Below are 72,089 nucleotides of genomic sequence, written 5' to 3' on the forward strand. Positions count from 1 at the left end.
AGGTAAGCAGCCAGAAGGGAAATTGTAAGCTCCTCTGGAATAGAAGCCAAGGGTTTTCCACTACTTAATGCACTCTTTTTGGTTTTTGTATCATGTAGCATTTATGACATGCCAAGTGCCATCTTCAAGAGCTTTCACATTCTAACTCAGTCCTTACAATACCCTATGAGACAGGAAAACTATTCTCGTCCTCTGATATCCACAAAGAAGCCATGTAGGTAGTGAGTGATGATGAAGATCAGATTCAAGCCTCTTTTCGGTCCTGCATCCAAGCTTTTAACCACTACACGAATGTTGCCTTCATCTGTGAATGCTGTCATTCCCTTTTCTTCAGCGTCACTTCACTTACTTAAAAATTATTTCATTAGATGTAAAGCCCAAGATATTCACAACTATATTGAAAATCAAAGTCTCTCATGAACCTAGAAAATGGAGGTGGCTAGAATCTGGCCTTGAGAAACTTACAAGGATACACTCCAATCTTCATTGCAGCACTAGTTATAATAGCCAAACTATGGAAACAACCCAAGTGCCCAAGAACAGATGATTGGATCAGAAAGCTGTGTATATATACACAATGGAATACTACTCAGTAATAAAAAAAGAACTCTTTCCATTTGTGACGACATAGATGGAATTGAAGGGGATAATGTAAAATGAAATAAGGCAAAAGGAGAAAGACAAATATCAGATGGTTTTGCTTATAAGTGGAATATATAGAAACAAAACAAAGGGTTAGACAAAACCAGAGCCAATAGCAAATCCTAGAAATCTGTCTGGGGGTCAGGAGGAGGGAAGAGAGCAAAGTGTGGAGGGGGCCCAAAAGACTGGCAGAGGTGTCTGGGTGCTTTGGTGGGGAGTGTGGTGTGGTGACACACACCTGAAGCAGCATGAGCCTGTACCTTTGATCATATACATTATTGTAAACCAGTGTTGTAGAGGAGGAGGAGGAAGGTGCAAGGATGGAGAGTGGTCACCAAAGCCAAGGTGATTGTCAGCTTTTCCTGGTCATCTCTGCCAGGTGTGGCTGGGCATGGAAAGATACAGTCTTTCTAGAGCCATCATAACTGCTCACCATGCAGGGGGAACAGGTGATGGGGGGCTAAGTGGACGGTGACAATCAGCCACAGCTCATAGACAGATATTCACAGGTGCAACATGAGCCTCCTCCCCAACTGATGTTTCTTTTTTTTTTTTTAAGTCTTTGTTTTTAATTTTTTTTAATAATAAATTTTATTTTTATATTCCCCATACAATTGCAGCCCCCCCATTCTGACTCCAATCCCTCCCCTCCCACCCCCGCCCCCCTAAAAGTGTCTCTGGTTCGTAGTTTTTTGTTGATTTTGATTTTCACTTTCTTATAGTTATTCGTTTTCCTGGTCCCTTATTTAAGTTTTCTAGATTCCTGCTATGAGTGAGACCATCCGGTATTTTTCTTTTTCTTTTTGGCTTATTTCGCTGAGCATGATCCCTTCCAGTGCCATCCATGTTGCTGCAAATTGCATGTGTTTATCTTTTTTGAATGCTGAGTAATATTCCATGGTATATATGTACCACATCTTCTTGATCCAGTCATCTATTTTTGGGCATTTGGGTTGTTTCCAAAGCTTAGCTATTGTAAATAGTGCTGCTATAAACATAGGGGTGCAGGTGCTCTTTGGAATTGATGTTTCTGTGTCCTTTGGGTAAATACCTAGGAGTGGAATTGCTGGATCATATGGAAGCTCTATGTTTAGTAGGTCCAGAAATCTCCACACAGCTCTCCACAGTGGTTGGACCAGTTTGCACTCCCACCAACAGTGCAGAAGAGTTCCTTTTTCTCCACACCCTCGCCAACATTTGTTGTTGCTAGTTTTTTTAATATGTGCCATTCTCACTGGTGTGAGATGGTATCTCATGGTAGTTTTGATTTGCATTTCCCTGATGACAAGTGATGTTGAACATTTTTTCATATGCCTGTTGGCCATTTGCATTTCCTCTTCAGAGAAGTTTCTTTTTAGCTCTTCTGCCCATTTTTTGACTGGATTATTTTCTTTGTTGTTGTTGAGTCTCATCAGCTCTTTGCAGATTTTTGTGATCAGTCCTTTATCATTAGTGTTGGGTGCAAAAATGTTCTCCCAGTTGGTGGGGTTTCTCTTTGTTTTTGTTATTGTCTCTTTTGCTGTGCAGAAGCTCCTTAATTTGATGTAGTCCCAGCTGTTTATCTTTGCCTTCACTATCACTGCTTTGGGTGATGTGTCTGTAAAGATGTCTTTGATGTGCAAATCACGTAGTGTTTCGCCTATATTTCCTTCTATATATTTTATGGTTTCAGGTCTTATGTCTAGTTCTTTAATCCATTTTGAGTTGATTTTTGTGTATGGTGTGAGGTAGTGGTCAAGCTTCATTCTTTTGCATGTAGCGACCCAGTTTTCCCAGCACCATTTATTGAACAAACTTGCTTTGCTCCAATGCATAGTCTTTGCTCCTTTGTCAAAGATTAGTTGACCATAAATCTGTGGGTTTATTTCTGGATTTTCTATTCGATTCCATTGGTCTGTATGTCTGTTCTTGTTCCAATACCATGCAGTTTTGATGATTATGGCTTTGTAGTAGAGTTTGAAGTCTGGGAGTGTGATGCCTCCATTCCCTTCTTTTTTTTTCAGGAGAGCTTTGGCTATTCGGGGGTTTTTGTGATTCCATATGAATTTCATCAATAATTGTTCTATTTCTTTGAAGAATGACATTGAAATTTTGATTGGAATAGCATTGAATCTGTATATTGCTTTTGGAAGGATGGCCATTTTAATAATGTTTATTCTTCCAATCCATGAGCAGGGGATGTCTCTCCATTTCTTTGTGTCTTCTTCTATTTCTTTTAACAGTGTTTTATAGTTTTCTTTGTATAGGTCCTTTACCTCTTTTGTTAGATTTATTCCCAAATATTTGATTTTTTTTGTTTCAATAAAAAAAGGGATGGTTTTTTTGATTTCTTCTTCTTCAGATTTATTGTTTGTGTATAGGAAGGCTACTGACTTTTGCGTGTTGATTTTGTATCAACCAACTGATGTTTCTTAAGGCGGAGAATAGAGAAGGATCCCTCCCTCTGCCGCCCAAGCCCGCCCTGCAGAGGCTGTGCTCAGACACAGGGTTTACCAGCTTGCTGCCTTCCCAGCCATAATGCCTTCTCCTACAGATGAGAAGGCATCTCAGAGATTTTCTTGTGATATCTATCAGCCCTGTTGGGTTGCAACTTTCCTGTATATACATCTTCTCTCAAGTCTAAACCCCTGAAAGCTAACTCTATGTCCCCACTACTTATTGTCTACTGTGTGTTAAAACATAACACCCAAGAAATTTAATGAACAAATGAAGCCTTTGTCTAAACTGGGACTCCGCTTTATTTGCAGTGGCCTTCTCAGACCACCCATGAATATCTGTGATAAGTGGACAGCCAAGGACATTTGTCTATTGAAATGTTGGGTCAGCACTTCCTTTGAGAAGGCCACCATTGTGATTCCTTGCTCAGAGGCACAGTCTGCCTGGAAAGATCCAGGACAGAGGTGAGCAAAGACAGCTTGAAGTCCCTTGTCTGTGGGAGTCACAGTCTATCTTCCAAATGCAAAGAAAGGAAAGAAGTATTGTCTGGTCCATTAGCAAGTAACATCAGGCAATTACACTGCAGGGTGTCTGAGAGGGGTGGGGGGTAGCATTATTAGATCAGAAATCAATGGTCAAATTTCCAAACAAAGTTTGGAAAACATTTGAAGAAGCACTGTTTCGAATCTCCAAAGACTAGAATAGCTGAAGAATGATGTTTTAAGAACTCAGATTTAACTCAGCGAGTGACAGTTCAGCAAGATGAGTTGTGAGCTGGACAGCGCGTGACAAGTGGGTGAGCTCATCCTCCAGCCACCCATAATCTGACCCAACCTGCTGTGGGCTGGAGAGGTGGAGGCTCAGATCTGCTTTTTAAAAGGTGGAGAGAAATGGATGTGGCTGCTGACCTCCGGGGCCAGAGCACAGGCTTACTTGGACATCAGTTGTATCTGCTTTGGCTAAGACGTGGTATTGAGGCAAGGGTGGTGGGGAGGCGGCTAGAGCGGAAGGACACACACGCCATTTGTAAAATCTTTGTATTGTGATAAAAAATACAGTTTGGCTTGAAATTTCATCAGTTCTATGAACCATCCCCAGAGTGGAGGGGAAGGGGCTGGGTTTTAACATGTCAAAAAGTCAGCATTCAAAGAACTGCCCTGCAGTCCAGGCTGAGCCAAGCTGACATTTCAGCCCGAAATGCATTCCTTTTAAGGGTCAGGATTTTAAAGAATGTGCTTGTCAGCCTCTCCCACAAGCTCACACAGGCAAAGCCCAGGCAAGAAGAGCTGTGTGCACAGTGCGAAGTGTTTTTCTCATTACCCTTAGATGCCTTTCAAGGCTTGCTCACCAACTCCTCCCTCCTGGCGCCTTTCCCAGACAGAGGGGGCTTGGCTGGAGGGCTACAGAGAGAAGGAGGGTGAAATGTTTTCAGGTTTAACTATCCTGAGGCCTTGCTGAAGCCATCTGGTTAAGTTCATGTGTGTGTAAGTCAAGGGGAGAATGTTGTCCTGCCTTAGAAATCCACAGATTTCTATGCCTGTGCTGTGCAAAAAAGTTCATGTCTGAATGTTGTTTGAGGTGACTTGGTTTTCATTCATTCATTCATTTATTCATCCATTTAACAAATACTTCTCACAAACCTTTTCTTCACCCGAATACACACAAAGGAAAGAGTCTAGTCCTGAGCCATACCTCAGAGCAACACTTGGATGTTTTACTAGTCATGGGCTGCAATGCTTTGCTCTTCCTGAAGGAAAAAAAGCAGAGGGGGGGGAGCACTGGACATCTGCAAGAGCAGGCCTCACCTGGCCATGTTGTAGCGCTCGCGGCCAATCAAGCAATAAACATAAACTAAACATTCCCTATGGGTCTATGAACAGTACAGCTTTCTGCTTAAACTGGAAATGTGGGTTTGCTATGTGAAATTTCACTCTACAAACATGTTGAACAGGGGATGTCCCAATCCAGAATGCTGGTGATCATAAAGCCAAAAATCATTTCATACCTTCTGGACACAATAGAATCTTCAGAGTAAGTTTATTGGTGAACATTTATTTTTATTGCTCAGTTAAAGCTGAACTTTTTCATTATAACAATAGGGGTCCTTTTTGCCTTGAGCTTTATAATATTCAGCCACTGAGATGAAAAAACCTCCAGGTAATTTGACAAGTGATTTCTGCATCGGTAGCAAAATTGCACCTAAAACTAAAGTCTAAGAAAGCATTGCAATAGCCAGACTATCTTAGGAGCTCTTATTCCACTTAGCAGATGTACCCACCAAGAAGTGTCCAGAGTGAATGCATTTCTCCAGTCTCTAAATTATTTCATAAACACAAGTTTCATTTTATAGTATAGTAACAGTTGATCTAAATAGGACTTTTGAGGCAGAAGTTAAATATATTTGTTGGTTTTTGTTAAGAAAATTGGAGATGCTGAAAGGCACGAACCATGTTTATGAACACCTGTATTCGCACTCACATAACAAAGATCAATTCTTTGTCAGAATTCTAAGAACCGCAGAAACTCATCATACTGGAAAGAATACCCAACGGCCATTGTGTTTAGATAAGCCCCCAGCCAAATCAGACTCCTGTCATATTTTCCAAACTGTAGTGTGAAAATATGAATAGGTCTGGAATACTTGTGTTAATATATTATATTAAGATATTAATAGGCATCTTGCCACAGAAAGGCCCAGTGGACAACTAAGTTTGGAAAAATAATAGCATAAACCAGACCAAATAAGTTGGGGTTTTGCTTGTTGTTTGCTTATTTATTTGTTTTTTTATCACTGATCTTCAAGGAGCCTCCATGCACATGGAGAATGTCTGATGCAACGTTTTCTAAACTTAATTGACCACAGAACCCATTTTGTCAAGGGACTATCAGTCTTCTGTGGGAAATACTTCTAGAGGGGACAATTATCTGTCTTGGTCATAAATATTTCAGGAACCATCTCGGCCCTGTGGAATTTTCTTTGACCTTCCTATGTAAAGAGGATCCCACCTTTGTGGCCCTACAGGACTCTGCGTATAACATACTGAGTCTCAAATATTCTTTATTTCACAACACCTTACATATTTATCCAAAGTTCCACATGTAGATATGTGAAGATCTGTCTACTGAAGTGCCAGCTACTCCATGTACACATGATTCCTCCATGTGTTCTTAGTTCCTGGCCCCATGGTCATCACATGAATCTTAGTAGAATGAATGAATGAATGACTCTATGAAAAAATAACCTATTTTTCTGATCTGTTTATCTAGTTAGACAACCTCATGTGATATGTAGTTAATAATGACCAGTTCATCTTGCCAGTGTCATCTGTGACTCAACATATATGTTGGATTACACACAGGTGCTCTGAAGCCATCTTTGTCAGGCTCTGGGGAACTTAAAGCCCTCCAAACCCGCCTCCCCTCAGGCTCCAGGTTTCCACCGCTCCCTTTCCACACCTTCCATCCAGCCAAACACCCTCGCCACACTTGGCTGACATTTCCCCACCCCTGAGCATGTCTGCTGTCATTCTCTCCACCCTCTGTCTTTTGACAAGCATTCACCAGGGCCTGGGCATTGCACTAGGACCAGGTTACAAAGATGAATAGACACAATCACTGCTTTCAGGCAGGTCACAATGGCCACATAAACAGAGACATGCCACACAGTATGGAACATGCTGTGACCGCTCGGTACAGGGAACTGTGTTAGCACAGCAAGGGTGCTGGATAAGACTTCCAGGTGCACACAGCATTGAAGATGGATCCTTCCTTGAACTATACAGCACTGGTGGCTGCAGACATTGTCCTCAAAGACAAGAATCAAGGCTGCACCTTCGCTCTTCTACTTCCCATTTCCATGGTATAAACATACAAGACTTGGTCACTTAGGATACCAAGCATCCTCATCCATCCATCGAATTGGATAGATCAAATAAAGACTGTCTGAGATTAGTGAGAAGAGGGCAGCAGCTCACCAGGGCAGCCATCCCAGTAGCAGTGGTGGCATCTTAGAATGACTGGCCAGCCAGGTGGAGGGCAGGATGTTGTCATCACCCACATACCAGCACACCTGGTGGTCATTCTGGTGGCGAGATTACCTAACTACCCACCTTGTTATTTCAATCAGAAAATCATTTAAGGACCTTTTGAGGAAGGCAGAAAAAAAAAATGTGTTCTGAGTCCTTACCTTCTGGAAAAATCAAGAATGCACCAGCTCTAGAACTTGCAAGTGGATGTCAGGGTCCGGAGGTTGATGGTGTCGAGCTCTGGGAAGAAGAAGTCTAATCACATCTGTCATTGTCATGGGCAGAGGCCTGGCACAGAGAACCACAGAATCAGCAACACTAAGCCAGAGAGCCATCCCCAAGAGCCTGTCTCGTGAAGATATGTCGGGTCAGGAATGGACACGGTGCAGGTTTTCTGATCCAGCAGAACAGGTAAAGGAGGAGTCAGAGTCCTTAGTGGTTTTTGCAGTCTTTTATTGGGATTACCAGGTATATGGCAGGCAGGGGTGCCTGCCAGCCTCCCAGCCCCCCAGCAAGTCTTCACTCTATCTGGGCTCTCCAGCGTTCTCTGCTGCTGCTGCTTTGCTTCTCTCTCGGCTTCTCTTCCAGCTTCTCCTGCTTCTTTCTCAGCTTCTACTGGTGTCCCTGTGATGCCCCCCTTAAAAGCACAGTCTTAGCCCAGGTGAATCCCATCTACCTATGCCCACCCCCTACTCCAGGTGCCCACCATCAGGCATGCATTCAGGACCGCAAGGATCCATCATCTATCCTGATGGCGGGAGGGCAGAAAAGCCTGACATTTTCTTTACCCTACGAGATAGTATAGGAATATCACAGCCAACTTATTTTTCTTACATTTTCACTTTAACGAATGCACAAGTGCTACATGAAGCTTAAAGAGCTCTTACAGTAAATATCAAATTGCAATTCTCGGTGACAAAGCATTGTGGTCATCGTTTAATTGACAGTACTTTTTTCTCAAAGGTACATAAAATAATGACACATCTTAAAATCAAAAATGCCTCCTATGCTAGGAACTATGGAGGCTACTTGTTTATCCAATTAACCCACTGATTCCTGATTGTAATTAAGTTTTCCCTGGATGTGTCACTCCGGTTGAGTTGAAAGTCCCTCCAGTCCATTAGCTATCCACCTGGGCTCCGGAAAAATCCATCAGCGTGCTTTGTTCACTGGGAGAGAATGGCAAAAATGTGAAAAACTTTAATATTTAATACTGGCCTGCTATCCTCATTTCTTGTTTCAGGAATTAAATGGGGATGACTTCATGGCTCTGCAGGCAACGTATTGATGGGCTCGGACTCACTCTGTGTAACAGATGTGCTCCTGCAGAAGATATGCTTAATTTGGATTTTTTAAAATTCAATTGTGCTCCCACAGAAAAACAGTTTGCTTAAGACATCACACACACACACACACACACACACACACACACAAACACACACACACACAATCTCACTGGAGAATCCTATAAACAAGGACCACACGCCTGGTGAGGAGCAGAGCCGGTGTGCACGCCAAGTTTCCCGACCCTGGAGCGCACCCCCCCCCCAACTCCTTTGAAGGATAATTATCTCTTTAGATTTACAAACCCAGAAAAAAATGAGAACTCTTTCCACGTCCCCTCTTAAGTATGGGCAACACGGTGTTACTAACAAGTATGTAATTCATAGATCTACAAGCCTTTGCTATGGGCTTTTGTGTCAAGAAATAGGAAAGTAAAAACCAGATGCTCAGCCCCGAGGAGGGGATTGCCATTGATGGGATTTTAAAAACGAGTAAACGGTCCAGGTCCAAGGAAATGGTGTTCGGTCACAGTATCCTAAGAGTGTTCACTGGCAGGATTTTCTCCTCCTGTCATTCTGAAAATCTTAATGGGTTTGAATTGACTCACTGAGCCATGCTGCTGACAGGCCCAGCCCCGTGTTTCCAGTCCTGCATCTGGGGCCAAACGAAAATGCACTTCAGAACTTCAAGGATCCAATTTGCTCTCACCACAAAAAATAACTCCATGGAAAAGTCTCTCCCAGCTACTTTTCAAGGTGTCTCCCTGCCTTGGCCTGCCCAGGCCCCTCTACATGGGGCTGAAGGTGGAGGTCGCGGTCCTTACTCTCAGGGAGTTGACCTTGGGGCAGTGGCGGTCAACCTCCCACCCACGGATCAGCTTTCTAGGCCGAGGGGGCTCTAGTTGCCTTGAGGCCTCTGTGCCCTCTGCCTTCACACCACAGCAAACCTGCAGACCACGTGGCAGAGAACCTGTGCAGAGGAGGGTAGCAGTGACAGGGCAGCCAGGCCCCCTGCAGGAGGCAAGAAGACCTCCCTGCAGAGCACAGACTCGAGGGTGCAGGACCCACCACCCCGAAAGCCCTGGTGCTCTCTTCACCACAGATTGCACCACCTCTCCAGGGCCTCTTCTTGCCTCTGGGTTTCTGTTCCAACAGGTCAGGAAGGAAATTAGAGAAATGAATAGAGAAGGGCATTGATCTACTGGATGAGGCCAGCAGCCCTATGGGAAACAGGAAACGCTGGCCTCCCTGACTCAGGAATTGAGCCACTGGGTCATCCACTGAGTCTGCACCTCCTGGGGAAGAGCGCCGCATGGGGGTTCTCTTCTTGTATGTCCCTACGTACAATTCCCAGAACTTCCCTTCTCCCCTCAGCCCCACCCAGGCAGGTTGTTGCCTAAACAGCAGGCTCTCCGAAGGGAGGGAAGCAGGCCCTTTCAGAGAGGAGAGAGGCTAGCCACGACCATGTTCTGTGGAGTGGCAGGGGGTATGCAAAGCAGAGAGGACTTCTAAGGACTGGGGACCATGAGCCCAAGCACCCACCAATTAAAAAAGAGGTCACTTGTAGTATATGCACGTGCTGATTCTCAGCCATGAATACCTGACACTTAGGCAATGTTGGGTCAATAAAAATAAATAATTTTTACAATAAGGACAAAGGGCTGTCTGTCAGTTTCCCCATCTGCCCTGGACCGGTTGAGCCCAGTGTCCTCCCATCATCCCAATACGGGAGAGAGAGGTGCAGAACACCAAGCACAAAGGGATCCAGCCCTTGCCTCCCCCCACAGCCACGTGTCCTCTGAGGCACTGCAGACACACATAGTCTGCACACTCCCGTCTCAGAGGAGGCTAACGCAGGAGGTGGGGTCCGCGTGGGGGTGGGGGAAGGGACTCAGTGTCAGACCCTCCCCACACACACACTGAGATCTCCCAGCCAGAGAGGAGAAAGTGGCAAGCGAGCATCCTGCTTCCATTCCTGATGCTGAGGTGGCCCGGGGAGTGTCCCGAAGCTGGAAGGCCAAGTTCCATTAATTGGTTTCTTGGTCTGAGGCCAAACTACCGAGCAACACTCCCTGCTAACATGTGGGATATTCCAACCTAGAATTATTACTTATTCATGAAGTTATTTAGACCTGAATACTGCTCAAGCGTTGCCATTTCCTCACCTCCCCTAATCATGTCATTGGAATTATACATTTGATTCCCAATTATAAGCTAAGACTTACCTCTGGGGGCCCTGACATTGTCTTAGAAAATGCAGCGTTGAACCCAAAACAAAGTCCATGAAGGAGACATCTGAAATTCCTTGGCACCGCCATGCAGTTGGAGGCTTATTTAAAACAACTATTCATTTTAATGACTGTTCAAGTTTATTTTCATAAAAATGTGTTTTACATAAGCCCCAAAGTTTCATATACAATTAATTCCTTTCACAAAGAAACTGTTTCAAACCCAGAATGCTCATGCTGGTCTCTGTGGCCAGGGAGCTTGTTTCTTTCCAGTCACAGTTGCCTTTTTAACACTGTAATTAAGCCTGGGGGGCGGGGGGCATAATGCACACCAAATAAATCCTGCCCTTCATCCAATTGCGGATGGTATGTGGAGAAGGGGGAAGTGATCTGGGCTTTGTTCATCTTAAAATACACTTGGCAGCCACTTCACTTAATAAGCTCCTTTCTCTTTCAGAGAACCTGGAAATCAAGAAGTCGGAGCAGTGACCGAGAAGCCTGGCACTTGGGGGAGGGGGTGACAATGTCCAGGCAGAGCCCTGCACAGCTGTGCTCTGAGGGCTCTCTCCTGGTCAGCAGTCTTCATTCGAGCTCTCCTGGTCTCATTTTCCTGGTCGTCTCTACCTCTGGTAGAGCCTTATTTTTACATAAAGAGCCAAGGTCCACCAGAAAGGACCCCTCGAAAGTCCCTGTGCTTCCACAGAACCCCCAGGGTCTCACTGCGCCTGCTCAGGGTTCCTCTCTGGCCTCCCCTCGCGCTCCCTCCAGTCCTGCAGGAACCCACAGTGCCCCAGGCTGGGCCTGCACTCCACATCCACGAATCCTGTGTCTGCCTTGACCAGTCTGTCACGTGAAGAAGCCACTTGCTTCTTTCCTCCTGTGCTCACTGGCCTGGAGCATCGCAGGGGGTGCTCCAGGGAATGCCCATCCCTAGGAGCTGTGCCCTCCTCCACCCTCAGGTCCACGGCTGACAGTCAGAGCTTCTGACCTCACTGTCTCCAGCTTCTGCTCCCTCCAACCCAAAGAGCACTATGAGCGAAGCCATTTTCTCAAATGCCCGTCTCATCACGTCTGGCTTCCTGCTCAGCAACTTCCATCAGCTCCGGGTGGATCAGAACATGGACAGTACTGACTCACAAGATTCTGAGTCAGTACCCCATCTCTTTTTCAAAGCTGATTTTTCCAACCTCTTCCTTCTCACAGCATATGCGACCCACTGCTTGCTGATCCTGCAAATATCTATTCTGATTTTCCGCAGCTGACACTGTCCTTTCTACTCAGAAGGCCAAGTCATTGGCTTCTACCCCTGGCCATTCAAGGCTTAGCTCAAATACGACCTCCTCCGCTTAGAAAGAAGAGTCTTCCCTGCAAGAACCCCATAAATCCCTCACAAGGCTTACTTGTTTCAGCAGCAAGCAGCAAAAGAGCCCAGGCCCCCCACATGTCAGCTCTCTGTGAGGACGTCTTACCTGGCATGCACTCTGCATGCTCCTGCAGGACAGAAGCCACATCCAGATTAGTCTTTGCATGTCTCCTGCCAGGTAAAGTAGCTTGCATCTAACAGGCATTAAATTATATATATTTGTTGACAAAGTAACCAAGTGAAACACTTCCCCAGAGTTAGAGAGGGAAGGAAAAAGAAAATGTGCTTAATTTGTTCTGGATTCTGTCTGGCACCTACCACACAGGTAGGTAACAGTCGTTTCTGTCTCAGATTAAGTGTCACGTCCACCCCATGTGGCCAGGCCTTCCACTGTCCCTGTGCAGCTTGGGGTTCCTCTCCTGGGCCCTGGAGCCCCCTGGGCACTCAGCACACGAGGCCAGGGTCAGACAGACAACACCTCTGCAGGTGTCAGCCTGCCTGTGAATCTCAGCTCTGTTGCGATTTCCCACTCACCTTACCCTTTGGGCTTATTTCTCATTTGGCTCAGAGAATTATTCACCGGACCTTCTAAGAACCCCAACTCCCCCTTATAGCAAGTCCTTGTTTATAGCACAGTTCTGCAGTTCTCTGGGCACTGACCCCCTCTCTTCCAGTGTGTCCTTGATGCCAGCAGTGACTGGTGTGTGTGGAAGGCTAAACCCCAATAAAGTTAGTTTAAAGAAGTAATCAATTATTATTGCTACTGAGATAAATCTGGAGGAGCAGGGAGAGGAGTGAAAAGAGGATGAGAAAAAATGAAATTAAAAAAGGGGGAGAAGAAAGAAGGAAAGGGAAGTTCTACAAAAAGAGATTGATGAGAAAGAGGAGGGGGGCGAAAACAACAGCTGTGATGAACGAGGAAGAGAAGAGAGAGAGGGAGGACTCAAGAAGGAAAGAGAAAAGGATCAACTGAGCAAGGGAAAAATTAAAAACCAGTCACCTGCACCACCTCTTTCATGCCTGCACTACCTCTTCCATGCCTGCACTACCTCCATCCCCGCACCACCTCTTCCATCCCTACATTACCTCTATCCCCACACCACCTCTTCCATGCCTGCACTACCTCTTCCATGCCTGCACTACCTCCATCCCTGCACCACCTCTTCCATACCTGCACTACCTCCATCTCTGCACCACCTCTTCCATCCCGAGCAACCTCCACCCCTGCACCCACAGATGTAATGCCAGCTGGAATCAGAGCAAGACCTTGGCTCACCATCCTTGCCCCTCACCTGCCTGCCACCTGCCTCCGGGGCTTCCTCCCCATGCCCCTTCCAACTGCAACTTCCAGTTGATTCACCTGAGAAATGAGCAGTTGCTTTCCCCTGTCTATGGAGTTGTTGGCAAGGGAAACTGGGATGGATAAGGTGAACATGCCTAGGAAGAGAAAAGTCTCACAAAGAGAAGGGTGACGAATGTCCAGGAGCAGCTCGTGTAAGGTCAGGGTCATCCCCACACCAAGCCTGCGCGGAGGGCACTCACAGAGAATGGCCTCCTCTGGCAAAGCAAAGCCACAGACTCCTCCGGCACCTTCCCCAGGTGCCACCTTCTTCCCTCGTGCCCCCTTGCTCTTCAGTTCTCATTAGCCGTCTGCTAATCCAGCAGAGCTGGGCACTTGATCAAAACTATTGGTTCTGTAACTCACTCAAACGCATCCCAAGCAGAGACATTCGTGACTGCCTCTGGGTCTGTATCCCTGGGATCCATCTCCTGCATGCGCTCTGGCCACCCCCGGAGTCCAGACACCTCTGACCACAGAGGAGGTTGGAAAGGCTGAGTCTGTGGGCTCTTCTGCCAGCCTCTTCCTCCCTGGTGCCAACGGCTAAAGGCAAGGGGCACAAACAATTCTCATAAATTAAGCAGGTACACTAAGGTTAATAATTTTGTATTTATTTGATCTCTAGATGAACTAGAATCACCAGGCAGCACTGGGACTCAGCTGGTGAAGATTTTGAAGTGAAATGCAAGACTATTGATAAGAAACATGTCCTGTTTAATACCCAGGCTATACCACCCACAACATGGCCTTTCAATATTTACAGATGTAAGGTACACAGACAAGGATGAGTAACATTATTGCCTCAAGTTTTCCTCTCTGGGCTTCAGATAACTTGGATGACACCCCCATTGGGTTGGCTGGGGCTGCCGGTAACAAATCCTGCAGCCCAGGTGGCTTAAGAAACAGAGATATCTTTTCTCACCCGAGCCAGACACGAATCATAAATGCATAATTCCATTTATATGAACTTCAAGAAGCAGCAAATGTATGTACATTGGTGAAAATTAAAATAACACTTCCTTCTAGGTGGGGGGTGTGACATGGGAGGGGTGCAAAGGAGCTTCTTAGAGCTCTGGGAATACCCTCTATATGTCTGGGCGGCTTTCCTACCAACATAGGTATATAAAAATTCATATACTGTACTGTGTCTGCATGTGGTACCTCTCTTAAAAAATCTGAAAGCATCTCAGGGAGGAACATGTGTAGTTTTTAAAATATATTCAATATTATAATTTCATATTTGGAAACCCCCAAAAAATCCACTCTATTGCTTTTGAAACACAAACTTTAAAGGAATTTTCAAGATTTATCTGTTTCTCCCAAGGAGACATATGTTTGAGAGCCTGAGACGCACAGCGCTGCACTGTTCACACTCTGCCTCGGCTCCCTGCGTACCTCTGGCTCCCCCGCTACATTCCCGGCATCCTCAGGAAGACGCCCCCCGGTGCAGGGATGCAGGCTCCCTGGACACGGAGCCTCAGGCACTTGGAAAGGTTTTGTGAGCAATGTCCAAGGGGTCCCAGAAACTCACTGACTGAACCCTCCAGAACCCACACATGCTAAAGAGCCAGAGAATTCAGGTCCATCATTCAACCCCATTTTGCAATTCAGAAAAAAAAAAAAAAAAGTAGAAAACAACTACTGTGGAAAGCCTTGTCCTGAACCAGGGCTGGCTGCGCAGCAGGCCTGGCAGGGTGCTGGGCTGCTGAGGGTCTGACTCCACCCCACTAATCATATAAAATTTCCCCAGCCTCTGCTTCTGCCCCTGTGGGCAATTTGCTCTACATGTCAACTCCGGGCACAGAGAAACTGCTGGAAGTTGCTCTTGCAGGTTTCGGCCTTTACTGTTCTTAGAACAAAGCCTTTAATTTGTGTTGCAAGAGGCTTAGTGAATTTCATGTTGTCATTGTCATCGTGAACTGCCAGGGGAAGACAGTGAATGTGAGTCTTCCTGTAAGAGCACCTGACGTGCCAAGCCTCTAGCACAAGCAGGCACATACAGGTAAGTTCACACCCCCCTACCTGGGAGTTCATGATAAGAACTGCTTTCAAGGCATTGGCATTATCAGCCAACAAAGACACAAATTTTTCACGAGAACCTACTCTATGCCACAGGGGCTGTCAAGTGGATAAAGTGTCTTTGGTGGCTGATAATGCCAAGGCCCTTGAATAGCTTGGCCATGCTGAACAGTGGAGAGGAAAATACAGGAGCTATTTTGCTCTTTTAATGGGATGAGATGTGGGTACGTGATGTCTTCCTACAGTCTTTATTCTGTATTAGATCTCACAAAAGCTCCTAGAAAGTTTCTGCCCTGCTGTCAGCTTTGAACTAAAGGTAGATGACAATGCTCGGGTTCAGTGAGGCCCCAGAGAATGCAGGCTCTTACCTTCATTGCAAAGATACTTCCTCATCTTTGCAGATTCTGGAATAATCTCAGACTGTCTTCCATCACTTCTTTGAGAATTTAGAGACACGCAAGGAACTAATTATAGGCTCATGAATGTCCAGCTTCTTGGTCATTCTTAATTAAGTCCAAGTGGACAGAGTAATTGGCTTGTCCTATATGACTCTCACAAAAGGGGTCAAATGCAGTGACCAAGAAATGGAGAGATAGGGAGATGACAGAATAGGAAGTCTTACCTGGAGAGTCTCCAGAGATCATCAGAGTGGAACAACCTTACACATCTTCTGGCCCATTCTTTCCTCCCGATATTTGTAGATGCCCCAGAGAACTCATTCTCAGTAGCCAAATCATTCTCCCAGAGATCTCAAGGTGGAATGGATCTTCAGTCGGTCTAGTCTTCTTACTCCCAGGTCAAGGCACTCCGCTTTCTTGTAATGAAGCTGCAGTGATGTTCTCCCATTGAAGTCTCTCGCTCCTTTTCTTCTACCCATGTTTTCCAAACAAGGGCTGTGGCCACTCCATAGATGAGACTGACTGAGAATCCCAGGGCAAGATCTACTCCCAACCTCAAGTTCACATACACTACAGGCCTTGCCCCATGTGCCAGGAGATCTGTGGGATCTCGGTTAGCCGAGATAATCCCCATTGTTCTTGGCAACAATTTTCATACTGATATAATTAAAAATTCATTTCATATCTATTCATGAGCAATTGGGGGCATCTATAATATGATATGCTGAGGGTCACAAAGGTGGATTTGACATGTTTTTCTCCCCCAGAAGTTCTTAGTCTGGTAGAAGAAAGAAACTCATAGGTAATAACAGGACACAAGGATCCAAGCCTCTGTGGGAGCATAGAAAAAGGAGTTCCTCCTAGTTGGAGAAATCAAGTAAAAGGAATGATAGAAGAGGAGAGATTTGGGTAAGACCTTAAAAGAAAGATATCTAAAGATATGAGAAATACGGAGGGAACTAGCCTGCCAGGATAAGAGGGCTCAGGAGCCAAAAATGGCGAGATGAAAAATGTAGAACATCTTCAGAAAACAACAGATTAGCTTCACTAATCAGAGAATGTGAAAAGAAGGGCTGGGAAAGGCCATTTAAGAGATGGTCTAATTTAAGAAAAGTCTAAATCCCAAAAGAACTTGAATGTCATTTTGGAAACTCGGAGGTTTTTTGTTTTGTTTTTTTTTTTTCCTTAGGCGATATTACTACAGTACATATCAGGGCCAAGGTCAGAGAGGGTTTGGGAATAGTTTCAGAGAATTCTACCTTCAGGAGAAAGATCTGGAAGCTTAAGAATTGTGGGTTCCTATTAGTTGGCCACTCATGGGCAACTGTGACCTATTTACCCTCTGCAAATCACAGCAGAGCATTCCTGCTTGACTAAGACATTAGCCTGTATCACAAGGCAGGCCTGGGAACATCCAGGCTGCCGTTAATCTGATTATGTGACTATCTCCATGGTGGTCTCAGGATAACTCTGCCTGTGATAACATCAGCGCATGTACTTTGCTCACACAAATGTCTCTTGAAGTATGGTCATGAGTCCCCTTCTCTGTTCTTTGTACACTTTTGTCCTTGCTCCCGGACCTCATTCCTCATACCATTGTTGCATGATCAGCTTTTACTAGCCCGTATGCTTTCAATAAATAGCACAAGAACTTCTGCTCAAGTAGCAGAGTCTTGCCTTGCAAATCTGCTCCACGACTGTTGAGTCCCTCATTCCATTCCAAAAAAATTCAATCATGTAAAATTCAATATGGTGTTCTTGGAAGGCTAACACAAAAGAACATTTGGAAGTTGGTTTTTATTGTCAGTAAAGACAGTACCAGATGAAAGTGACACATTACCTGCAAAGGCTATCAATAAATATTAAGAGCCCCAACAGAAGATTAGATTAGATTTTATTTTCAAAGAGCTAAGACAAAAGTAACTTTCCACCTAGAATTCTATACCCAGCTAAGTTATAAATAAAGAATAAGAATAAAGATTGAAAGAATTTATCACTCACAGATATTTGTTGAAATAATAAGTTTCTTGCTCTAAAAATAAAGGATGAAAATTAGGTAAAAAGGAAATGGCAGGGGCCTCCCTGGTGGCGCAGTGGTTGAGCGCTGGGTTGCAAAGCTGCCCACAGCCTTTGCAGCACCAGTTCGATCCCCAGCTGCTCCCCAGCCACTGGAGGAGGATCCCACATGGCGCGCAGACCTCTCCTGCCGCCCGCTGCTCCCCTCTGCAGTGTACTTCGATCCTTCTGCCTGCTCTGCTCCCTGCTCTGGCTCTGGTGAATTCTCTCACCCTCCTGCCCTCCTGCACTTCTGACTGTACCCAGTGCTTGTATAAATAAATAAATAAATAAATCTTAAAAAAAAAAGGAAATGGCAGCCAGATGTTAGAAGAAATGGTGAGCAATGAGTGTGTATATGCCTGAACCTTAGTAGTAACAATGTAAATTATAAAAATCAGGATTAATTTTGAAATCTTAACAGCCAAGTCAGAACTAATAATACTGAGCAAGAAAAGAAACTTGTAATAAGGACATTTATACCCAGTGTTAAAGTTTTCTAAATTCTTTATATTTTTCATGAGGATGACCGAACTGTGGATGAACATTGACAGTAGGTAAAGTGCATATTAAATTTTTTTTGAAGTTAACACTGAAAAGTGAGAAAAGGATCTATAACATTCAAATAACTAGAATGGATAAGGTAGAATAAATAAAATACTACCTATCACAAGAGGCAGGAAAGGAGAAATCAAAGCAAAGGGGAAAAAATAGAACTCACCCAAATATCTCAGTAATCACTGGAATTTTAAAAGATCAGACTCAGCCATTAAAACTCAGATTGCCATACTGAATAGAAAAACTAAATCTAGTTATATGCTGTTTACAAGAACCTTGCTCAAAACAAAAGATAGCTATTGTACACGAAAAGGTGGGGGAAATATATCATATTTCTCTGATAGATAATAAAAGCAGCCTGGCAAGATGGAGTTTCCAGAAGGAAAACACTATTGGAGACAAAGATGGTCACTACCCAATCAAAGAAAGAGCCATTTCCCAGGAAGATATCACTTCTCTAACATTGTTCAGACCTGAGAGCACAATTGCAAAATATCTAAAGCAGAGATTGACAGGACTACCTTAAAACTGACAAATCCCAATGACAATGGGAAATTTTGGCATCTCTTTCAATAATTTATATGTGAAGCAGACCAAAAATTAGCAGAGCTATAGATTTGAAAAACATAATTAAAAGCTTGATCTAATGAACAGTTATAGAGAGTGCTTTTCTAGCCACATCTTCTGTCCACACTTCCTCACTTCCCATTCATTCCTCCACCAACTGCCTACACTTAGTCTACTCTTCTCTACTTATGGTTGATGACCCCCCCAGGACCCAGGGGTTATCTGTGGCTGCCCAATTAAAAAATTCTTGTTCGTTGCTTGGCAAAAAAATAGAATTACATATCTCCCATATGTTATCTATGAGAAAGGACCTCTGCATTCTGTTATGTAATTATCTCATGTTTAGTATTTTCCAATATAGATAAATACTTATAAGAAGTTATGTGCTGGTGCTGCAGACCTCTCCTGTCACGCCCACTGCTCCCCTCAGCAGTGTATTGTCAGTCTGCCTGTTCTGTTCCCCACTCTGTCTCTGGTGGGTCCCCTCACCCTCCCGCGCATCTGGCCTGTACCCCAGTTCTTGAATAAATAAATATATAAATCTGTAAAAAAAAATAAAAAATTCTTGTTCACTATTGGATAATCTCTTTCAACCATCCTTCTGTGACCCTAGATGCCTATTCCTTCTAACTCTCTTTTTATTCATTTTCCATTTCCTTTAGGTATTTAGCTTCATCTGTTGTTCTTTCCAAGATTCTGTCTTTGGCTCTTCTCATCTCATTCCACACAACCTCCTCAACAACCTTATCTCTCACCTTTTCAAAACTTTAGTTCCAGGCCCAGCATAGAAAGGGCAGCCCGTGGAATCCCTTAGGGAGCATCCTGGTGAATGTCAGGGGTTGGAGGTGGATGGAGGCTGGGCAGCCTGGAGTGGGGACCATCTCCCCTTAAGCTGATAGCTAGGACCAGGTGTATCTTATTTACTCTTATACCAAGCTCAGTGCCTAGACTCTAACTGATATTTGACAAGGTTTTATTACTTGATAGAGCACATTGCATTTATCATGGCCTCTAGAGAGCCCAGAAATATAGTCTTTTGGGGATGGAAAGTCATCATAGGTCTTTCAGTTTCCTCAAGGGCTCTGACTCAGAACAGGAGCTTGACTCAAACAATAACCAAGATCATGGCCAAGAGGTCCATCTAAGCCAAGCCACCAGTGAGTCCAGTTCTTGGGCACTGAGCCTAATGCTTTGTGAGACCACTGTCTTAAAACTCGAGACCCAGTATCACTGTTTATTCCTTCCTGTACTAGTCCCCCTTCCCTAGCACAGAAACATCCCTCCAGCCAGCAGCCACCCAGCTGTGAACATGCCAAAGTCCCCAAGAGAGACAGACCATGGGCACCCTTTGCATCGATGACTGTGGATCAGGAAGAGCAGTCTCCTGACCAAGCAAAGTGGCCATTTTCACAGGCATTTCATAAGCACATAAAGCCAAGCCCCATGCTGCTGAAAAATCAGTCTCCTGTCCTTTCACATTCCTGCGGCAATAGAAGTTCATTTTCTCATCATATACTGTAAATTACAGGCTGAAAAGGTGGGTCACATCTGACTTCAGCCTATAAATAGCTGATCTTCCTTTGCTTCCGCACAGGGGCCATTCTCAACAGTGGCTTAGCTAGATGCATCCCCAGCACAGGGACAAAAACTAGGCAAAGGAAATCAAATCTCCCTCCAGTGAGCCCAGGGGCAGAACCCAGAGTTCTTCATGGCTCTGAATCAGAGAAGACCCTGCCCAGTGCACACATATTTTTCTATGAGGCAACATCCAGGTAAATCCACTTCTAGTTTCTCTTCATCTCGCTTACGCACCCCTTCTGCAAATAGCTCCCAGCACTGCCCCAGCATCTTGTAAAATAAAAATCAAAGTTGAGCAAATAATTTAAGACTCTTGTTTAAACCTTTCCCAGGTCCCTGAATTCATTGCCTCTTAAAGCGAAAATGCCTTTGCCACGGGCCCCTGGAGCTGTTAAGGGGTGACTGCATGCCCCTCCCCTCCCAGGAAGTGTTGTGTTTAGCATTTAAGGAGTTCCTCACAGGGCACATGGAAGGCGGTTTTTAATCAATCAGCGATATTATTTATCACCAGCTGTATGCCTGACATTAACTGGATGCCAATGTGAGTGAAAAGCACAAGTCTTGTTCTCAAGGAACGGAGTCAAGTGGAGCAGGCACTTGGGGTCTGGGACACCACAGAGAAGAGCAGAAAGCTGGGATGAAATGAAGCAGGTGGAAAGCATGATGGAAGAGCGTGGACAGCAGTCTGCTAGGACAGAGACTTCCCAGGGGTGGTGGGGACAGAGCTGGCAGGCTGAAGAGACACAGAGGAGATAAAAGGGGGAGTCGAAACCCCGGAGGACAGTGAGGACAGAAGCAAGAAAGCAAAATAAAACTCAGCTTGGGGAAAATGTGTTACCTTAATGGGTCATTTGCAGAAAGAAGTGTATGGTCGGTGTAATGCATGGTCGGTGTTAGGGGCTATCCTGTGTCGCCACCCAAAAAAACTCACATGTTGGTGTCCTCACCACTTGTACCTCCAGATGCATCTGTATTTGGAGAGAAGGTCTTTAAAGAGGTGAGCAGGTGAGAGGTCACGTGAGTGGACCCTACTCCAATGTGACTGATGTTGTCAGAAGAAGAGGTGATAAGGACACAGATAGATACAGAGGACGCACCTGGTTGAGGACAAGACAGAAGGCAACCACCTGCAAGCCAAGGCCAGAGGCTGCAGAAGGGACCAACCTTGTCCACACCTTGACCTTGAACTTCTGGACACCAGACAGAAAATTCATTGCTGTTGGTGAAGACATCCAATGTGTGGTGCTTTGTATGGTGGCCAGAGAAAGCTCATACAAGCAGGTTCTGTTGGAAAGGGCTCTCCGGAGGCAGTTGGAGGTGTCCAAGGCCATCTTGACCTGGCACATGGAATTGGAAGGTAATGTGGACCAGCCGTGGGACTGGTCACACATGCCCGGATGAAGGAGTTAGGATGCGTTAAATCCGAGAAGGAAGCGCTCAGGGGAGTAGGCTACTATTTCAATTCCCAGAGGTGAGCTTCTCCATAGAGACCCCCATGACTCCCCCTACCCCCACCCAATGCCCAGTCTCTGTGCAACAGTCTGCTAGGACAGAGACTTCACCTTTAGGGAACAACATTGAGGAACTTAACCCCGACACCCAGGACTTCATGCTGACTTGACCTTGGTGCATCTTAGAAGAAAAAACCCTAAATCAGAACAAAGGCCCTGCTCAGGTGAGTAGCTGGGGAAGAAATCCCTTCCGGGGAAACGGGTTGTTAAAAGACTTTGGGAGGCAAAGTTTCTGTCTTGCTCTTCAGTCACAGGGGACCCTGGGCTCCTTGATCTGTCCATCCTGAGACTCTCAGCCATAATTACCAACAACTTCAGAACCCCAGACTTCACACTCGTGCTGGGAGGGAGGAGGCTGAAAATGTGTGCATGGTGACGACTTGAGGGAAAGTGGCACCAGCAACATCCCTGACCTCCCAAAACACCTAACAAGCTTGGATCAGCCCTTGGTGCCAGCAGCCTCTGTGCAAGCGCGAAGCAACTTTCATTCATTGATATATTTGTTATTCAAACAACCCATGGGGTGCAAATTGTACCCCCAATGCAGAATCACTCTGCAACCACAAGAAAGACGACAGTGCAAAAGAAGTTCTCATATGTTGATGGGGATGTGGGGCAGCTGAGAATCTCCCTCACCACTGGGTATAGAACCACAGTGGAAAGCTGTCCAGCAGTGTCTACTGAAGCTGGACAGAGACACACCTCATGGCTTAGCCATTCCTTGCCTATGTGTTTGCTGGAAAGAAATGTTAGAATCATGTGCCTCTGTGCACCAAATACCCTGGATAGCAGCAGCACCGTGGTTCTGATATCCTCCCAAATTAATGGGAATGAATGACTACAATTTCACACGGTATGGAGAAATCTCACAAACGTTGGGAAAATGAAACCGAATACTAAAGACCTCTGTGGGATGAGTGTATCTTTGTCAAGATAGACCAGACACAACTAGTTAGGTGAGGTGAGTAGTTATCCTGGGGTGGACAGGAGTGTGCCCTCTCCTGCTCTGAAGAGGTGTGAGAAAGGACCCAGAGGAACTGGTGACATCCTGTGGCCTGGAACAGGTGCTGGTTTTATGGGTGTTCACGTCAATCCAGCTTATACTTCTATTTGTGCACTTTTCTTGCATGCTTGTTATATTCAAGACCAAGTTTTAAAAACAATGACAAACCCATATGGTAGGAAAATGACTCTCTGTATGAGGAAAGCAAGGCACAGAGGACTCAAGTGACTTCCCCAAGGTCAGAGGGAGGTCAGCACCCACCATAACAGGTTATAGAAGTATTTGTGTGTCTCGGTGAGGATTCAACAGTTGATTGAGGGTGATCAGGAAAAGTGTCACAGATGTGACAAGCCAGCAGGTTATATCATAGTGGGCATTTTAAGGACATTAGGTGGCCTTTCTGCCTGAAGGCCACTCCCTCCTTGACCTCCAGCTGTTCCAGGCCTCTCATTGGCTCATTCCACAGGAAACAAGTGAAGCTAGGCTCAAGGACAGTCAGGACACTTGGGGGGACAGCACAGGTGCTGACAGAGCAGGTGCTGGCATCGCCACAGCCCACAAGTGCTGCTGGCCTCTCCACTTAGTGTCCACCCCGCCTCTCCCACCTGAGCACACAGCCTCCCTCTGAGCTGGCGTATTTCCTCTACATGACTGGAGTGTGGATCTGAATCTCAACTAAGGGACTGAGGCTGACCAGTCCTGCCTCCAGCCAGAGCCCCCTCTACCTCCACCCGCTCACCTCTCACCCCTGCTGCACAGTCTTGGCACCTAGGGTTCCCTGGGGTCTGAGACGGCCTCTCAAAAGTTTTCCCAGGACCCAGAAAACCTTCACCGTGTCCATGGACTCAGCCCTGAGCAGTAAGGAAGACATCTGGGGAGACTGTCTCCCCACTCCTGGTATCCCAGGGGAAAAAAAAAACAGTGCCTGTCAGAAATGTGATAGAACTGTCAAAAGTACATCAAAACAGCTACATACATTGTGATCTCTAAGTCACAGTTCCATTTGTTCTGTGACAGTGTAAAAATAACAAAATTTCCATCAAGAGGGAAAATAAAAACAACAAAACCACTTCAACAGTAGATGAAAACCACGTCTAAACAAAAGCCCCTTTCATTCCCCCATCCCCACCCACAGGTCATTTTTGATGGTAGCCTGGACCCGGTCACCTCTTTCTTCCTCCTTCTCCCTCTCAGCACACTCCTCCTTCTTGCCCACTCCCTTCTTTCTATTCTACCTGGGCCTCTTTCCATACCTGGCTGGGACACAGGGCAAGCGATCGCAGCCAATTACACTTAAGGACAGGTCCACAAAATGCCGCAGGGTCGCCCCAACCCAGCTCATGAGTGCAAATTCACAAGGGACCAACCCATACCCTGAGACACTCCAACCACAGGGTTGTCATACTTAAGGCAGCCTGGATGAAGATGGGGGTGAGGGTGGGGCCGAGGTGGGAGTGCTCTTCTAGAAGCTCAATGAGAGAATACCCCAGAGCTGGTTCTCCATTCTCTGTACTCAGATCTGGTGCAGATCTGGACACCGGGGTGTCTGTCCTCCGATTAAGCCTTAAACTATGTACAGGCAAGAGACCAGTGCTTCACCTCTCCATCCCTCCCCCCCAGATTCAGCCCAATTTCTACCCTGGAAGAGGAAAGAGATCAAGAAAAATTTATTGAATCACTGCACAAATGAATGAAGACTGGCGTGAATGCACGAATAAAATGTCCAGATCGCCAGGACAAAGTGATTATAAATTTTATTTTTAACGAATGCTTATAAGTATCAGAATAACCACATGCATGGATATGAACTAAAAAAGAAACTCACATCAGACTAGACTTCAAAGGGAGACAGCCCTCTCCCCACACTCTGGCCCTGACCTCAGGAGACAACTCACATATCTCTTTCACCTGTTTCCTCTGACATGCACCTTCAGATGTCTCCTGAAGAGGAAATCTTTTTTTTTTTTAAATAATAAATTTTATTTTTATATTCCCCATACAATTGCAGCCCCCCCATTCTGACCCCAATCCCTCCCCTCCCGCCCCCGCCCCCCTAAAAGTGTCTCTGGTTCATAGTTTTTTGTTGATTTTGATTTTCACTTTCTTATAGTTATTCATTTTCCTGGTCCCTTATTTAAGTTTTCTAGATTCCTGCTATGAGTGAGACCATCCGGTATTTTTCTTTTTCTTTCTGGCTTATTTCGCTGAGCATGATCCCTTCCAGCGCCATCCATGTTGCTGCAAATGGCATGTGTTTATCTTTTTTGAATGCTGAGTAATATTCCATGGTATATATATACCACATCTTCTTGATCCAGTCATCTATTTTTGGGCATTTGGGTTGTTTCCAAAGCTTAGCTATTGTAAACAGTGCTGCTATAAACATAGGGGTGCAGGTGCTCTTTGGAATTGATGTTTCTGTGTCCTTTGGGTAAATACCTAGGAGTGGAATTGCTGGATCCTATGGAAACTCTATGTTTAGTAGGTCCAGAAATCTCCACACAGCTCTCCACAGTGGTTGGACCAGTTTGCACTCCCACCAACAGTGCAGGAGAGTTCCTTTTTCTCCACACCCTCGCCAACATTTGTTGTTGCTAGTTTTTTTAATATGTGCCATTCTCACTGGTGTGAGATGGTATCTCATGGTAGTTTTGATTTGCATTTCCCTGATTACAAGTGATGTTGAACATTTTTTCATATGCCTGTTGGCCATTTGCATTTCCTCTGAAGAGGAAATCTTAATCCTGCGTGTGGTACAGACAAAGTAGGGCAAACAAGCAAGTCCACATTTCTGTGGTTTGGAGGCCACCACTTTTCAGCCTTTACCATGGTACCGATGCATAGAAGACCAAGTTATCACAACAGGAAAAAATAGAAATAAAATCATAGGAGAGGTGTGAGTGAGGTTTTATATGCAATAGCCTCTGTCTCCTTTCCATGCCTGTCAAAAGCCGCCCTCTACCTCTTTCCAGACGCTCACCAGAAAAACTGGGGTATTCACTCACTTCATCACATCCAAAATCCTATCACTCCAACAGGCAGCAGATTCTACCCCTTACATGCACGGTCTCCCTTTCTGCTCCCCCAGACTTCAACCCTCTGTCCATGTCACATTTAGAGGGACACCTACACTTCTGAAGCAGAAACTGACTAAATGCTCACTATTCTCATTCCCCCTTGCCAGAATCTCAGGAAGACTACATTTCCCAGCCTCCCTTGCAGTCACATTGGGGCCAGGTGATGTGGTTGTAGGCAGATACTACATACAGGCTTTTCGTTCTTGGCCAAGAAACTCCCTAACAATTGCCCACACTTTCTCTCCTCCTTCCACAGCAACCATGGGGAACATGTATGGAAAATGGCGGCATGACAAGACAGGAGAGGTCTGGATGCCTTCGATGTCGCTTAAAACAGACTGCCAGAAGTTGCCCAGCCTACATCAGACAATGACGTGCATGAAAAACAGGCCATTTTTAGGTCACTAAGAAAGGAGGGTTGTTTGTTGCTGCAGCACAGCACAGCACACCCATCCCGACCCATGCAGATAACTCCAGTCACCAACAAAAATTTCATCTCAGCAGACGTTGGACATTGCTTATCTTAATTAAGTAGGAAGCCAGAAGCATATGAATTGCTACCAAATACCAAATACCGCCCTCACTAAATACCATCTCTGCTGTCTTGAATTCATAGAAACAGAGAGAGGTGGTCACCAGGAGCTGGGGGTCGGGGGGTAAGGGGAAATATTGATCAGAGGTACAAACTTTTATTTATGAAGTGAATAAGTTCTGGGCATCTCATGTACAGCTTGGTGACTACAGTTAATACTGTATTGATTGTATATTTGAAAGTTGCTAAGAGAGTAGATCTTAAAAGTTCTCATTGCAAGGGAAAATATGTATAACTGTATGGTGGCAGATGTTAACTGGACTTGGTGTAATATATTCATATATCAAATACATTAATTATACCCCAATTTTAAAATATGAACCAAAAAATCATGTAATGTATTGGAGGTTTGCCACGAAAATTGGTCTTAATAGTTCTCATCACCAAAAAAAAAAAAAAAAAACAACCAAAAAAGAAAAAAAAAATGATACCGAGGTGAAGTGATGAGTGTGTTAATTAGGTGGATTGTGGTAATTATTTCAAAATACATACATATATTAAAATATCATGTCATTCTCTTTTAACATATACAATTTGCCAAAGGGTGGTCCACCATAAGCACAGAATATAAAAGTTTTATGTTTGGAATTATTTTATCCTTTGAGCTGGAAAGGCTCAGTTATTTGCTTAGAAAACACTATTTTCTCTGCATGACCTAGAAGAAGCCCGGTCCCTGATTTCACTGTAAGAATGGCTGTGGCCTGTCCCCATGAACACGTTTCTTGGACTGATGGGAAAGTCAGTCCCCATGGAAGTTCACCCAGTCAGGACGGGACTCTTGTCTGCAGTCTGCTCTCATTTCCATAATGCCATGGCTTAGCTATAGAGTTAATTAATGGCACACTTTGTAAACAGCAAAGATCAATTGAAAAATTACCCAGAATTTGTGGCTAATCATAAAAAGAAATTCATCACAGAAGTGCTGAGAGCATTTGTGAGACCATATACTCAGTCCACACAGAGTGCCCTGGGAGGTGGTCCCTGGGAACCAGAGGGATGGGTGCGGGCTCAAGTGTGGGGTTTGTGGCATAGAAAAGGCAGACTAAGCTGGGGTAGACTCAGGCAGCAGAATAAGGGGTGCGCCACAATAACAAAGTAATAAAGTATGTGTTTTCCCCCCTAGTGGTGGGGAAACAGAGGGTACAGCAGTAGCTACCAGAGGCTGGAAAATGGAGGCCTGCAGTATGGCAGCTTATGGCCTAGGGAAAATGGTTGGAAAGAGCCAGAATATTACTGTGTGCTGTTGGCTCCTCTCTGCAGTTAACATGGAATAACAACAAGGTGTGAGTTAAGGGAAAACACTGGCACGTTTGCAAGCAAAAATGAAAATCCAGGAACCCACCTGCTGCACCCCAAAGAACAAAAGATAAGCCTGAAACACTGGGGGCAACTAAAGCCCCTTAAGATTTCTCAGTTAAGGGTCGCTACATGCAAAAGAATGAAGCTTGACCACTACCTCACACCATACACAAAAATCAACTCAAAATGGATTAAAGAACTAGACATAAGACCTGAAACCATAAAATATATAGAAGGAAATATAGGCGAAACACTACGTGATTTGCACATCAAAGACATCTTTACAGACACATCACCCAAAGCAGTGATAGTGAAGGCAAAGATAAACAGCTGGGACTACATCAAATTAAAGAGCTTCTGCACAGCAAAAGAGACAATAACAAAAACAAAGAGAAACCCCACCAACTGGGAGAACATTTTTGCACACAACGCTAATGATAAAGGACTGATCACAAAAATCTACAAAGAGCTGATGAGACTCAACAACAACAAAGAAAATAATCCAGTCAAAAAATGGGCAGAAGAGCTAAAAAGAAACTTCTCTGAAGAGGAAATGCAAATGGCCAACAGACATATGAAAAAATGTTCAACATCACTTGTCATCAGGGAAATGCAAATCAAAACTACCATGAGATACCATCTCATACCAGTGAGAATGGCACATATTAAAAAAACTAGCAACAACAAATGTTGGTGAGGGTGTGGAGAAAAAGGAACTCTTCTGCACTGTTGGTGGGAGTGCAAACTGGTCCAACCACTATGGAGAGCTGTGTGGAGATTTCTGGACCTACTAAACATAGAGCTTCCATATGATCCAGCAATTCCACTCCTAGGTATTTACCCAAAGGACACAGAAACATCAATTCCAAAGAGCACCTGCACCCCTATGTTTATAGCAGCACTATTTACAATAGCTAAGCTTTGGAAACAACCCAAATGCCCAAAAATAGATGACTGGATCAAGAAGATGTGGTACATATATACCATGGAATATTACTCAGCATTCAAAAAAGATAAACACATGCCATTTGCAGCAACATGGATGGCGCTGGAAGGGATCATGCTCAGCGAAATAAGCCAGAAAGAAAAAGAAAAATACCGGATAGTCTCACTCATAGCAGGAATCTAGAAAACTTAAATAGGGACCAGGAAAATGAATAACCATAAGAAAGTGAAAATCAAAATCAACAAAAAACTATGAACCAGAGACACTCTATGGGGGGGTGGGGGTCGGGGAGGGGAGGGATTGGGTTCAAAATAAGGGGCTTGCAATTGTATGGGGAATATAAAAATAAAATTTATTAAAATATATATATATATAAAATTAAAAATAAATAAATAAAAAGATGCAAAATTTAAAAAAGAAAAGATTTCTCAGTTAAGCAGGAGAAGTCAACCAACCCCACAGTCTTCCCAGCCCAGCCTATTGTTTTAGATGGCCTCAAAATAGCTGCCATTGTGCTGAGAAACAGAAGCATGAAGAAAATGAGCAAATAAATAAAGCTGGGCCTCCCTGGTGGCGCAAGGGGTTAGAACGCAACCAATCCACAGCCACTGCAGTGCGAGTTCGATCCCCAGCCAGGGAGCAACCCACATGGCACAGCAGACCTCTCCGTACTCACCCGCTACTCCCCTCAGCAGTGTATTTCACTAGATCTTGGTGTGCTCACCAATCCTGAACTCTCAGATCATCATTCTTATGTAGTCCTAACCAAGCTTTTGCATAGAAAGATCCACCTTAATGGACTTGACATTCTCAGTAAACATTTGAAATTTGCTTTTCTCCCATTAGTTGTAACTAGATGGTCACACTGGTGCTCTCCTCTCAGTAAGCAAGACACTCAGCTTTGCTTATCTACAAGTTATTGTGATGATATTTGGGGATCCAGAATTTGGCAACTCACACATACATACATTGTGGTCTTCTTTCTATAAGGCATTCACTAGGTATCTCAGAACAAATGTCTTAACCTCTCTGCTTAAAATAATTCTGCAGATGCTAGACAAACACATCCCCCTTGTTATTTCAGACAAGGTTAAGCATAATCTACTGTGGCCCGAGGCAAAAATAATAATACTAATAACCCAGCAACAACACAGGCATTTGCATCCTTGAGACCAGTCACTGAATCCTTTGAGGATTGCTGTAAACATCATTATGGAACAGACACTCACATCCACTCTGAGCAATTAAGGGGAAAAAAAATCACTTAAACAGGGAAAGAGTCAAAATTAAAAAGCATTTTGGATAGAAGGAGTTAAGGAATTAAGAGTTATATTAGAACGAGATATCTAGAATATTAGTGTTAGAGTGAAGACTTTTTCCAACAGTTTTATAAACCAAGCAATCATTTCTCTTCCCCGTGGCCAATACACTGAAGTTAATGGTAAAAGCATTAATTTATCATGAGATTTTTAGAGATCTCTCTTGTCAGAAATGAAATAAGCACGTGATCAGGTAGCCAGACAGTTATGGTTTATAAGAAGGTGCTTGTAATAATTAAGATTAATAGCAATGGTTTGTCATGTTTGTGATTTTTTTCCTTGGGAAATAACTGCAGTCACACTAAAGGCCTAATTAACACACGCGTGGATACATACACGGGGGCCTGGGTTCCCAGGTCCTCCTAGGTCTCCAGTGCTGTATATTTGCTCCATAACCAAATACATAAACAAGCAAGCACACATTTAACTAGCTCACATTTTGAAAGGAAACTTCAAAATTAAACCAGTCACTGGATCGGTGTCAAGACCTACAGTAGAAATCCAGGGTTTCTCCTGCCGGGTGGCTCGGGGACCTCCCTGAACCTGCTGATGTCTGATGAGGTACAGAGTCAGGACCCCGCTCCCTTTCTGTGTGCTTCTGTGCATGTTCATAAATAAACATATTGCGTGTTCTATAGTTTGTATAATCACATGAATAATTTTATCTTCATACAAAATGGGATTTTTCCTCTTCAGTCATAGCACCATCAGAACAACCCGAAAGCCTGCGTATGAAAGCCTTAAAGCTATTTTTATTGAACGTTTTCCAGAGCAGCGTGAAAATGGATCGGGATGTTTCCTCACATAAGAATGCTTTTTTGAAAGGGTGGGGGCCTTGTTGGCTCGATGCTGAGGGAGAGAAGACGGGGAAGCAAATCACTTCTCTTCTCTGGAAGAGGCGGCCGGGCCCTGCTGCCGGAAGCTCTTGCGGTCACGTGCAGCGTGTGATGAGCGACACAAAGAAGAGAGCAGGGCCGTGTGGGAGCTGCGCCCGCCTGCAGCCTGAGCAAGGGCAAACATGTTTGTCCATGAAGAAAGGCTTGGTGGGAAAAGGCAGCACCTGCTCCCTCCCAAATGCACGCGGCCTCACAACCGCAGCCCACAGCAGAACCTGGGGTGTCAGAAGAACAGGCCCTGGCCCAGGTCAGGAAGGGGCCCGGAGGACAAAGTGGATTGGGAGGATCTGTCTCAAGAGCAAGCTTTGCCCTCCCCACATGGCCGTTAACTCACCCTCAGACTCCTCTTTCCTGCTGTTCCTCCTTTACCCACAAACGCGCACACACACTGCATACCCCAACACAAACACACACACACACACACACCAACGCACAAGCACACACCTCAACACACATACACACACACACACACCATATCCACACACGTCATTGATTGCAAAAGTACATAGATTCCAATTTTCCCTGAATCCTCGTTTTTCAAATGGCGAATCCCTGCCAGGCCTCAATAAATGTGTAAATATGTAGATGGAACAGGAGGGGAGGAAGGAGAGGTGGGAAGAAAATCAGGCAGGTATTGATCCTGCTCTGCAAGAGGCTCAGTAACTGGTCAGAGGCAACGGTGAGACGCAGCTCCTCACCACACACAGGCCTTAAGGGGGTGGCCTTCCCAGGAAACCACCACCACGCGCTATGCTCGTTCTGCTCAGAGAAGGATCTGCAGAGGGGGCTGGTATCAGTGCTCTGGCCCCACCCCACTTCCTCTCCCCCAGGACCCCACCAGCTCTGCATTCCTCCTGACCCCTCACTCACCCAACAGGCCCAGGACTGGCAAACTTGGCCTGCCTCAGCCCAACTGGAGCAGACTAAAGCTCATGAAGTCCCTGCGATGCTACGGGACAGAGAGGGGTGACTGTAGAGGGAGAGACCAGGCATCCAAGGCCGAAGTTCACAGCACCCAGGAAGCAGACCCACCCTGCTGGCCACCTCCAGGGCATGGACGCTCCAGACACTCCCATGGACGTGACAAGCCCACAGGCAACCGCACAGTCCCTTGCTTCCCTGCTTCTGGCAAGGACTGTCTGCTCCCCACCCTTCCAGCCTCCTTGGTTCTTTCACCCCTGTGGCTAGGAGCACCCTCACTCTGCCGGCCGCCGTTTTCCTTCAAGGGTTCTGCCTCATCAGCCTTCTAGGACGGGATGCCCAGGAGGTAGAACCTCCACTTTGGTTAGATTCACCCCTCTACTCTGGGTGTAGCCTTGTCCCCCCGGGGCCACACTGTCCAAATCTAAAGCAATATCCACCCCAGAGAAAAAGGCCCACAGGGAAGCAGAGTTCATTTATAGGTACCCCCACCCCGGCACCCAAGGGAGACAAAGTGAGAGAAAGTCCATGCATGCCCAGGAAGGAGCAGCTGCTTGAAGGAGCTGACATTTGAATCTGTTCAGGGTCTAAGACAGATTCCTCCAGAGTTGAAAGGAGCTATATACTGAGGGGGGGATCAGGGTATGACCAGGATGGTCAGAAACAGAAGGACCCACAAAAAAGGGAGGTGCAGAACAGCGAGTTTGTGAGTGCCAAGCCCTGCAGGGTGGCGCCCAGGTGTGGGTCCTGTACGCCATCAGTGGGGCTGCCCCATCAGTGGGTCCTGTACCCCATCAAAAGGGCTCACCAGGTGATGTGTAAGTGGGTACCCAGAGCCGGGTCTCAGAGCATCCGGGTGGGGATGGGCTGCTGTGTGTCACATGGGCGGCCGCATTGCTATGAGAGTGGGTGAGGTCACCAGGGAAAGTGTGCACAGTGAGAGTGATATGAACCAGGGACAGACTCCTGCAGGGTGTCTAAGAAGCCGGCCAAGCAGGTGAAGGTCAAGATGTCTTGGGTGCAGCGGAGGGAGGGAAGGCAGCAGGTGGAGAAGCTCAGGGGTGAAGGGAGGGGAGCTCAGGACACACAGCTCAGCTCTCTGGACATAACCAGTTCCAGGCCGCCTCCAACCCATGCCCCAATCTGATATCACATTGATCCCCGGCTGTGCAGCTGTGACCATGACAGGTGCTTGCTCAGAAAGCCTCAAAGACTCTCCACCCTCTTAGACTGGTGTTAAAGTTCCCCAAGAACTGGTGTTTGCAAATTTGTCCTCCCACCCTCTGGAGATACTTGACTCGAGCTCAATCACTTCGGTGACACTTCCCCTCTTTTTGAGTCACCATTCTCTTAGTCCTGCTGTTCTACCTTCTAGAATGCCTTTCCTGCCTTGACTGTCTCACCTTCAGAAGAGCTATCAGGCATGCTCCATAACTGTCTGCTAACTCCACTGACACGTGTGCCCACCAAGGCAGGCTGTGGGCTGGCATTGCCAGATGACCTCTTTGTTCTAATGGCTGTGATAGATGGATAGACGATGACCAGCTGATGGTCAGCAGCCCAGAGGTGCACCAGCTCACCCACATGGACCGTGGGAATGAGCTCAGGCCCAAGCTGCAGTCACCTGTGCCTCTGCTACAGCCCCAAAGCCATGGCCCCCCAGCAGTTAATAAAATTCCCGCTGGCATCCCTCCGGGTCTTCATTGTCTCTTTGGGTAGGAGCAGCCCGTTTGGCATTTGCAATGGCTGGCTCCTGGCTCCCCGCTATCGCCTAGAGAAATCCGAGCATTTAGAGATCTCCCCAGGAGAGGCCCCATATCTGAATTAATAAAAAGCAAGTGTGACTGTGTGGCCAGGGCTCTGACTCAGCCTGGGAATCCTCATCAAACACACGGCAGCGTGGGAGGAGAGGTCACAGTGGATAGTCCAGGGCTAACATCCTAACGTTCATAACTTCACCACATAGATTAATTTTAAATGTCAGATCACGTCTCTGTAAAGCTAAGGAGCTCGGGAAAAATGTACATTTTCGGGCTTCCTGACAACCCCAGTCCATTCCGTGTTTGATCACTAGCGGGGTGGGCGGATGGGGAGCAGAAGGCATTTCTCCAACCATCGCTGCCCCTGCGTTGCAAACAGGACTGAACACGTGGTGTCTGGAGGCCGAGACCGCCGAGTGTCTCAACCTGGAAATGGCTGAAATGACAGTAATGAGATTTCACACAAAACTCGAGACTGCGTAGGCCGAGACCCAGCCTAGGGTGCCAGGTCCTGAGCCCAAACAAATGTGTGTGACTTGCTTAAGAGCCCCTGGAAAATAGCATTCGTAATGGAAACACTGGCCTCGGGCTGCGGAGGGCCCTGGGGCAGGAGGCCCAGCTGGCACAGGCTGCGCACAGCATGGGGTAGGGGTGCAGCGGGAGGGGCACAGGGGCACCCCCAGCCCGGAAAAGGCCCAAAAGGCAAGGGAGGTGAAGCAGAGCCCACAGGAGGCGCGTGGAGGAAGGAACAGATGCCACACACAAAACCCACCCAGGGCTGCCAGGATCGCAATTAAAAATTCACATATTTTGGACTGAAATTCTCATATTTTAAGAGAACTTGGGCAAAATCCTCCTCCCACCAATATTAGCAATGCAAAACCGGCAGTCAAGACAGACCCAAATTATCATCCATTTTACAAAAAGGATGAAAATTGTATAGCACAGAGTCCAAAATCCTTCCGCAAAAACAATCATTAGCACGCACCTGGCAGCCCCGGGCCCCGCCCCAGGCTCGGGGACCAGGACAAAGGCGCACCCTCCCTGGCAGAGCCGGGGCTGGCGAGCTGGGCTCCGTGCAGCACCAGCCAGTCGGCAGGGCCTTTCAGGAGTCTCTGTCAGCTTGCTAGGCCACCCTTACTTGATGAAAATGGAAAGCGAATTCGAGAGTGGAGGATAAAGTGAAAGGGCAAATGTGAAGCATCCCAGAAATCCCCACACACATGCAGTTGCCGGCCTCCCGCCCCTGAATGGGCCTCTGGGGTGTAAGCCAGCAAGTGGGTTACAGAGAGGTGCCCAAAGCGAAATCCTCCGTGAGCGGGTCTGCAGGGCTGAGCACAGGATGGCCCCTCAGTGTCTGCTGACATATGTCTCCAAGTTTGGAGGAAAAATCCCAAACACTTTTGGGGAAAATCCCAAACACTTGTCCCCACCTATTCCCTGTGGCCACTCTCCCTACACCTCTGGCCCCCTGCAGCAGAGTGATTTCCCGGAAACACCCACCCCACATGTCAAGTGGCCACCACTGCAAAGGGGATCAACTTCCAGAATCAGCCAAGCTCTCTGGGGGTACCCTGCAGCAGCCCCACCGGCAGGCCAGACCACAAGAGGCAGGAAGGCAAGAGGCATGATGAAAAGGAAGGAGTCTCGCTAATAATAAAAATATATTAATACATGCAAATATTATGCTTATTAAAGGACTCTAAGTGTACATGGAGTCCAAATTCCAGTAGCACATTAGAAGGGCTAGCTAGAGTCTTTCCATTACAGGACCCAGGAGGGAAGGGACTTAGTGGTGATGTTCATGGTCCCCACACAGAAAGCAGGAGCTGCCAGGACAGCGGCAATGTCAGCAGCAAGAACCTCCTGCCAGGTGAACTGCACTCCCCAATAGTAACTACTGAGGCAGGGAGGTGGAGGAACCAAGAGGGTTGCCTCCAAACTCACACATCTTAACCCAGCCTATGGTTCCCCAGCTCTAAAATCTCAGCAAGTCGCTTGATATCACTGAGCCTCAATTTCCTCATCTTGCTATGGCAATGGCACCTATTTCATAAGTTTGTTGGGAGATTCCATGATAAAAATTTATGTAAACTATTTAGCCCACTGCCCCCTTGATTCAATAAATGTTCCTTATTGTTTTAGAGGTAGGAGGCCAAGACCAAATAAGAGAAAACCTCTGCCAAGATCCCTTGGCAGGCTGGTGGCACAGCTAGAGTTCCAGCTCGTGTCCAGATTTCCCATCCTGCTCCCTCCCGCCAGCCTGCGCTCCCTGCTGCAGAGTCTGCAGCAGAAACAGCATCGGGAGCCAGGAGATAATAAACCTAATGGGGCCATTAGGACCAGTCACTTCCCTCTACATTGAGCCTTTGGGGGATGTTATGGGTGATCAATATAATAAGTAATGTTGTGTAGTCTGGGGCACCTCTCTAGGGAGCATCCTGGAAACCAAGAGGAGAAAGAGATTGAGGACATAACAGGAGATTCAGAGAGAGAACAAGACCTCCGAGCACTATTGAGTTTCTCCCTTGCCTGCCCTGTCTTGATGAAGAGGGAAGCACCCACATCTACAGACCCAGGTTTTGTAGTTCCGGGTTTCTGTTATCCAAAGTACATCCCTCCCGCCATGACACCAATGCCCAGACTGGTTAATAAGTGACATCTTTGGTCATCTCAGCCATCAGCCAAGACACTGTTCTCTTTAAGCAGTCTTGAGTGCCTGAGAACACCTTCCAGCACCCAGCACACCTGGCGGTCTTCGAGCCCCAGGGCCTTCACTGGCTCACCAACATTTAGAGTCATGCACAAGCATCTGCCCTGGAGAAAGAACTTTCTGGTCCCTGAAGTAACCCCAGGTTCAAAGGACATAATTTAGACTTAGCCCAGTTTGGAGGGGGAAAAATGTCCCCTGGGACTCACTAGCAAATCGAGGACCTGACTGATAAACCAGAAAATCAGAAGTGTCCATATATGTCCCTGGGATCCATGGCAAGCTGTGAGCTTGGCCTAAGGGTACTCAGCAAGGGGGTTCTGGGAAGTTGTGGTCACAGAGCCACAGATAACACAGTGGAGGTGCAGCGGAGGTGCCACTGGAAGTAGAAGGATAGAGCCAGAAACTTTGGGATGTTTCATGCCGAGGAAAATGTCAATGGTGTCACACAACCATTACAATGACCATGCCTGTCAAGGGCGGGTGTGCTGTGAGCGTGGGTGTCAATCGGTCACTTACTCCACTGAGTCATTTGTCCAGAGCACAACGATCGAGATTTCTGTGCCAAGTGTCCCGACATGGATCCAACAGAGAAGCTACCACACAGAACCGCAGAGGGGAGCATGCAGCCTCGTGCAGAGGGAACCCAGGGACACAGCTCCTCAGCCATGTCATGACAAAGAGTTAGTCCAGAAAGGACCTCTGAGCTGGTGCAGATGCAGGAACACAGAATTTTTTCCAGGTGAAAATTCAAAAATCTAGAGCTGATCAAAGGCAACGAGCCCAAGACACGCAAGAGAGAGGAAGATCCTCACTGGGCCAGCGCAGAGATTAGCCTCTGAGAAGGAACTGGAAACTACTAACAGAACTCCATGTGTTAGCATTTGCTGTACTAATCATGCTTGTATTCCTTGTCTGGTTTCGAGATCTCTGTCTGGACAATATTTTCATGGAGAGGATACCTCCCCAGGAGACACTGACAAACATGTGGCGTGGGTGAGCCCTGACATCACTGCAGGACACTGATCCCAGACAGGGCAGAGCCAGGGACGGGAAAGCCACTTGAGCACGTCGGCTCTCTGTCTGAGAGCCCTCCACCCGCCACTCGCCAGGAGCCTGCGCATACACGCGCGCCCACAGCCACAGCACCCACACCCGGAAATCCTCACCACGTCCCACTCAGCGCCCGGCCCTCCGCAGAGTGCCTGCCGCAGCCTCCCTCGCCCCCGACCACGTGTCCCCTTGCTGGGGGAGCCAGGACTGTCTCCTGGGAACAGCGGAAGCAGGAGCTGGGAACACACAGGGGACCTTAAAGCACTGAGTTTCCTTTGTCATTCCCCAGAACATAAAGAGACTCATCCCTCCGAAATACCAGCTCGGGCAGGGCAGGGCCAGGGCATTCAGTTTCTGTGTCTGAGACTGTGAGTGTGTCTTAGTCGGAGGCTTTGTTTGTGGGGTTCTGCCGGGATGTGTCAGCGCACCTGGCCCAGCCCCGATCTGCACTCTCTGCTTCACATCTCTACGTCCGAAGCTGTGCTTGTGAGCTAGAACCAGGCAAGACGGGCCCTGTCATGGTCCTGCCCGCGGCGTCCCGGGTTCACGGCTCTGTCCATGCCTAAGTATCACCTGCTCGCAGAATTGCGATTGTTTGATTATACCTTTTATCATTTGTGGTTGTAACTGTCTTGGTGAACGCTCCCTGCCACTGTGATGAAACCTGTCTATAGGGGTGGTATTCAGAATATTTAACAGCTGGACCAGCACCAATCTGTCACAACAGATGTGTACCGTGAGCCACCGCTCTGGCTAGCCTGGGACATGTCAGCTGGCTCGTCCACAGGGCAAAGAACAGTCTCAATTCAGTGGCATATGGGTCACCATGAAGGTGCTTTACTCCCTCCATCCCTGCCCCCCCAGTGATGCCCTGTCCAAGCCCTCCCGCCACTTACTGACTCTGGGGTGGCTCCCTCTGCTCTCCAGTCCTGTCAGTTACTGGAACTGCTCTAGCCCGCTGGGCGTGCCTCACTTGAACTCAGAGCACACGAGCCTCCTTGACCTGGAGGGGCTGGAGGACCCAGTCCAGCTTTCATGCCTGGCCCATCTGTCTTCTGGAAACAGACATCAGGGAGAGGGTGGGTAGGATGATGGCGGTGTCCTCCGCCCCCTGGTCGTTGTGCTAGTGGGCAGTGTACCTGACTTTGCACCTAACTTCCATGCTCCTTCCGGGCATCCACTGAAGCCTCTTCCATCCTCAGAAGACCAGAAGCCCCTGATCTCATCCTCTGCCTCCATGGCGCCCCCCAAAACCCTTGACATTAGAAACCTCCAGGTGACACACTGAGCCTGAAACACCAAGGCTCATGGGTCCTATTTTCCTGGGACTCTCTCACTCGCTCTGTAGCCCTGATCACCACGGATCAAGACACCAGCAACTCCAAACCACCCTCTGGAGACCTCCACGTGGCTCTGAGGGAGACAGTGGACAGCCACTAACTGTATGGACCAAAGGGAAAAGTTTAGACAATTCAGCTTAACAAGAGGATTTTCTCTCTTCTTTCGCTGCTTTCTTTTTTTTTTGGGGGGGGGGTGGTGGGGGGGGGGAAGAACAGGTAGTATGGCTTTTCCCTTCCTTTAGTTTACAAAGATTTTATTCCTAAATGAATTATGAATAATTAAAACTCCACTCCATTTGTTCTATATTGTTGTTAATTGAAAAAATTAAAGATGCATGTGCTGCAACCTACAGGGTGGCCCTGGGGAAGCTGGTGGGGGCTCGGGGAGAGGCAGCCCAGACCTGCTGCCGGCACTACCTCTGCGCCTGAGCTGGGCGTCTGGTGCGCTGCTGTGAGCACCGCCCCCCACCAGCCTTGCTGTGGGTATAATGTCATTTCTCTCCCTAACACGCATTTCTCTTTGCCCATGTAAAAGCCAGGAGGTGAAGGGAGAGTATTTTTCATTCAAAAAATGGAGAAAGCTTGGCTCGTTTCTCTCGTGTCTCCTCTCAGGGTAATCCAGGCCCCAGGTGCCAGGGTGACAGACTGGGCACGGGATGTGATGGCTTCCGAGGACACTGGAGAAAGCCTGAAGGCCACACTAATCACACTGCTGGCCTTCCCTGCCCAGAGCTGACAAGTACAGGCCTCAAGCTGGACTTAACAAGGTGAACATCTTTTCCGAGGAGGAACCTGGGCCGGGTGTATGCTTAGTGGGCCTTCACCCCCATCTTTGTAACCCTCCCCTTTAATCCTGAAGTTCCGTCTTATGCCATCTACTTAGGCTCATCAGGCCACCCCTACTGCCTGCTAAGCATACAGTTGGTGCTCAAAAGGAGCATTTTGAATAAATGAATGTTGTCCATAAGCCGAATTAAAACTCATGAAGTCGAGTCAAGCATTTGGGAGGACACCCTAACTACTCTACCCAACAACCTCAAATCCCAATGGCTGAACCCTGTGAATATTTGTTCCCCATGACTCCTCCTGTGAAAGCTCATTGGTCTCTTGGATGATTCAGCAGCAACTCAGAGTTACAGGGTCCCCCAACTCTCTGTCAACTCCTCGGAGTGTTCTCTGCCCAGTGCTGGGTAAGGAATGAGAACCTGCTGGGTCTTGACATCATTCCTGCCCCGGCTCCCGCTGACAAGGCCCTCATCTGGACTCCAGGACCCCCTCGGCCATTCTCCCCACCTGGTCTGTTTCACACGAGCTTGCAGTGTCTGGCTTCATCAGAATCCTTGGAATGCTCTCCCCTTTTCTACCCTGCTCTGACAAGGGCTTCTCCGGCAAGCCCCATTGTGACAAGCGTACCTTGACATTGGTGAGCTACTGCGACCGAAGCAGCATCCCAGGCTCCAAAGAGAGGAGCTGGCTGGGGTGCCAGGGCCGCTTTTGCATGGCGAGCCTTCCCCAGCCTCCTATCACAAAAGCCAGGCTGAAGTGTCACTGAGCGGGGCACCACCCCTGCCCAGGCCCACACATCATAGGTGAGGCTGATGATCATAGCTGGTTCCCTAGGACCATCGCTGCATTGGAGATTCATTTTCCTTTCCCCTTGCAGTAATCCTGTAAAGGGAGACTTCACATACAGGAGCCCAGGGAGATCCCCATTCTAATTAGCAGCTTTCGTCCTTAGCCGGCAGGCAGCACTGGCCCAAAGTCGTGCCTTGCTGTGCGTTCTGCTTTCTGCATCTCACTTCCCCCCACTTTTAATGTCCCCTAGATCCAATTTTCTTTGCAATAAATAAATAAATGAATAAATAAATGAAATGTTTTTGTTGAATATGAACCTACTCACTGCAAGAGACCTCAGTGGCACATAAACTATAAAAATCCGCTCTCTTTGTTAAAACAGTCAGTCCTTAATCTCTGCACTTTCTTCTTCTCTGCAGTCTGCCTTGATCACACGGAAGTAAAACCACAGCCTCCTCTACCCTTGGGAGCTCAGTCCCAGAGCGTCAGACACTACTCATCCGCAAGTCCTCAGCGTGGCAAATGTTAGTGCCAATCCTGGGTCTGCAGAAATGTAGACAGGGGGAGCCCTCGGGGACAGGAATGGTGGTCCAGGCAGCCTTATCCCAGAGTTTGGCTCTCTGCATATCCAGGCAGCCCAGGAAGGCACCTCAAGATGCCCTACAATGAGCACGGGACCAGAGAACAGGAGGCAGTGGCAGAAGGCGTCTAACCCCTGGAACAGGATTGGGCTCCCTGCACCTGTTGCAGAGGAGCACCAGGGTGCCTGTGAGGCTGCCCCCAGCATCACTGCCATGTGGTCCCGGTTCCTCCCGCAGCTTTCCAAGGAGGGGCTGGCTGCAGCCTAAAGTCCTCCGCTGGCTCTCAGTCTGCCCATGCCACCATCCACTGCCAGGCTGACTCATGGGTAGAGATGACAGTTTAGGATACAATGCTTTTCAGGACAGAGCTGGCGTGTCCTCCATCGCCCTCAGGGGATTAAGTTCTACCTTTGTGCCTTTTCATGGCCACCTGGAGAGAGGAGGAGTAATTTGGGGAATAATCACTGGCCTATTCAGTGCAAACCCACAAGGCTTGCTTAATCCAGACTGCATCTGAATTATTTGCAAGTTTGCTTTAATTCACATACACAGGGAGCCAGTGTTTCCTTACTGGTTTGAATCAATCAGCTCCCGTGGACAAGTGCGTGTGGCACACCCAACACTCCTAAGAACGGGGTGGGGGGGTGGGGATAGAGACCAGGAGACTGCCCTCCCCTCCAAAAGCTCAGTCTAGTTGAGTGGATCAGACACACACCTGAAAAATGAGACGAAATAAGAGCAATTTAAGGCCAAATGAGACGTTTAGGGGAAGCAGAAAGTAAAATTATTACAAGAGCTACTATTCCCGGAACACACGCCCACTCTGTGCCTCAAAGATCTTTAATCTTCACAACAACCTTCCGAAATAGGTATTATTATTAGCCCAGTTTCGCAGTGAGAAAACTCATACTTAGAGAGGTTAAGTGATTTTCCTGAGGTCACACAGCCAGTAAATGAGAGCTGGAATTTAAACTCCATCTATTGATTCCCAAGCCTGTGCTTCTGCCCGCCGTGAAGTCCCAGAGGACGCCTGCCAGCGCGGAGAAGACTCGGGGACAGGTCTCAGCTCAACATGAGGAAGACATTGCCAAGGCCCCAGTGACGGATCTCAGGGTGGAGTAAATGAGGCCCTTGCTGCAGAGAGTTGAAAAGTAAAGGGTCCCCCACAAGGGAAAGAAGAACCTGCCCCCTAAGGAGGTTGAACCAGGCATTCCAGATGGAACGTCCTAGAACTGTTAGGGAGATGGGGTTTGGAAGAGCTGGAATTGGAGGACCAGGCCATGAGGAGAGGGTGTGCAGTGGGGATCACAGGTGTCGCTGCGGGAGTGAGTGCAGCTGATTGGCTGAAGCAAAGACTCTGTTGGCCAAATCTCCCTTGGCAAGGCCTGGCAAGGTTGAGTTAGGGGCACTTATTAGAAGTGGTCAAGCCTATTTTCAGTGACAGGAAAGGTGGAGAGAAAGGAGGGCATGGTCTCAGGAAGCCAGTGGACAAATACGGAAAACTCAGTTCTGCCTCTAAGAGCAAGGATCTGCTCATCTGTGCCTGGAAACCAGAGTCAGGCCCCCACAGGATCTGAAACTGGGTGCACGAGCCAGGCCGCGGTCCATAGAAGTGCTTCTGGCTGCAGGGTCCATGTCACGAGGGTCGTGCCCACAGCCTCACGGGGTAAAGGTGCAAGAGCGTGGGGCAAACAGCGCTGAGAGTGGCTCACTCAGTCCTCGGGCCCTTCTCCAGCACAGCACAGCCCTGAGGATGAAAAGATAATCAGGCCCTGGGAGCAGCCCGCCCGGTCCAGCCGGGAGCACGGTGACATGGCACCTGTCCCGGAACATCCATCTGAGCAGAGATGAGGAAATTACAGCTCTGAATCTACTCCTTGCCATGTGCTAGAAATGGCTTCACTGGGTCACTTGTGAAAAGAAGGAAAGGAAGGAATATGGGCCAATTCTGAGGGCTAATTGCCTTTGCTCTAAAGCAGAGCCCATGCTTTTCCCTGCAAACATTCTCTCCTGTCGCGTGCGCCAGACCTAGGCGGCAGCGTTTCCAATCAGCCCTGCAAATAGTCCTTGATCGAGATAACAGGAAGAACAAAGAGAAATTTAGAGGAGTGGAGAGAGAAGGAGCGGCATGCCCCAGGGCAGCACCGAAGTTGTTTTCACTTCAGGTCGATCCCTGATTCGCCTCCACACAGCAAGGTGTTAAATAAATCCCAGGAAACAGACTTGGACTGAGACCAGGGGTCCTCTGACTTTTTTAGGTCAAAGAATCCTTCAAGAATCTAGAAAAGCCTGGGCCATCTCTCGCACCAGGAAAAAGATATAAGCACCTATTCTATGTATTAATGCACAGGCTCGCAGACTGCCCCGCAGACCCTGGCTCAGAATCCACACTCAGGGGAATCTCTTTTGAAGGGGCTTTCCTCAAGTCCCGTGGTGTCTGCTGGGGGACTGTGGGTGCCTGGGTGGCGGGTGTGGTGACAGGCACCTGAGCAGGGGTGACCCTGCGCCTCTGAAGCATATACAGTGTTATAAGCCAATGTGACCGCAATAAAAAAATAAACAAAACAGCACTCCTGCTTGTTCTCTCTTCCCCCACACTGCCCGTGCATGCACGTGTGTGTGTGTGTGTGTGTGCACAAGTGTGCAAGAGGGGAGAGTCGGGCTGTGTCTCTTCTGGGACAGTCTAAAGGATTCTTTCACTTCTTCATTGTGAAAGCTTGGAACACTTTCTGCAAGTAAATGAGTATGAGGGTCCAAAAGGGGTGTGGTACCCCCTTCTTAGACAAGATGCCGAGAGAGACAGTCAACACTCAGCCCTGCTTTTCTCAGAAGACCTGGGGATGAGAGTCCCCCACCTACAGGCCTGCACAAGAGCAAGGGTGGCCCTAAAAGGCTGACAATGGGGCCTCCCTGGTGGCACAAGTGGTAAAGCACATACTGTGAAGCTATCTGCAGCTTCTGCAGCATGAGTTTGATCCCCGGCCAGCCAGTGGAGCTACCCACATGGCGCAGCAGACCTCTCCTGTCTTGCCCACTGCTCCCCTCAGCAGTGTGTATCAGTAGATCTGCCTGTTCTGCTCCCCTCTTTGTCTCTGGTGAATTCTCTCACTCCCCCCCCACCCCACACCTCTGGCTTGTACCCCAGTTCTTGTATGCATAAATAAATAAATCTTAAAAAAAAAAGCTGATAATGACCTGAGATATGGGGGGTGGGGTGCCATTGGAGCTCTGACTTTTACACCTGGGGTGAAGCATGTGTGCCAGGGCTCCCCAAACTTTAATGTGGATCAAGCCACCTGGGGTCTTATTAAAATGCTGATTCTGGTTCAATGGGCTTGGATGGGGCAGAGATCCTGAATTGCTAACGAGCCCCAGGTGGTGCTGATGTTGTTTTGAATAACAGGACTCTGCTATTATCTATTCTAGAAAGGACCTTGGATGGGTGCTCTGGAAGATGGAGCATAGCCAGGATGCCCCTAGATTGCAGTGTCTCCTGAATCAAGTGTGAAGCTACTGAGCTCTCTGACCAGTGTGTCCACATAGCAAAGGGTGGGGCCCTCCTCCTGCACTGCCCAGGGATAGAGAAGGGAGGTGCCTCTTTCATCTCTGCATTCTCAGCCCAACCTGCCCACAGTAAGCACTAGGCTTCCTTTGAGCAAGCAATCCCCAGAAGCAGGCACTGTCAGTACCGGCAGGGTAGTGGTACACCCTGGCTCTGAGGGAAGCAGAAAGTAAGGCTGATGGACCATTTGTGCTGAGAGGTCTGGACCATGATGCTTAATGCCAGCCAGTGATCACACCAAATGTGTGATCAATCCGAGGCGGGTTCTGGGAGCAGTGCAGGAAAGGTTGAGGCTGAGGAGGATCTAAAATATCAGAAAAAGAACTTAGAGATCTATGAGGCCTATCATCTTTTGTCTTACAGATGGGGATGCTGAGGCTCAGAGGGCTTATACAAGCAAGTGGTGCAAGTGGTTAAGCAGAGCACTGTGAAGCTATCTGCAGCCTCTGCAGCATGAGTTCAATCCCCAGGCAGGAAGCTACTCACATGGTGCAGCAGACCTCTCCTATTTCGCCTGTTACTCGCCTCAGCAGTGTATTTCAGTAGATCTGCCTGTTCTGCGCCCCACTCTGTCTCTGGTGAATCCTCTCACCCCCTGCACCTCTGGCCTGTACCCCAGTACCTGTATGCATGAATAAATAAATCTTTAGAAAAAAAGGACTGAAGAGCTGGCTGACCGCAGGTCTAGAACGCAGGTCTCCTGGGCCCTGCCCATCTCTGCCTCCTCAGGCTTCTGGCAAGGGTGCCCACAGTGCACAGTGGTGCTGAATGAAGGTCGACCATCAGTCTGAGAAGAGGGAGCCTAAGTTATCTGGGAACCCCCAAATTGGTCCAATACATCCCAGCCCAGCCTGGGGTGGGTACATCTGGATATAAGAGAGCTCAGCTGCACCCCCTGATAGAGCAAGAGGATTTGCATTCACCAGAACCCCCTGCTTGGAATTACTTGTGGCTGGGCATAGAGGGCTGTCCTCTGCCTCGGCCCTGCCCTCCTTGTGCCCCCACTCAACCTAGCACAGGCCCCTGCTCGTATAGGTGTCGGGGCACCTGCGTACAGCCCAGGAGACAGAGAGAGGCCTACCTGGGAACCGCACTGAGGAGGGCCTCTCCCAACACATCACAGGCCATCAGCCTAATAGGCCTGTGCTGAGTGCCTGGGGGAAAGTCAGTTGCAATCAGGCCGAGATCTGTGGCCAATAGACATACTCAGGGAGAAGGTAGGAGATCTGGTCTCAAAGGAAGCCAGCCTGGCACTCCTGCTCCCTCAAACCAGCTCATGCCTCGAGACTGAGGAGCAATGAAAGCTGCTTTTCCCCAAAGCCAAGGGTCCCCTCTTCCATTTTTATAATCCAAAACCACCATGGAAAGGCAAGCCTAGCTCCCGCGACACCCTACAACCCTGGCTTAAAGCACTCGGGATCTTTGGCCAGCACAACCCAGCCTCAACTCCCCTACTCTGCCAGTGCCCCGGGCATCAGCCCCTGAGTAAATCAGACAGGCAGGTCTGAACCCATCCCTCCGGCTCTGCTGACGCCCCATCACATGTAAATGGACTCCACGGGTGGACTCCGACGTGGGAGAGCTACCACTATCTCAGAAACAGGCAACAGAGAGCAGGGGAGCATCCCCAAAGAGTGGTTCAAATTCACTCCCAGTTCAGTAAACACCTACTGTGCACTGCTCTGCCTCCTTCATAGTTTCCCTGGCTGAGACAGCTGGCCTTCTCTCACATAAAATGAAACCGAAACTGAAGCTTCTCCACCCCACTTTCTCTTTTTTTGGGGGGGTATCAAAAAGGGCAGGTTTCTTATAAAAGGGAGGAAGAATAAAGGACACTTGCGTAGACACAAGTGGGCAGAAAGGGCTGCCCCAAAAGGGACAGGTTTGCTAAGAGAGAGGCCTGCATGGTCGCGGGTGGGTGGCTTGAGGAAAGCTGCCTCTGCTGAGGTCTGTGAAGGAAAGCCCCGGCATGGCACAGGTCGCGGGCAGGCAGGAAGGCTGCTGTCCTGTGGAGGGACAGAGTTTCCACCCCACTTTCTACCACCGAACACGCTGCAGGGATTTGGTGGAGGGTGAGGCCATGTTTAAAAGCAAGTGCCTTCATCAGCCTTTCAAACAACATGCGAGAACCCTTGGGACTGTTCTGTTTGCCTCTCTCCCCGTGGAAACCACATTTGCCACCTCCTCTGGCTCCCAACTTCGAAGCTTGCTATAAGTCCATGTCTGACCCAAGGTTCACAGAATCAGACGCCTGTCACCATCCACCATATGCGTGCAGCCATGACTGATCTCCCAGAAGCCTGTCTCCTCAGTGACAGTAGCACCTACTGCTCAGGATTCAGGTAAAGACCACAAAGTGTAAGGCACTCAGTGCAGGGTACCCAGCGGACCCCCAGGAAATGGAAGTTATTGGGCCACCGTCCTGATGGAGGATGTAGCAGATGGACTCAGGCACCCGAGAGCCCCTCTTGTTTCTGACTCTACATCCCCAAATGGCCCCGGGGACTGGCTGTCAACGGGACACTGAGGCAGGCCTGAGGGGTGGCATCTGGCCACAAGGGCTGCCCCTGTGTGTGACCTGCTGTGGCTTAATAAAGCACAACAGAAAATTACCTTGTCAATCACTCCAGGGGAAGGCCTGGACCGAAGCTCAGGACTTCTTGGTGCTGCCGGGGAGGCTGGTCTTTTGTCTAGGCTATTTTTAGCATAAATAATGTACACTCTGTTACATTGTCAAAGCTGACAGATGAGTATTCTGGTGGCATTCACAGACCACTCATTCAATTGGGAAAAATGTTAGAAAATGTTAAATGAGCTTTTCACCACATGTGAAAAGCAGTATATACCAGTGCCACGGCCTCTGAGCTTCATGACAGGTGCCTCTGACCTCTGACCTCTGACCTCCACCATGAGTGTCCTAGTCTCTAAGCTCTGCAGTTAGGATTCACACTCTGAATCTCACAGCAGGTACTGTCCATGTCAAAGACTCAGCCAGGGGTAGCTGAGTCCAGGGACCCAGGTTGACAAAGCATTTGAAAAATGTATCGTGCAGGGTGGATGAGAACTGCATAGTCACCAGGGCCTGGAAAACCACTTGCAGTTTCCCAAGGTCCAGGCTCCAGCCCTGGTACCCAGGCTGATCTCACCCAAGGGTGTCACTGCTTGGAGCCAGCTAGGGGGCAGGGAACTCAGTATGACTATCCAACATGAAGCCCCCAATAAGCCCACTTCTCAGATCCTCTTGAGGTTCAGGTTCTCTGCCTGTGTGGGTTGTTGACGCGATGCTTCTGTTTGTATCCTCCACCACTCACCCTGCTCCTCTGACTACATGCCTGCATCGTAGCCTGGAAGGCTGTGTTCTGCCCAGAATACTTCCCTTTGCTCGTCGCCCCGCTACCTACTCACGATTATAGCACCCCAGAATGTCACTTCCACAGCCAGGCTACCCCTGGCCACCAACCAAAGACCGGTCCCGGCAACCCGGGGCAGACCAGAGAGGGTTGTGGGCAGCTTCCCTTAGACAAGTTTCTCCAACAAGTCCGCTCTTAGACCTGGCACCCCTGGAACAGTCTCCTCTTGAGGGTGGGAGAATTATCAAAGCAAAATTACCGAACAAGACATATAGCTGGGCAAGAAAGCAACTGGACCAACAAGGGTTAGCGCAGAAGAGGCACCAGCCACGGAGTGGGAGAGGAGGTCCAGCCTTGCACAAATGGCTCCTGGCGAGCAGATGCTGGAGCCTGCTGGAGTCCTGAAATCCTCCCAGGGGGATCCTCTCACAAGGCTCAGAGATGCAAAGAATGTTCATGGGGGAAGCCAGGAGGAAGAGAGAGAGAAAGAGAAAAAGAGAGAGAAAGAACGGGGGTGAAGGGAGAGAGGACAGGGAGCTGCTCTGTTATTGGGCAGGACACTGGCCTCCTAAGGATGGACATGGTCTTGCCCCCAGGCCTAGACAGTCACAAGGGTCCAGTGAGTATGGTGCGATATGGGTCCCCCAGCCTGCTTGGGGCCCAGGTGGCTCTGCACACATGGCGGGTTTGCTGAGGGATGCCAAGCCGAGGCACCAAACCTCCCCAAATGGGCATAAGCCTGTCTGCCCCTGCCCCCGAGGGGCACATTGTCATCATGTCAGACAGCAAAAATACCTGCCAACTGCTCTTTATCCCACAGGGAGACGCTGTTCACAACTTCCAAAGACGTTTGCCATATAAATATCCCAGAAGACAGAGCCTAGAACCAAAGCAACAGTTCCTCTGCTCACGAGGTGTGCAGAAATGCAAGGGCCCCATGAAGAACTGTCTCACGGCACTCCCAGACTGAGAGAGGAGTGCTGCCCCCCGCGAGAACACAGCACATAGGCCGGGGTGCTTCTGGAAGGCAAAGTCCTCGAGCCCCCTCTTTGAAGGGTGGCAGACATATGAGGGGTGCTTTCCCTGAGGGGAGCCTCCAAATTCGAAAGAGTGGTCAGCCAAGTACAGAGAAGTGAGGAACGGTCACATGCAAACAACTCCTGCTGCCCTCCTCAGGCCAAAGATGTGAGAGAATAGGGGTGGGGGGGGTGGGCAAAGCCAAGAATCTGCATCACATTCCAGGCCATTCTCTGGCCACTGAGCAAGTCCTTCTTGTACACCCCAAGCTCTTTCCACTCTGGCACCTCCACCCCCCACCCCTAGTAATGACATCCAGACAAGGCACAGGGGGTCCTGACCTCCAGGGTCACGCTCTGAGGCAGCCAGAGGAAGCAGATACCCAAGAAGATACTGCCCTCTTTACAGCAAGCAACCGATGAGAAACTCAGATTGGGGCCATCTGGTTTCCTCACTGCACTCAGGGGGTTGACGACTGGCTCGCAGACCTGGCTCTGAGAAGACAGGTCAGATAGCTATTTCAGTGTCCCCCTTCACCATTTTGCCTTTTCCTCTGGGGGCCTGCCAATAGCCAGGACCCTTCAAGCACACTCTCTGACTTATAGATTTCCAGCCACAAGCCACAGTCCAGCACCCCTCTCTACTCTAACTCACCCTTTCTTACAGAACTCAGCACAGGGTGCACCTGCCACATCACAGGGGCCCCTGTCTGAACAGCCCCCTCCTGGAATCTCTTTGGAGGGTTCCACAAGCCCCTCACCTTCTCTCCCTCTCCCCAGGATCTCTTAAATAAATGTTATGTGATCAATTACTGTGTTGCCCTATTTAATTGATTTATATGCACTTTAAAAAGCTTTACACTGCACGGGAACACATCTATCATAATATTTGATTGAATTGGAGAACGGAGAAGGGAGAAGAGAATTAAAATTTATTGAGCACTTATTATGTGCCAGGTAGTGCATGAGGCACTTTACTTCGGTTATTGAGTTTAATCCTCACCACCGCCCTGAGAGGTTGGTATTTTTCCCTATTTATTAGATGAGTAAACTGAGACCCGCTGAGGTTAAGGGACTAGCCCAAGGTTATAAAGCTACTAGCTAGAAGAAGCAGGACGTGAACGCAGTTCTGTCTGATTCCAAGGCAGCCTACAACATTAGATTTAAATAGTAAGTGTTTCTATAAATAGTTATGAACCCAGAACATACCCCCATTGTAGTGCTGTTTCACTGTGGGAATCAGATTCCATTCGCTTCCTGTCCTTGTAGCACATTTTGTTCTAATTAATGTGTCCCTTCACCTGTGGACCCCAGAGGGTAATGGCGTGGGTGGGGGGGTGGTGTGAGGAAGGGGTGCGGAGGACATAAGGTCAGCATGTTTAGAAAACCTGAGAGAGTTCTCTCTAATCATTCACATTTTTTTTAAAGATTAGCCTTTTAGAAAACCTTAAACTATTTCTATTCAATACCATTGTAAAAGGGTATAGAGAACACTCGTTCACCCAGTTTACAGGGGATCACTCACAGTGTGTAGACTCAGGGAGATGGCAAAGAACGAACCACTTAAGGTCCCTCAGAGCTTGTATTTTAAAAGCCAGAGTGAGGCTCGGAGTCTGCAAGAGCCACTTAGGCATGGTCTGAGCAGGGGCCAGGGGAGCGGGGAGCAGCTGAAGCCTGAGGGCTGCTTTGTTTGTGCCCCAGAAAGAGGGGGAGAGAGAGACAGAGGGTGGGGTGGGAGGGAGGGAATTGTAAGGAATTATAAGGAACTGGCTCATGAAGTTTTAAGGTGTGATTGATTTCCAGTTTGAGGCCAAGCCCAAAGACAGGAGGCCGATGTCCTAATCCAACAACAGAAAGAAAAGCGTGCCTTTGTATTCATGGAGGCTCCGCCTTTTCTGGTCTTGCACGGACATCACAGGGCCCTCCACGTCAAGGAGGTCACCCTGCTACTCTTCTCCCAACTCAGTGTCAGTCTCAGCCAAATCGCGCTCCTCCAGAACACGCGCCAAAGAATGTCTGACTGGATGCTTGGGCACCCCTGGCCCAGCAACTCGGCCCTAAAATCAGCCATCACAGGTGAGCAAGCACCTTAGCAAACTGCTGAGTTCTGAGCGATGGTGTCTGTTTTGTGGTTTTTCCGTCTCTTATTCCCAGACTGTCGGTTCTCTCTTCTGATGATCACTGGCCACTGCCCGAGAAGGACCTCGCCTCGCTTCGAATTCACTCTGGGTTTCAAAATAAGAGTGAATTTAAGGATCTTGAATGAGTCCAGAGACCTATAGGCAAAACGCCTGAAATGAAAAGCAAACACTTTATGACATCTCTTTTATCTTCTCCCGGGAACTTTTTGCTTCTATTTTGCTTCTCAGAGCTGCGATCTAGATAAGGAAAGTTACCAGATACTAAGAAGACTTTCTATATCCTGATGAGTCCTAGGAAAATTGAAACAATAACGTGAGGGCAAGTCTTCGGTGAGGTGTTTTCACAACTTCAGGGGGCAGCTTGGTGTTCAGGAATTACAAAGCAGAACAGTGTGCAAAGAGGCAGCTAAACAGAATGTCCCCTCCCAGCTTTTGCATTGATTTACATTGTCATCAAAAGAAAGAATTTTCCTCTAAAGCCAGCAGAATGAATTTTCACTATTATTTCCCATGTAATAAGCTAACCAGGTCTCACCAAAGAGTTTCCAGAAACAAAGGGCTTTTACTTTTCAAACTAATCAGAACATTCAGTACTTAACACCCAAAAAAAGTTGCAACCTTCTGTTTGGCACCATTTTATCAAGTGTGAGTGTCAAATTTTTTTACAGCTTCTAATTAACAACAAAGAGCTGTAATTTTTGTGTTTGTTTGTTTAAAAGACCAGTGGAGATTTTTCTTTTTGTTGTTTAAGCTTCATTTAATTCCAGCTCCAATCTGCCCTTCTTTGATTGCATTTCCAAACCCTAAATAAAAGTGATAACTCTTTCTGCCAATTGTAACAAACGGCTGGTGCCAGTTATTACATTTCAGCAAAAAAAAAAAAGAAAAAAGAAAGAAAAGAAAAAAGGGGGCGCAAAAAATCTTTTAATACTTAGCTTCATCCAAAAGGGGGGAGAAAACCCTGGCCTTTCAAACCCACACGATATATTCGTAACTACCTCTTTACTGAGTTCATGTATCTTCTTTATTGTTCTTCATAAACAGGCTGTTGGATCTCTCTAGCTTGCAATGTGAAAAATGAAAGAATTTCCTCCCATCCATGCCTCTCTTATCTCGTAATTGTTTTGTTCTGAGAGGTAGGGGAGACCCATATAAATGTCTCTGCTATTTTATTTGTCCTCTCCCAGCCCATTCATGCTTTTCTCCAGGGCTTTTGGCTCCTTCTGTTCTGTTTCTGCCTGAACCTCGATCTGCTTACTGTTCTCTGCATCAAACCCCACTAAAATGTTTGAGAATTCATTTCAGAGAGTGACATGTGGGAGATAAGAGTCAAAGGCATGTTACAAGCCACTTTGCAGCATGTGGGTGAGGGGGAGGTTGGAGGTGGAGGTGCTCAAGGAGCAGCTGCTCACCTGACATCATAGAGAACACGGTGCTTTGGAGCTGGGTCTGCCCGCCCCTCCCCACACGCACACTCTGCTGCTTCCCTGCTCCATTTTTCAGAAGGGCCCGGCTAGCTGTGCCTTCTCCCGCAGCAGCTTCAAAGACCCCTCCACCTCTCAGACGCCCATCCTCTTGGCCCTCCCGGGAGCGTGCTGAATGGCTCTTGTCCGGGACAGTTCTGAGGGCCTATAAAGTAGCTTGCAGGGAGGGGCTGGGATCTTGTAAACGTGGTGGATTGTCCTGTGAAAGCAGGAGCGGCACACTCCAGGAGCAGCCGGAGGAAAGAGTCTGGGAGGGGAAAGGGGTGTTTACTAAACCCTGACTCCTCAGCGCAATAGATGAAACCTCTCCCACCTGATTCCTTCTGCAAAAAAGGCCCGAATGTTGCAGTAAAGAACACTCATTAGTCAGGTTTTGCTGTGATGACACTATGCAACAAATAATCCCCAAATCTCAGGGCTTACAGCATTCAGTTTTCACTCGCATGTCTGGGATTTGTTGGACTCTATGGGTCTTGGGGTAAATCTGCTGCATGGGTCTCCCCATTCTGGAACCGTGACTGCCCTGCAAATACTAAGGTCATGGCGAAGGCAGGGGCAGTGGAGGGGACACAAACACTTGGAGCGTCGGCTTAGTCTCACCTCCATGCATTGGCTCCATGCCCAAGCAAGTGGGGCAAATCACCACAGGCCAACCCGAGGAGAAGGAGAAAGGATATTGAGTGAATATGTGTCCAACAATAACTCACCCTGCCACGTGCACACACATGCACGCGGACTTACAAGCCAGAAAGAACTGCATCAGAGAAGCAATAAATTCTGGGCATAAATTTCCTGTTCTTCCTACTGCCCCAGGGTGGTCAGAGCAGCCAACAAAGACATTACAAACTTGTTTTGGGGAGTGCAGACACTTTTGAGTCCGTGGCAACTTTCAATGCCATCTATCCCTGCATCCTCACACTGGGAGCTTCTAGGAACACTTCCAGTGGGGGGAGCTGCTTGCCTCAAGGAGGGCGAGGCCCTGGAAGCGCACAAAATGAGCCTTCTCTTTGGACAATATGGTGATGCCTCGGTTCTCTGCGGACAGTGCTCAGGTGTTCCTGAGCCTCCCTTCTCCACGTGAAAGGGCCCAAGTCTCTTTTCCTCCATGCCCATGGTTTCTAGTCACAATTTCCATTGGGCACATGTCATTCTGTTAATACACTGCCTGTGTGCGGGCCCAGAACTGTGCCTGAATCTCCAGAAGGCAACATCGCTGTGGACAGAGCACGTCACCAATTCTAAGCAAGCGTCAGCCAAGAGTGACAGGTCATACGTCTTACTCACGCTGAGCTTAGAGTCACCTGGAGTCGAGGCGCTCTCACGTGTGCTGCTAAACCGTCCATCAATCAAGTGTCCTGGGGAGTGTGTTTCAGGCCTTCGTCCCGCGAGTTTCTGGGGATGTGCTGGGAAACAAAATTGACGTGCTTGGTCCTGGCGCTCATCACAGCCACTCGGAGAGGAGGATAATAAATTAGTGAAGAGATGCAAGAAATAAAAAAATGGGGAGTAGATACTTGAAGAAACAGACTATGAGGAGGAACAGGGAAAGAACTTCCACCGAGGCGGATTCCCGAGGCACAGGAAGCAAAGAAACCAACCAGGATGAGTGAGGCCAGGAGTCAGCCTGGGGCCCAAACAGGCCAGAGAGGTGAACACGAAACCGGGGTCCCGACACATTGCCTCAGGGCAAGACTGGCATTTGCCACCTCAGGAGCCCATTAACTAGCGTTTGCCCTCCCCACACCAAAAGTTGCTGCCTGTGGCAGCCCCTCCCTCGGGTGCCAGCCAGGTGAAAATGGTCCCACCCGGAGGTACCAGTTAGGATGAGGGAGCCAACTTAGGACACCGAGATGCCCAGAGCCCAGACTCCTCCCCCTCTGTACCTGGCCTCGAGGAGAAGAAAGAAGCTGCATCTGCAGTCGACCTCCAAAGAGCAGCCGAAGAGCTTTGCGGTGACTGGGCCACTGCACCTGCCTCCGGTCCTGCTGCTGCCACCGCCCGAAATGAGCATCGAAGGCGCCGGGCCTGGCGTCGCTCTAGGAGCTGCATGCCTGATCCTCCGGCACCGTGGACGCTACCTGGAGTGAGATAGCCAGCCACCTGCGACCTTAGGAACTGTTTCCCCTGTTGGCCAAATACACCCCATTGCTGTTCCCTTAACCCCAGTGCTCTTGTCATTGCGCGCGTGGGTGAAGACCCACAGTGCCCCGTCCTCTGTCGAGCCCTGGCCTTGCATGGCGATAGCCCCCTCTAAGCCTGTTTCGAAAGCAGCTGAAGGCGCGGCCCGGGAGGCAGGGCTGCGGTGAGCAGAGGGGGCAGCAGGTACAGGGAAGCTTGGCAGGTGCGGTTGGCGGCGAAAAGAAGACAGAGTTTATTCTGACAGACCTAGGAAGCCATTGCACACTTGAGAAATGGAAAGGCAGGTTGCCGTGTGTGCGCGCGTGTGCGCGTGTGTGATGCAGGTCTTCGGGCAAAGCAGGCCTGACTGGAGAACTTCACACTTGTCCCGGCTGAGTTCCTTTCTGTCCATTAGGCCCCTTGACCCAGCCTGTCAAGCTTGCTTTTATCTTTCCCTCCAAGCTCCTGCCACCAAGCCAGCTCCCTGCCTTTCTCCAGGCCAAAAGGAGGTGTAACTTTGTAGCTATAATGGGGTGAACAGCCAAGCGCTGGGCACATCACCTGAGAGATAAGTTCAAATTTTTGACAGAAGAACTTGAGAAGCAGAGCCACGATTTGGGGAACAAACAGTTCCTCTCCCTAAACAGCCAGCTCCGAGGCTAGAACAGATCGTGGGTGAGGACACAGCCTCAGCCTCAGGGAAACAGACCGCAAAGCCTCTTCCTGATGGGGTAAGCCGGAGCCTGCCTGCATCAGGCAACACCCCTGGGGCCTTGTGGACCTGAGAGGAAGAGCTTGTGCACCCCGCTTCCGCCAGGCTCAGCACCCAGCCGGGAGACCACCTGCTGCGTGGGCGGGCCCCCCGCCTGGCTGGGGGAGCACTGCTTCTGCCCACACCCAGCCGGCCGCGAGGCCACCGAGTGGGCGTGGACCATCTGGAGAGGACTGCAGAGTCCAGTGAGGAACAGGGGTGTCTTCCAGCATAGCTGGGGGCCTAGGAGGCTTGAGATTCAGCACCCCCGTAAACAAAGCAGGAGCAGCCAGCACAGAGAAGGCAGGCTGAGGAGGTGCTGTGGGTGATTGGAAGCTGAGAATCATCAGCGTCTGGGGACTCTCTCCTGAGATGCGCCCAGAGAGTGCACCCAGGAAGGCCCTTGGGTGCACAAGACACCTGCTGATTTGCTGGGGATGCAGGAAGCCCTGGGAAGGAAGGACTGAGCTCAATCAACCCGTCAGTCAATCAGTCAATAACCTTCCCCAACAGGCGTCCTTTGCTCCCTGGGTGGCCTCCGGGAGGAGCAAGAAACCCAGGACAAGAAGTCGAGACCCAGCACCACGCCGGGAGCACGCTGGTGAGGGGGGCTCCTCACCCCAACCTTACTCTGCCTCCCTCCGTCCCAGCCCCAGAGGGACCCTGCCCCTTGCCATGTCTGTCCTCCTCCTTCTCTTCAGCCTCACGACTTTGTCTGAACAACACAAAGACTTCAGGGGTCAAACCCGATTTACGGAGAAGGAATCTCAAACTTGGTATCCCTTTACATTTCTCAAGGGGAAAATAAGTCTCAAATAACTATATGTATATAGAATCCCGCCTCTCAATACATATTACCTCTCAATGCATATTACCTATCAATATAGAATGCTGTCGTTAATGGGTGGAGGATTTAAATGTGCCTCTTATAAAGGGGGGACGTCTGATAATGGGGCACAGAGGATTTGGGGGCAGTGATAATACCCTGCATGATAATGCAATGACAGGTCCATGGTTTAAACATTTGTCCGAACCCATGGCATTTGCAACAACAAGAGTGAACCCTCGTGTAAACAATGGACTTGGGGTGATTGTGCAGTATCGGTGGCAACACATGCACCGCTGTGACATGGGGATGTTACTTTGTGGGGCTGCACGTGGGAAATCTCTGTACCTTCCTCTCCAGTTTGCTGTGAACTAAAAAATCTCAAAAATAATAAAATCTATATTTAAAAGAAGTCTGGAAGCTATTTATCAAACAGTTATAAGTCTTCTGAGTTCATTCACTCCCTTAGATTCTTATTCTGGAACTGTGTATCAGAATTTAATTAATGGAGTATTTTAAGTGTTTGCTTTTCTTTCTTTAGTCTCTCTTTTTGCATATCTGTACTTTTCTCGTTTTTTAAATGAGCAGATGATGATAATGAATCAAAGGGAAAGCCACCCTCACGGCTGGCCTCTTCCAGGCCTCAGGCTGCATCTCAGCAGCTGTCCCGCAGCTCAGGCCAGGCACCGTGTTTGAAAACCTTCAGATTGCAGCCATAGGGTTTGGACCTGAAGTTCCTGCTCTGTGCTTGGTGTCTTCTCAGAGATCCGAGAAAGCCCCGCCTGGCCTCCCCAGGAATCGCCAGGCCGGGAATGTGGGCAGCGGTGCAGGGCCCCAGCATCTCACCCAGGTTATGTGAGTCTCAATTCACATAGCACCAGAGAGGCAGCAAAGGAGATAAATGGAATTTCTGCTCAATGAGTTGATAATAATAAATAAGGCCTTTTCTCCAAAGACTTGAAATCTGTTGGCTCATTTCAATGCACAAGATTATTCATTTCAAAATCATCCCCACAGACTTAAAGTAGGGGTGGGGGTGGATTAGTAATCATTAACCCCATTTTGCAGGTGGGGAACCCAGGATCCACCAGGAGCTGGACTTCATAAGCATGGGCCAGGCAGGGGTCCTGTCTCCCCAGCCAGCGCTCTCTTTGGTGTGGGTTCAATCACCCTCCTCACCCCCACCCCCGTACCCAGCACTGGAAGCCATTCAGGAAGTCATCCTGGGTCCTGCAGAGTCTCCACTGAACTCACCACACAACTCTCCAACTGCTTCCGCCCCTAATCTGACCCCTGCAGACCCCTCCAGTCACCCTTACAGTCTCTGTCCTCCCAAGACTGAGCAAACTGAGAGCAGGGCCTCTGCCTCCCTCCTGCCCAATGTGCTCAGGACAGAGTCTCTCAAAGGCTCCCAGAGCTTGGAAATCAAAGATGCCTGGATCAGCTGGACCCTGACGGACTGGCATGTCTTGTCCAGGCTCCTAGAGTTGCCCAGGGAGGCAGAGGCAGCCGTGAGGCTACGAGCAGGGAGAACATCCTTCTCCTGCTCTGCCTTTGACTGTGAGAGCTTCCAGCCTCGGGTAACCATGGTAATCACCAGCATTAACCACGTAGTGACAGGCGCCCCAGCAGGCCAGCTCTGACCTGCTCCCTCTGCAGATGGTGTCTCGGCTCCCTGAAGCCCTGGGTACCCTAGTTCATACCCCTGATGCCCAGCAGCCTGTGCCCAGGGCCTACAGAGGGTGGTCTCTCTGACCCAGGAGTAATATAGGGGGAGAAAATGGACCCCAAACCTCCTGCACCCTTGGCAGGTTCAGAAGAGACATAGGATATGGTGCAAGAATGCGGTGACCATGTCAGTGGTGGCCCAGAACCAGGGCTCACTCTCTGGACACCCTGTGCAGCCCTAGTCTCACCTTCAAAGGTGGAGGGCAGCCAGGAAGCCAGCCTGCCTGGACCCTGCGGAAGTCTCTCCTGCCAGGACATAGGGGGCAGAAACCAGTAGTCTTCTGCTGCCCTTTATATCAGGTCATGCCCAGAAAGCCACAGCAGAGCCATACTTGCCAAATGTGGGTGTTGCCACTCTGACCCAGGCCCCCCTACCACCAACTGCACTGCTCCATGTTTGCGATCCCAGGACCAGCTCCCCAGTCTCCAGGCACAACACCTGCTAAACGTCCTGTCTCACCTCGTCCTTCCACCTCTTCCTTCTCATTAAGCCCTGACTTTTCCGGTGGCCCAGAGTTGGTCCAGTGCCCACAGCCCTATCCTTGGCAGCTTGGGGTGCCAGACCAGATTCCCCACAGGGAAGCAAGACTGAGGCCTACTGCTTCAATCCCATCCCAGGCACTGGATGCCAAGGACAGCTTCTGCTGATACAGCAGTTCCTGCCGAGAGGTCAGCCAGGGCTCGCCCTGCATCCTGACAGCAACGCATCTGCAAACTCCTGACAAGCGATGCTAAGGGTTCTTTAGTCCAGCTGCTTCTGAGAAATCTTATATGCAAAAAAGATCCTCATGCTCCGACGTCTCCCACCCGGTTAGCGGTCCTGGGAGCCTGGTGCTGGTGACGATGACAACGACAACATGGCACTCCCTCTAGTGGCGAATGCCCTGCACACAGCCAACGACTCACCCGCCCAGACTTCCCTGCACAGATCCTGTGCACAAGGCCAGGATCTCACAGCCTGGTCTCCCCTGAGGAGGCTGAGACCTGCTCCGCTTTAGGGAGCAGAGACACTTCGCATGGGCCAGAGAGAGAACGGCGCTGCAGCAAGGGAGCCCCTCCAGCCTCTGGCCACTCCCAGGTGGGTATTCATAGCCCCAGCCACTGACCTGGGACAAGACATCACCAGCCTCACGCAGAATTGGCCAGGCCAGTAAGGGACAGGAAAGCTGTGTGGCCTTCCTGGCCTGTATTCTCTGCCAAACACCGTCTCTGTGCTGCTTGGCCAAACAGACCTGTCTCATCTTTCCTGCCCAGACCACAAGAGACTTCACAGGAGCCCCGAGCAGTCCCTCCAGACCAACCTTAGCCTCTACTCCCAACGCTGCTGGGTTCAGGTGCCCCCACCATGGGGGGGCACACCCACTCATTTCTGTATCCTCAGCAGCAACAGGGACTTACAACATTCATGTAAGAATGCAGAAGTAAAACAGCATTTGCTGTGACTAAACGCACACATGCATAGAGACCATCTCTTCCACCTGTGTCCCTGTAATCCCCTCCTGGGCCCATGACTTCTGCTGTTAACTGTCCTCAGCCTCGATCAGTTCTTTCCACCCTGTTCCACCAGCCCTCAACACAACCCAGCTCCTTGAGGATACAGGCCCTGTCTCCTTGGCTCTCGGTCAGCTCTCCAGAAGAACGCTGAATGTTTAAGGGAGGGTGAGAGGGCCTGTTATTCAGATCCAAAGCTGGCACTGGATACACATCCACTCACTGCCCTGTTCAGTCATGCTACCAGCAGAGACCAAGGATCCTTTTATTCTGATTTAATCAGTTCCTTTGAACAGTTTTATTAAGATACAGTTCACACATGCACAATGCACCCTTTTAGGTGCAATTCCATGGTTTTATTACACCCAAAGAATTGTGCATGAATCCCCCTCCCATCAATTTCAGAATATTTTCATTACCCCAAATACGTACTCCACGCTCATGATCGGTCACACCACACCCTCCTGGTCTGAGCAAGCACGGATCTATATTCTGTCTCCCTCCATGGATTTGCCTATTCAGACATTTCGTATAAACAGAATTAAACAATATGTGGCCTTTAGTCACTGTTTTCTCCCATTAGCGTCATGTTTTCCAGCTGCATCCATGCGGTAGGATGTACACTGCTCCATTTCTTGTTATTACCAAATATGATTCAATTGTATTATCATTTATCTGTTCATTGGTGGACACTTGTGTTGTTTTTACTTTTGTGGCTACTATGAATCATGTTAATTCAATATAATGAAAAAATCTTTCCCTGCTTCCAAAGAATTTATGAAGTAGTTTAGCAATAAAAGAGCCAAGATACAATAAAATCTGAGGTTATTCCTATGAACGTTACTGTTTCCGTTTGAGTTTCCTCTGCACGTCAGACAGGCTGGTAGGCGGTTTTCACAAAACAGAATCCGTTTTTTTTTGTTTTTTTTTTTTAGGATTGATTTATTTATGCAAGAATCGGGGTACAGGCCAGATGCACCGGGGCTGGGGGAGAGGCGGTGAGAGGATACACCAGAGACAGAGCTGGGAACAGAACAGGCAGACCGACCGAAATACACTGTTGAGAGGACAGCAGGTGAGACAGGGGAGGTCTGCTGCGCCATGTGGGATTCTCGCCAGCCAGCCAGGATCGAACCTGTGCTGCAGAGGCTGTGGAAGTGTTCACAGTGCGGCGCTCAAACACCTGCACCACCAGGGAAGCCCAAAACAGAATCCGTTTTTTTGTGTGTGTTTTTTTTAAGATTTATTTATTTATTTATACAAGCACTGGGTACAGTCAGAAGCGCGGGAGGGTGAGAGAATTCACCAGAGCCAGAGCGGGGAGCAGAGCAGGCAGAAGGACCGAAGCACACTGCTGAGGGGAGCAGCGGGCGGCAGGGGAGGTCTGCGCACCATGTGGGACCCTCGCCTGGCGGCCTGGATCAAACCGGCAGTGCAGAGGCTGCGGGCAGCTTCCGCTGGGCCACCAGGGGAGGCCCAAAACAGAATCAGTTTTTAACAGAAAACTCTCAGCTAATTTTTGCATGACAATTGAGTTCCTAGTAGCCAAAGCAAAAAAGGAAATAAACATTACACAGTTGTCCCACAGTGAGCACCACTGCTGAAAGCAGCTAATTCCATCTTCTAGAATGATCAGGGCAGAGCAGCTTTCCAGTTTCTAATCAAACGTGGAGTCTTTCCCTCCCATCCTTGTCTCTCCCCTGGTGCTCAGTTAACCACGGACACCCTCCTCTGGTGCACGGATCGTTCACACCTGTGGTGTGTTTCAACCCAGTGGGGCAGGTCGGCTGAACAGATATTAGACCCATCTTCTGGGTCTTCAATTCTCCAACAATATCTGTTGCAAGTGGAAGTGCTCGGGAATGCGAGGTAAACAGGCAGATATGATGCTGCCTGCCCAGAACTCACGGCCCAGGGAGGGAACCCCACAGTAAACAACGCCAGTTCCAAGGACAACTAAGTGATTCCAGTATGTGAAGCGCTGGGAATGAAATGAAGAAGATGCCCTGATGGGGACGAGCAAAGTGAACAGAGGATGGATTCACCTGGAGTGGTGGGGGGCGCCCGCCCTCACAGCCACTCTTCTGCCCCAGGAGCCTGCGAGGGGCCGGAGGGGCCCGAGGAAAGGCAGTGTCCTCTGCAGAGGAAATGGCAGGAGCTGAGCAGGCTGGGCCAAGGAGGCTAGAGCTCAGGGGTGAGGCCCTCCTATGGCAGCAGAGTGGGCACGGTCAGAGTAGAGAGGGCATTTAAGCACGTGGGGATGGAGGTGATCACCTGGAGAGAAGCTCTTCTCCATACCTGTGTCTGCCAGGTACCAAAACAATAAACCTATCTGTCCCTTTGGGGGGTTGGTGCAGGAGGAGGGCTTCACAGAAGGGCTTAGAACAGGAAGCGGGTGTGACGTGAGGATGCACCCAGCAACCTGAAAGATGAAGGTGAGCACCGTCAGTTGCCAGTGGAGGAGTGAGCGAGAGAAAGTATGGGCGGAGGCCAGTCTGCCTCCTGGTGCTCTCCAGGCAGTGAGACCTGGGGGTGGGAGAGCGGTGGGTAGAGTCAGCCAGGCAGGCTTGCAGGAAACCCCAGCACACAGCTGCCTACTCCTCACCTCTCAGGAAAGACAAAATGGCCACAAAAAAACTATGAGCCAAGGCGCCCACCACAATACAGGGTGGCAAGCTAGGGGTGGCCAAGGGAGCTGTGTGGGTGCTGGGGGACGCTACCTCCATCTCCTGCAGTCCTGGGGGTGTTGCTCCCTCACGCCCAGCCCCAGCCCCCTGGCCATGCACTCCCTGTGCCCCACAAGCAGATTCCAGTTCCGCCCCCACCCCCTGTAGTGGGCACTTCAGCCTTGACGCTGTTGAGGCCAGAGGCTGCAGGGGCAGGGGGGCAGGCACGGCAGCGGGAGGACAGGCCTGGACCAGGCAAGACCCCCAAAGTCAGGAGCCATGAAGGCACCACCTCAGGCATCCCCCGAGGAAAGGGGAGAGGGAAGAAGAGCCCCTTGAGGGAGAGTCACAGACCTGAAGTCTGTGTTTAAATTGATTTATTATTTGCTGGGTATGGGAAGGGGCTCTCTCTACACTAGAGGAAATAACGCCACCTTCCATTGTTAAGGCTCAAGACTATGGGGGTGCACATGTGGCTTTGTTATCATTGTTGTTTTTCCAGCCATCAGCAAGAAAGCAAGATAAGACTAGTTCTGAGACACTTAAAATGCTACATTTTCCTGCACATACTGACACTCGCCTGTCATGCCAGCCCCCACACCCTCGAAGTCTAGGGGGCCTGTTCTGTTCTCCCAGCAGCAGGGCCCACGAGAGCGGCACTTGGCCAATTTCCATCCACCGCAGCTGCTTTGTCCTGTGAGGGTCCAGCTGTGCTGACGGGGCCTCTCCTGGAAGGGAAGTGTCCAGGCGGGGACACCAGGATGGACTAGCAGCTCATGGTCTGGAGGCTCATGGTGCGGTGAGGAAGCAGCCACTCGGGGTCCTCCCAGCCCGCACAGGCACACAGGGATTGTGTCTGTCCAGCACCGTGCCGGGCTGGCCTCCTAGGGAAGTAGAGCCTGCTGACTCCTCAGAGCTGCCAGCCCTCGGTGCCCTCCCACCCCCCAGTCTCCCAAGATATGGTGAGCTGAGATAATGGATTCAAAAGCACGGTGTGAGCTCCGAACTGCTATACAAAAGCTGGCGTGATTAGTAATATTAGCGGTAGTTGTGTTTGTTTGTTTTTTTTAATTTTCGAGAGAGAAAGCGTTGCCAGCATTTGTACATTTATAAATCACAAAAAGGCTTCCTGCCTGAGTGCTCTTCCCCTCTCTTTTCTTGGCCTGTGAACACCACTCAGTCCCCCCCAAATGAGTCCAGTTGATGCAGGTACTAGTGGTTGTGGTTGGTGCTGCCGGAGCACCAGTACCTGGCTGTGGAACACACGGAGCTGGAAGAAATACCGCTCTTGGGCTGCTATGAAAAAGACTGGTGAGCAGCGGACACAGATGCGCATGCAGAAGACTCATCCCAGCCTCTGTGTGTGACTCTCAGCCTGGGTGGCTTTTCAATTTTCCAGCAGGCAGGGCCCATTTCTTCACCATTTCTCAAACTGGCACTTGTCCGTCCCCATTCTCCAGGCTTGTCAGTGAAGTCGTGGTCAGCTGACGAGCTGGCGATTGCTCCTGAAGATACATCCATTAAAACTCAAAGTCCCTGGGGCCTCCCCGGTGGCACAGCGGTTGAGCGCTGGGCTGTGACGCTGCCCGCAGCCTCTGCAGCACCGGTTCCATCCCCGGCCACAGGCGAGGGTCCCACATGGCGCGCAGACCTCTCCTGCCACCCGCTGCTCCCCTCAGCAGTGTACTTCGGTCCTTCTGCCTGTTCTGTCCCTGACTCTGGTGAATTCTCTCACCCTCCCACGCTTCTGACTGTCCCCAGTGCTTGTATAAATAAATAAATGGTAAAAAAAAAAAAAAAAAAAAAAAAAAAAACCTCAAAGTCCCTGCCGGAGTCCAAAGCTCAGATCTTGCTGGGGAAAGGCTAGACAAAGGGGCAGGAGACTGACTTTTGGTTCTTTGTGGTCACACATTCATGGTTGACTTCAGAAAAGTTCCCTCCTTTCGGGGGCTTCAGTTTCTTCATCTGTAACTTCAAGAAAATGGATAAAAATGTGTGCGTGTGTTCACGAGTACACACTCTTTGGTTCCATCCTTCCCACTGGTCTCCTGGGTAAAGCAAACAAAACCAAACCAGACAAATAATCTCCAACAATTTAGCAAAAGAAGCAGTCCTGTTCTTAATGAGATTCCAATGAGGTTAAGGCTGGCTTTTATTAGATTTTGCAATTATTTAATGCTATTAGAAAAATGTTTATAGACTGATTAAAAAGTGTGGTAAAATATAAGTAAATGAGCATCTAAATCTGAATCTAAAGAGGTGATCGTGTCACCAGGAGGCCCCAGATTGTGGTCAGTCCAACGGGTCGCAGGAGTGTGTACGGCACTATAGGGCTGGCCCACGTGGACTAAGAACAAGTGACAAATCTGAGCTCTTTGAACTCTCTCGACAGCGGACATGTGTCTCCAACATAGGTAGAACTGGGATTTTCGAAGAATTTATAGCACAATTAGTGAAGAAATCACACTCAGCCTAGGTCACTTTTGAATCTGTGATGATTGGAAATGTCTTGCCTCTACTTAAATTATTGTAGCACTTGCAGATTTGCGCGCGCGCACACACACACACACACACACACATTCTCCCCTCCCTCCTCTGGGAACCCTTGGGAGTCTGGGTCTTAATGACATGGAGAAATAACAAAAACATTGGACTGAGAAGCTACCCAGCCTCACCAGGAGAAACCACATCATGATGGCTAGAACGTGGTAGGTCAGTGAGGATGTGGAAGATGCCACATCCTGTTATTACACTGTGACCAGAGGAGCACACAGAGCCTCTATTGACAGAGAAATCACCAAGGGCTTCCTGGCAGCAATGACATTGTGGCCCAGGAGAAAGGTGAGAAGGAATCCCACTTCCACTGGCATGAGACCAGCGTGGCTATGGGTTGGCTGCCAGTGAAGCCACTGAGTACAATTCTACCCATGGCTGGGAGCTCCTCCTGGCAATGGCCTATCCAAGGTGGGGACTTCAGACCTTCGTCACGCACCTAAAGCCTCGCCCCCCCCCGACCCCGTTCCCACCTGACTCTCAGCAGTGCTGAATGTGAGCTTCCCTGGAAGCTGCTTTTTAAAACTTACATCCTAGATAGGAGCCTATTTCCTGGGTATTGTCCTTCTCCGAGCAACTCATTTAGTCATGAACAATCCTACAGTCAGTAGCATAAGCATCCTTGGTGAACATGAAAGCTGGTGTGAACTAGATAATGGAGTGCTCTCAAACAAGGGACAACTGAGGCACAGGCAGGCACAGGCAGGCAAAGCACCACCCTGTGTCTTTATGGCCTGGGGTATGTTACAGGGCTGAGGGGTGAATCCAGTGCTTGCCTGTCCCCCAAGTCTGTCCATCACAGTAGTGTCACATTCTCAACACATTTTATTCTAAGAATTTAAGGTTGCCTTGCCCCCAAGACAGACAGAGACCTAGTCTGTTCTGCTCACTGCTGTGGCCCTCAGTGAGTACTTGTCTAGAGGATTGAGCGGTCTCGCACGATGTTTATGGAGTGAATGAGTGAGTGGATTCTGTCTACCTTAGGAGGTAATAAAGGAAATGGCATTGAATGTGTTTTAGTTGGTGCTTAAAATATATACTTAAGACAGAGAGAAATGTTTAAGTACAGTTTTTAGCTACTCAGTTGGACTCTAAACAGAAAAACATCAAACCTTCCAACTCTTCAGAGACATGGGGTATTTAAAGTGTTTCCTTATTGTTTTTCCACGCAATGAAAGGAGCTGACAAGGCAGAGCCCCAGAGAGGAGCACAGGAGATACTCCAGCCACGCTTCAGCCAGAGGAATAGGACTAGCCCCCGGGTAGATGCTGGGGTCACACATGCCAGAAACACAGAGTGCCCTTCCCCAAGGAGCAGGGGTCAAGGAACATGCAGCTTCTGCCATGAAGTCAACCAGCCAAGGCAAACAGGAAGGGAGAGAACTACATGGGCTTCTCCCTTCCCCGGCCCTCAGTGTCTGCCCAGTGTTTCTCTAAACCCCGTCAGGAGCGGGCACAGGCAACGCCTGTGATGTCTGCCAAACAGGGCCAGGGAGGAATACCCTCAGGAGCAGCTCAGCAGCTCCACTGAAAATTTAAAAAGGAGGGTCGGTGTTTTTCGGACATTTTTCACAAGACAGCATATTCAGGAAAACAGGAGCAAGCCATTTTGAACAAGTTTGAGAAGCAACCGCCTCCAGATTTGAAGCTCCCATCTGAAATGGTTGAAAAAGGGAGGTGGATTCGAGGCCATGCTCTCAGCTCCAGGCCAGCCCACTCAGCACCAAGGTCATGAGATGGGCTGAAATAGGGGAGCATGTTCTGGGGCCTGATTTCTTCTCTGAAGACCCATCACCCAAAGCAATGTAAGTGTCTGACTGTCTCACCAAGGATTTCCTAGACCATGATAGAGAAATCAAGTGACCATCAGAGCTTGCCTGATATGACCCCACTCCTCACCCCTACACCATATTCCGAGGAAGATGCTGAGGCCACAGTTGAAAGAGGCTGACTGTGGTCCTATTGTGACATAATGGGAGAGTCAGAATAGGAGCTTAGGCCAGGGGTTCCAGGGCAGAAAGAGGTATGGTGTGTGTGTGTGTGTGTGTGTGTGTGTGTAACAAAGACAGCAGAAGGAGTAAGGGGGGATGAGAAGTGATAAGGGATGAGGGAGGGATGAGAGGGGATGGTATAAGGAATGCCTTATAGCAATATACAGTGAAAAATGGAAAACTTTACTTCATACAGAATGGGTATATGGTAAACTAAGAGATCTGATTGGGAGTGATCATATTTGATTAATATTTTAAAATACTTTTAAAATAGTTCATATTTACCAATTATACTCAACAAAGCCTAATCGTTGATTTTTGATGGTGTTGAAGATGCCAAAAGACCTTGCAAGCCCTCAGTTGGGGATGCAGGAGACAGAGCTGAATGGGCCATGGCCTGAGGACATCTCCCAGAAGTCACTTTTAAAAATAAACCTCTGGGGACTTGGCTTCTTTCTTTGACAGAGTAGCTTGTGTCATGTTGACTGACTGCTGAGAGCAACTATAAAAGCTAATATATTGCAGAAAATAGCTGCTAGGGATCACGGGAGAGTAACAAAGACAGTCAGGCCTTTAAGGGCCAAGATTCTGGAGGAAAAGGAATGTGTTGCTAGGACTGGCATTTGCCATTTTTCATGGGTATCATTAAGACAGCAAAATCATTGATCTAGAACCTTAGCTTTACTGGTCTAAGAAGATAAAATCTGAGTTCAAAGCTACTAAAGTAGCCAGAACTTAAAGAACCCTCAGGCTGGAGAAAGGGGCCATGTAGATATAAGCCAGACATCCTTCATGATTTCCCCTCAAGGAATTGCCTTGTTCCTAAAGGTTCCATGTGGTGGACAAGAAACCAAGAAACTAATCCACAAACAGCTTCTAAAAGCTTAAGAGATCAGGGAAAATTTGATCAATCTTAGAGTGCAAGGGAGAAAAAATATTGATGTTCAGGCCCACCAAGGAGGAGAGATTTTGGTAAATAAACTCGATTTTCAATAAAGTAATAAAAGATTATACACTAAGAGAGAAGACAAGCCAGACAAAGACCAGCTCTCACACAGCCTAAAAGTCAGTCTCAAAATATCCCAATTCCATACTGGATCAGGGTCATCTGCCTACTTTTTAACCACTTGCTAGGAAAACAAATTTCTCTCTAAAGGAAAGCTATGTCATATAAAGTCTCAACAATTTTTCATTCACAATATCTACTATTCAATGAAAAATTACCTGACTTTCCAGGAGATGTGAAGTGAAACTAGGTTAAAAGGAGAGAGAGACACTTTAAAAAGAGATCGATAGATGAGCTTAATACTGTAGTTATTAAAGACTTTATAAACCTAGGGCTAATATGTAAAAAAGATAGTGGAAAGGATAAAAAACTGGAATCTATTATTAAGGATATATAGAAATTCTAGAACTGAGCAATTCAATAGCTGAGGTTATAGTCAGACTTAGCAGCAGATTAGACACAGCAGAAGAGAGGATTACTAAGTTGGAAAATAGATGCATAGGAAAGTAACCAAATTTAAGAAGAAAAAAAGTAAACGCAAGCAGGCACTCATGCATAAACAAAGAGATAGGGAGGAAAAGAGCATGAGACATCATGGAAAGAACCAATATATATAGAATTTGGACCCCAAAAGAAGGGGAATGAGGAAATGGGACAGAATCAGTGTTTGAAGAGATAAAGACCAAGAATGATATCAATGATGATATCGATGACATCAATTCTAATAAAATTCTAACACATAAAAACAAAGAAAACTATACAAAGCATATTATACCAAAGCTTCAAAAAAAGACAAAAAGAAAAATCTTAAAATAGCCAGAAGAGGAAAAATGATAATTAGGGACAACAATAAGATCTACTCAAAATAAATGGAACACAGAAGACAACAGAATGACAAAGTTAAAATGCTAGGACGGGGGAGGGGGGGAGAAATTGCTAGCATAAAATTCTATATCCAGTGTCTCCCCAGTGGTGCAGCAGGTTGAGAGCCATGCTGTGAAGCTGTCCGCAGCCTCTGCAGTGCCAGTTTGATTCCTGGCCAGCAAGGGAGAAACCCACGTGGCATGGCAGACCTCTCCTGCCTCACCAGCTGCTCCCCTCTGCAATGTCCTTGATCCATCTGCCTGTTATGCTCCCTGCTCTGTCTCTGGTGAATTCTCTCACCCTCCCATGCCTCTGATGTGTACCCCAGTTCTTTTATAAATAAAAACAAATCTTTTTTAAAAAAAAATTCTATATCCAATAAATATGCCTTTAAGAATAATAACCATCTAAAATGAAATAAAAATTAAGAAAATACATAGTAAACAGATACTAAAAGAAATGTCAGAGGAAGTTATTTAGACAAAAATATCTCAACTGGAAGACTAGTCATGCAGAAAGCAGTCTAAAACATCAAAAATGGTAAATATAAGAGTAAATTAAAATGAGTATTGACTGTTTAAAAGAGCAAAAATAATGTCTTGTGGGGTTTTGATTATACAGAAAAGTAAATATATCACAAAGATAGCATAAAAGGAAGAGATGGGAAAATGGAATAAAAATCTTGTAAGATCCAATGTAAGTCCCAGGAAATAGTAAAATTATTAACTGAAGAGCAGGTCAGTAAAGGTAAATGGTAAATCTCTAGCAGAGTTTGACAAATTAACACCCCCGTTCAAATTTAGAACACAGTTCATTCTGCAACAACTTGGGAACTAAGAACAGTTTTTTGTATTTTTAAAGGATGATTAAAACAAAGAAGTGGGAGAGTCAGAGATTACATCTGGTCCCCAGTATCTATGATATTTACTATCTATTCCTTTACCAAAACATGATGTCAACCCGTGCCCTTGGGTAATAGTAAACAAATAACTACAGGATATATAGCAAGTAAACTGATAGAGGAAGGAAACAGAATCATTAAAAATACCTTATTAAAGGAAGGCTACAGAAAAGAAAAAAAATGAGTGAAATATAAAACAAGTAATCAGATGATAGAATTAACACCAAAAAACACCAGAAGTTGTTCAATAGAAGTAGATTCAGTAAGAAAATTAAAACTAAAGATTGTCTGGGCCTCCCTGGTGGCGCAAGGGGTTAAGCATCACACTATGAAGCAATCTGAAGCCTCTGCAGCACTAGTACGATCCCAGGCCTGCCAGAGAGAAACCCACATGGCGAAGCAGACCTTTCCTGTCTCACCCGCTGCTCCCCTCAGCAGTGTATTTAGGTCAATCTGCCTGTTCTGTTCCCCACTCTGTCTCTGGTGAATCCTCTCATCCCCCGCATCTCTGGCCTGTACCCCAGCTCTTGTATGCATAAATAAACAAATCTTTAAAAAAAAAAAATAAAGATTGTTAGCCTGGAAAAACAAAACAACAACGCCCAAGTACAGTTAACTCGAACAACATGGGTTTGAGCTGTGTGTGTCCATTCATACACAGAAGTGCTCACAAACAGTTATATAAACTAGGGGACCCATAAACCCAGCCAGGGCTGTAAATGCCTTTTCTCTTCCTTATGATTGTCTCAATGAAGTTTTCTTTTTCCTAGTTTACTTTATTGTAAGAACAGACTGTATAATGCAGATAATATACAAAATATGTGTTAATCTATAGTTTATGGGTAAGGAAAGCTCCATTCAACAACAGCTATTAGTAGTTAGGTTTTGGGAAATTCAAGTTATGTAAAGTTTTCACCTGTGCAGGGGTTGGTGCCCCTAACTCCCCCATTGTACAAGGGTCAACTGCAAATCATGCTTACAACATACAGACACATAAAGGCTGAAAGTAAAAGGGTCTTTTAAAAAGATGCAATGGAAATACAAAAGAAAAGAAAGCTAGCTTAGCTCTGCTGATATTGGACAATGCAAGATTTTAAGACAAGAACTATTCCCAGAGAAAAAGAGGAGCATTTCATAATGGCAAAAAAAAAAAAAAAATCAATTCAGGATGAAGATTTAATAATCTGAAGTTTATATACTCCTGAAAACAAACACTAAAACATGCAAAGCAAAAGATGACAGAATTTAAATGAAGGGGGTGGGGGGAGAGACACAGATTTTTACACTAGTATATAAGTCTAGCTCCATGTAATTTTACTCTCTGCACTAGGTAATAATAAAGTTTGAGTTTTATACACATACATACACACAGAGATAATTAAAAAGAAATATAAATCCATTATGATAGTTGATTTCAAATACAACTTTAAACAATTGATAAGAAATGATCAACAACAGAGCTGTAAAGATAAAAGACTACTTGAACAACATGATAAACAAACTTGACCTTCCTGGCATATTTAGAACACTGAACCCAACAGCAGCGGGATTAATTTCTTTTCAAGTACATGTGGAACATTTGACGAAATAAACCATATTTTCGACCATAAGACAGATTTCAATGAATTGCAAAGGATTGACATTAGAGCATTTTCTTTAAAAAGCAGAAATATTTTTTTGTATAAATACATATGAATAAAAAAACAAAATAAATATGAAACACTTTAAAAATATTCAAATGTTTGGAAATTACTAAAGAACACTTCTAAATAATCCATTGTTCAAAATATATATCAGAAACTTCAATGTATTAAAAAAATACTTTCAACCAAATAATAATGAAGGAACAACATGTTAAAAACTTGTTGCATAGAGCATAAGCTAGGCTGAAGGGAAATATTTATGCCCTTAAATGTTTCTTTTAGAGAAAAAAATGGCAGAAAACACTTGATGATATAACCATCTGAAGGAGTTATAAAAGAACATCAACTTCAAAGCAAATAAAATAGGAGGATAAAAATAATCAAGATATGTGCAAAAAAGAAACAGAAAAAAAAATGTTGAATGGATAAAAATTAGCAAAGTTAAAAATAGGTCCTGTGGAAAAACTAATAAAATCTACAAATCTCTAGAAGGTGTCATTACTAGAAATTTATATAAGCATCAAAGGGGTAATGAGAAGATGTCATGAAAAGCTTGGTGCCAGTAAATTTGACCATTTAGATGCAATGGAAAAGAATTTTTTAAATACAAGCTAAAAATATTCATACAAGAAAAATTTGATAGTCTTATTTATCTTCTCTGCTAAACCTGAACATTGTCTTCCTATGATTGAACAATTCTACCCCCAAAGAAATGTCCAGAAAGAGATACGAGAAAATTTCATAGAGACACAATTCATAATAGACAAAGACTAGAAATTACACAATCTCCATCTGTCCATCGATAATAGAAAGGTTAACTCAATCTTGGTATCATCAAACACCATACACTATATCATACACTATAGTCAGTCATGGGTGGAATATTATATACAATGTGAAAACTGAACTATGTAGGCTACCTGTA

Source organism: Talpa europaea (assembly GCF_964194135.1).
Source record: "Talpa europaea genome assembly, chromosome: 6".
NCBI lineage: Eukaryota > Metazoa > Chordata > Mammalia > Eulipotyphla > Talpidae > Talpa > Talpa europaea.